General features: G+C 39.0%; 1 protein-coding gene and 1 pseudogene across 1 annotated transcript in view; one reads left to right on the forward strand and one right to left on the reverse strand.

The window, feature by feature from the left end:
• Window positions 1-17,043: 17,043 nt before the first annotated feature.
• Window positions 17,044-31,018, forward strand: LOC126609356 (glycosyltransferase family 92 protein At1g27200-like; annotated as a pseudogene).
• Window positions 31,019-70,369: 39,351 nt separating this feature from the next.
• The window catches only part of LOC126606428 (uncharacterized), a 3,545-nt gene continuing 1,825 nt past the window's right edge, over window positions 70,370-72,089 (reverse strand). The window contains exons 2-3 of the mRNA XM_050273823.1: window positions 70,987-72,089; window positions 70,370-70,426 (exon numbers count right to left, since the gene is read on the reverse strand). The exon at window positions 70,987-72,089 is cut by the window's right edge and continues 676 nt beyond it. Of these exons, the coding sequence (XP_050129780.1) occupies window positions 70,417-70,426; window positions 70,987-72,089 (1,113 nt within the window). The 3' untranslated portion in view covers window positions 70,370-70,416. The remainder of the gene's footprint in view (window positions 70,427-70,986) is intronic.

A 72,089-nucleotide genomic window follows, 5' to 3' on the forward strand; every position in this document is an offset into this window, starting at 1 on the left:
TCACGGTAAGGTCGTTCATCCTTGGTACCAGACGAACAGGAGTTGGGTTTAACATCATCATCACCAGCCATGGTTGTAGAACACACACACACACCAAATAACAGTGGAAACAATCAACACAGCAAGACACAAACGCAAAAAAATTTCACAGAAAAATTTCCACAGCAACGGCAAGATTTAGAGTTTCTCATATTAGGGTTTGCACGGGTAGGAGGTTTGTTTGGTTTTACTGCTATGATACCAAGTCAAATAGTATATGGGTAAAATAATGATATTTTATTCTCTCTGAGAGTAGAGTATAAATAGGGTTTACAAAGAGTGCTATACAAGTAAGTAAATTATACACGGAAACAAATAAAACCCGAAATACGGCTAATCAAATATAATCCTTATAATCTATACAAATCGCTACAGTTTTGACTGGATAGCTACCTCTTGATCATAAGCGATTACGATTTTGTCCCCAGTTTTAACAGATTCGCTTTCAATTGTAGAATCTTGATGAACATGTTTCTCAGTTTTCTCTTATTTTTCTGGTCCAACCTCATTGATGAAACCCAAGGTCTTGTTTAGCTCATAAATTTCTTCTTATTGCTTCTTCACCAATTCTTCTAGAGAAATCTTCTCAGCTTTTAGAATTTGAAATTTCTCTCTTACTTTTTCCATTTTTTCCTTGTTTAATGCATTTAGTTCACACTGCTTGTAGGACTTTTCTTGCTGCCATTCAAGGTAATTTTCTCCTTCAGCAGTCCCTTGTTCTTTTCCAGCAACTCATTCTTTTCTTCTTCCCATTTTTTCTTTTGTTGCCCCACTGCAGTGTTCTTATTTTCAAGTTCAATTTTTTGTTTTTCCAATTTTTTCTTCTCTTTTTCCAACTTCTTGTTTTCTTTTTGCAAGTCCTTATTATCGTTTTGCAAAGCATCCTTCTCTTTAACAATTTTCTCATTAACAAAATTCTTGAAGTGGCATATGTTGATAGCATTATTCAACATCTGAAGACGAAGTTTTGCCCTCCTTTTCCAGTACTTTGCAACATCTGTCTGAATTTTCACATTCCCATTTTTCTTCACCCGTAAATGGAGCAAGAAGTCATTCATAGAATGTTTATTACTTCCTTGTATTGATTGTTGACTTTTCAGGGTGAACTGGCAGTTAAGGAATAGATGCTGCATTTCGTTCTTGTTCCTTAGCTTGAACTAGCATTGGAGGGATTGATTCTGCATTTGCTTCATGCCCATATGGGTGAAATGGGATTTGAGGAAGTGAGGTGCTTAGAGCCACTATTTTCACTGCCCCTTCTTGCACTATAAGAACTGATTATTAGATTGAAGTACTTGGAGACTCTTTTTGCATTGGAGGAATTGATTCTTCAATTGATGTACCTGGAGCCTCTTTTTGTACTGCCTCTTCTGCTTGGAAATTAACCACATTATTGATCACCCTATCAATTTAAGTCGCGTCTATGTCTGTTAGACCCGGCAGTTTTTGATACGACGCGGTGACACGACACGAAAATGACACAAAAATAACGAGTTTCGGGTCAACACGATAACTTATCGGGTCATTATCGGGTGACCTGTTAAGAACCCGTTAATAATGGGTTCTTAACGGGTATACACGTGAGTAACACATGGGTAACCTGTTTCGACCCGTTAAGAAAAAATTTATTTTGATAATTTTAAAGTTTAATTACTAAAAGATTTCTTATAAAATACAATAGCCATAATAATATATACAATATATTCTATATTAAATATATAATTTTGTATTATTATTCTATATAAGTTTTTTTTTTTTTTAAATAGTCATTATTTATTTTTATTATGAGAGTTCCTTATTATCATTACTAGGATAAATTTTACTTAACATGTTGTTGTCCAAAATTAAAATAAACTAATATAGTATTTGTATAGGCAAGAACTAAGAACACATACATACAAGTATGAAAAATGTGAAAGAATATATAAACATTCGTGATTTACACTTACATTATCGTTTAGATTTTTAAAATCCTCCAAACCTTCATGAATAATGTTTTTTATTTGAGGGAAAAATTAATAAAATTAGTAATAATTATTGTAGAAGTGTAAAAAATGTAAAAAAAAAAAAAATATATATATACAATCACTCATAGTGACAAACTTTACAACTTTCATAAAGTGGTCAACTTTGAAATCCAACACTATAATTCATAAACCTTAAATTTATATTTAACTGTCGATTCCCATTTACGTTTTATTCTTCTTTCTGAATTTCATTTTTAAATTTTTTTTTTTTGAAAACATGATCATATGGCGGATGTAAGAAGATGAACGGTTCAAATCTTTGATATCACGTTTCGATATTTACGGTTAACTGAAATATGAGTTGATGTCATATAGTTTGTAGAAACTTTATAAACATCAAGCAATATTTTCACTAACCATAAAACTCTAAATATAATATCAACGATCCAAACTGTTCATCTTCCTGCATCCTCTAATAGATCAAGTTTTCAAAAAAGAAAATCTGAAAAAACAAAATTTGATGAGAACAATGAAGCGTAAATGTAAACAACAATCAACGATTAAATTTTGATCTATGATTTATATGATTATAGTGACGAATTTCGAAGTTAAGCTCTTCATGAAAGTTGTAAAGCTTGTCATTACGAGCGTTTATATATTTTTTCTATATTTTTTTACACTTCTACATTAATTAAAAAACTATTAATGACTTTAGGTAAGTGAAAATATACTTAAAAGAAAAATGTGTTTTATATTTTGGATGTGACAATATGATATGTATATACTTATTTAGTATTATGTTTTTCATTTGATTATTTATTGGTTTAAAATATATTTTCCTTAACGGGTAACGAGTCGGGTCATATTACCTGTTAATATTATCAGATCGATTTCGGGTCGGATCATTTTATCCGTTTATTTTAACGGGTATTACACTACACGACCCGTTAAGATATCGGGTATGACACGAAAACGACACGAACACGGAAAACACGACACGAATGCCAAGTCTAATGTCTGCGATGTCCGCATTTCTTTCTTTATTTTCAACAGTTGGATAGGTAGGATCATGTGCAATATTTTGGTCATCTTGGACTTGCTCATTTGGAATTTGGGTGCCAAAGATACTCTGACTATCAACCAGTGTGTTAAAGTGATCTTCATTTTCATTTTGTTCTCCACCCTTTTCCTCCTGATAGTATTCAAAATTAAGAATTAAATGACAAAGATTTAGTATGCAGCATCAGTTATGGATTATAATGACAAAGCTGCAGTTATGGATTATTACTTATACAAAGATTTAGTATGCAGCATTACATATGGATTATAAAGACAAAACTTCAGTTTTATAGCAGAATAATTATGCAGCATCAGTTATGGATTATAATCAGAAAGCTTCAGGTTATAGCAGAATAATCATGCAACATCAATTATAGGAGAATCAAGAATATGAATCAAATTTTATTATTCATATCTTGGTTATACAAAAATTAATATGCAGGATTACTTTTACATTTTTTTAGTGTGCATTATTACGTATATAAGTTTTTAGCATGCATTATTACTTATACAAGAATTAGTATCTAGCATCAATGATAAAAAATTAGTCTGCATCATTAGTTATACCAGACTTAGTATGCAGCATCAGTTACACTAGAATTAGTATGCAGCATTAGTTATACTAGACTTAATATGCAGCATCAGTTATACCAGACTTAGTATGCAACATCAGTTATACTAGAATTAGTATGCAGCATCAGTTATACCAGACTTAGTATGCATCATCAATTATAAAGACTTATATAAGTTTTTAGCATGCATTATTACTTATACAAGAATTAGTATCCAACATCAGTTATAAAAAATCAGTATGTAGCATCAGTTATACCAGACTTAGCATGTAGCATCAGTTATACCAGATTTAGTATGCATCATCAGTTATACCAGAATCATTCAGTTGAGGACATTTTAATATTTTTTTATGGCAAACTTATTGTAACAACCCGTCCCAGTTTTGGCAAATCGAAAGGGTAATTTGGTAATTTCACTTGGGTTGTTGGATATTTGTTTGAATTTTTACTTTTTGGTCTTAAATGGTGTGCCCAAGGGGGCCCACCCCTGATTTTTGTCCCTTGGTTTCCCCTCTCCCTCATTTGCCACGTGGTACCTCTCATCACCTTCCCTTATTCTTTTTTCCTCCCCCCCTTTGCATGAACAAACTCTCGAACCTCTTTCCCTTTCGTAAGTCTATTTCTCTTTACACTTATCTCTCATCTCCGAGCCACGCACACCTAAGGAACCATGATAAACGATGGCACCACCACCACCACCACCACCGTGTTAAGCCTTTTCTCTCTCTCTCTCTCTTCTCTGTGAAACACAGAGAACCCAACAACTCTCTCTGGCTTGTTCGACGGCTTCGAGCTAATTCCCGGCCATAGTTGGATCTGAAATTGGTAAAATCCTAATCTACTCTTAGTGGTCTTCATTTTGTTGGTAGATCGCATGCTATGGTGGAGAATTGGAGTTGAATAGAGCTCAGGAAGCTCATGCCTCATTTTTCGTCGAAAGCAGTTTGAAACCAGGTCGACCCGACTCTATAACCCAATGAACCCAGGCATTTGGGCGGTGCAAACCTAAGCCTTCGGCCCAATGAACCCAGGTCCAAACCCATTTGTTAAACCCAGCCCAAAAACCCTTGAACCTGCCTATAACTAAACCTAAGCCCAACTGAGAACCAGGCCCAGGTCCAGTTGCCCAAGCCTAACCTTGTGGCCCAAATCCTTGGCCTAAACCTGGATCCGGCCTAAACCCAGTCGGATCCCAGAGCCCTGGCCAGCACATGGGTGGCGCATAGGCGTTTATCCTAGTCGGTGTGTAGAGCACATGCGCTTTCACTGGAGGTACTGCAACGAATTTTTCGACAACCCAAAATGGCGCGTGGTGGTGCATGACCGTTCGGTTTGCCGCCCCATGGCGACGCATAGGGGTACTCGAGGTTCCCTGTTATGTTTTTTGACATCCTGAATCCGTTTATGACATCCGTTTTCTAAAATTCAATCGTTATGGTAGAGTTTTATTAATTAGACCCTTTATGTGCTTAGGTACGTTTATTAGAAGTTTCCATCCTTTCTATTTCACACAGCTCTTCGACGACGGAGTATCTGTGAGTGGACCCCTTCCAAAATGCATGTTTTATTATTAGAAATGCAAACATGAAAAGCATGATTTTATGGTTACGTTTTATGAAACATTTATGAATAAATTGGTTTCACACTTAATGAATTATCATGCTTTATGGACTTTACGTTCTTCGTAGTATATATGATTGATGACTATATACTATGAACATGATTTAAGATATGATGTTTGAGCTACTGAGCTCCGTTGAGGTATATATACTTATATTTTGGAAAAATTATGTTCAATGATTTTTGTGCTTATCTAGTGGTCACTATATGCCTACGGGCAAATGATACTTCTATATATGCCTTCGAGTGGGTGTTGTAGGAGCCTACGGGCGATTGATACTTATATATGCCTTCAGGTGGGTGTTGTAGGAGCCTATGGGTGAATGAAGTGCCTTCTGGTGAATGAAGTGTTCTAAATGAAGTGTTTTAATTAAAATGTTTTATATGCTTTTGGGCGATACTAATACCACTACTTAGCACGCTATATATAATATATGTTTTATGAAGGTTTTATGGCATGCTAGGGCTTTTGGAAAACCTATTACTTATTACGCTATATGAGCTTTCATAAACTTTGGGGGTTAGTACGTTGTTAAAGGTTAACTATGTTAGTACTACTTATATATCAACTTGGTCCACTCATGTTTTGTTTTATGCCCCCTCAGGACTTAGAATCGAGGTGTACAATCCTAGTGTCAAGGCACTCCCGCATCAGCATCTTTGAGTCCTCTCGGTGAAGGACCCATTCCTTTATTCATTCAATTTTATATTGTTCCTTTCTAGTGTCTCGGTTTAGTTGTATGCTCTGAACACGTTCCACAATTGCATAATCATTGTATTTAAATTTATAAGTTTTATTTATGTTTGTTACTTCTCAAGCATGTTAGTATGGCTTAGTCACTTTCGGGTGTCGGTTAGCACACGCCTACCCTGGTGTTTGGAGGATATCAGGGTCGGGCATGTCACTCATGATTTTATATAAAATATAAACACAAATTTTAAGCAGAATTAGCTTGTTTTTGGATTTACCATTTTGTTTGCTGGGTCATTGTCTTGACTTTGTAGCTTATCTTGGCTTTGTGTTTTTATCTTCCACTCAGCCATAGTCATTTGAATATCTTCATCATCTGTTTGTTCATTGCCTTTTTCTAACACACCTGAAACAATTCTTTCATCATCATCCTCTTCTTGCTATTGAAGACCAATCATCTCATCATCAGCATCACCTTTTTGACGTTTAGATGCCACTACAGTTTCATCCTTCTTAGTTACTTGCTCAGGTCCCATTACCATTTCATCTTCTTTAGGATCTTCATGTTGAAGCACTAAGTTTTTTTACACTTTAGCTTTCTTGGCTTTTGGTCCCTTCTTAGCTACTTGTTTTTCCATTTTCCTCTTTTTTTGATGCAGATAGAAGATCGAAAAAATTGTCATCATCATCTTATGAGCGTTGTTCAACTGACTCCTCAATTTGTTTTGCATTGTCCATCTGTGAAATACTAAAGAGTTATGTTTTTTGATACTTTGTTTAAAAACAACACACAACATGCACATGCAGAATATCTTTTCACACAAAGTACATGTAGAATCATGTTTTACATAAAAGTATATACAATATCAGTTTTACCTCCAAATTTTCATTTGCTTCTTTATAGATTTTTTTCATGTAGATTTGCCAAATCCGACTTCACTGCTGTTGACAAACGTTTCTCCTTTCCTTCAATTGGTTTAATGATTATGGTGTGATCACAAATCCAATACTGTAGACAAAATAAAAGTTAGAGATTTGTATATTTTTGTAAAATAAGACAAAAACTGATTTTTTTTCTTAGTTTTTGTTTGCTTACCAGTAAAAGTACAACAGCACCACTGACGGTTGGTTGTTTATCTCTTTTTCTCTTATGTGTTCTATCGATTGATTCCATCAGGTATCTTGCTGTTTCTTTGGCCCATTTGTACTAATTTATGTTATCGATGGCGTTATAATTCTTGGTCAAACTCCAAGGGAGTTTCCCTGCTGAGCTCCCAAGCAGATTTGTGTTGAGCAAATATAGAATTATAAGGCAAGTTGCATCTTGATCCCTTTCTGTTGTCCTAGCATCAAAAGCAAATTGATATGCTTGGGATCCCAAATATGCATTAGACATCATCAACATTTACTTTGCAATAATCATTTTTGAATTTGAACATTCCAATTTTAGTGTCATACCAGTTCACTAGATGTATGACATCCCAATCTGATTTCTTCTTTTGTAATTCACCTTTTATGTAAGTTTTCACTAGTTTGCCAAAAGGTGACATATATATATATATATATATGAACGCCAAGACTTATGGTTTTTCTTCAAGTTTTAGCTTGAGCTCTTGTATTAGTTCTGCAAAGGACAAGAGATTCAATCTTATCTGAGCATAGTTCTCATCTATTGGCCGACGCTTTACGGCAGGAGATTTTGGAGCTAACTTCTTTTTTATTGCAAAATATTTTACTTTTGGCTCCATCTTCATAAAACAAAGGAAACGATCATGAGTATAATAAATTTTCAAATAATAAGAAGTCATATAAATAACAAACTAGATGCAAGGGGCAAATGCTTAGCACACAAGCTAAATGCAGCATCACTAAGCACACAAGCTATATGCAGCATCACCTAGCATGCAAGCTATATGCAACATCACTTAGCAAACAAGTAGATACATCATCACTTAGAGCACAAGTAGATGCAGCATCAATTAGCAAACAAGGTAGATGCAGAATTGGTTGTTAACGCACTATGTAGATGCATAATTGTTTTAACACAAGCTTGATGCAACATCACTGAGTGCGCAAGCTATATGCAACATCACTTAGCGCACAAGTAGATGCAGCATCACTTAGCGCACAAGTAGATGCAACATCAATTAGCAAACAAGGTAGATGTATAATTGGTTGTTAATGCACAATATAGATGCATAATTGTTTTAAAACAAGCTTGATGCAGATTCCTTTTTTCTTTTTCTATAACTTATTTATGTGCAAAACCAATTTACAAACATAAGTAGAACCATAATTAATTTACAAAGTGCAACATCAGTACTAAGTGCTACATCAGTTCAAAGTACATCATCAAAGCTAGACAGTTAATATTTTTACTCACAAAATTTAGGCGCATATTCATTTTCTTTTTCAAATGTTGAAGAATCAGTATACATATAAACTAAAAAAGTGAAACTAAAACATCTAAAACACTTAAATTATTTTTTCTCGAACTGGAACATTGAATATTTTGTAAAATCAAGTGCAAAAAACACTTGATAATGCATGCGTTTTTGACAGTTTTGAAAAGTGTTTTCTGCAAAAACAATTGCAAAAACACTTGATAATGCATTCATTTTTTACAGAGTTCGAAATATAATCATGCAAAAGGACGATTTTTAGTAGTAGGAAAACCTTTGAAACTTATCTTTCTGGAAATCCAGTTGAACTTTGTGAATCACTTGCTAAAAATTCGACTTGAAAGTGTCAGAAACTATGGAGATTTTAGGGGTTTTTTTTTTTGTTTTTTTTTTTCTGGGGAAGTATCTTTTGCATGATAGGAATTTGAAATGATGGGTTTGGGGAAGAGGAAACTGGGGGTATTGAATAAGGGAAAAGGAAAAAGAAACCGGTTAGTTTTATGATTTTTGTCGTATAGTGGTTAACGTGGCCGTTTATTAACGGTTATAGTCGAGTAGCATGGGCCGTAATTTAGTCGGTTCGTTTCTTTTTGGGTTAGGTTTGGTTTTCTGTTATTGGGATTTTTGTCCCTCATATAATGTTTTAAAAGATGTGGAGTTGTGTGAAATATGATATATATTTATGTCTCTATAAGTAAGGCTCCCTTTTATAAAATGACTTTTAAACCCTATTTATAAATTTATAATATTATAGCTAAAAGAAAAGAAAAAAAATTAAAAAATAATGAGAATCGCATACTTCTTCTAATTTCAGCTTTGGGAATCACTCGTCCTGTTGGTCCCCAGATTTGCAATATACAACCCAAACTGAATGGATTTAAAAATATGATACAGACAAATCCTGCAAAAGTCCAAAATTTCAACTTAAGACGTTTGTAATGATTTTGATTTAGAGTTCAAAGGTATGGTGATGCCAATAAAGATACTTGCGAGTCCAATAAGATGAAAAGTTCAATATCACGACCACTATTGTAAACATTCCTAGTTTAAGTCTGATTGTGTAAATCCTAGTTTAGATTTGATTCTAGTTATCCTTTCCTATTGTATCTTGTATTCCTTGGGGATGAAGGAATATATTCTCTCCTTTTACTATTATAAATAAAGGCATAATGTAGGAGGGATAACAACACACATTCCCTTACAATTCTATAAACACATCACTCTTTGTTTCTTCTCTTTGTTGCCGACCCTCTTTAACCTTGTCAGATAAAATAGACCACAACACGTTATCAGCACGCTCCTACCGCTGCGCTTAGGAATTTGACGCTGAAGATTTTTTCTGCATCAAACCAGTTCATCCATATCATCACTCAATTAAGTTCATTCAAAACAACGGGTTTTATCTCGATATTTCTGCAACCCTGATAGCATGAACATTCACCATGATGCATGACCCAACTTTATGTTTTACGAATTTTAGATCCTACATATATTGTGTATGCCTCATAATCATAATTGTTGAATTATGTGAATTTGATATTGGTGATGCAATTATACGAATTCGATCAAATTATTGAATTGCATATGCATCCAATTGAATTATATATGAATTGTATTGAATTGAAAAAAGTTTCCGAGAAACCTAGGGGTTTTTTTTTTCGAACCAGTGACCCCGACAACATTGGGCTTACACGAGCCCATATAGGCTGCAAAGCACCGGAGCAAAACCCTTGCTCCATCTGAGAAGATGCTTTTGGCATCAAACCTTAACCCACGGCACCACCCGTAGTAGGCCATGACTTCACCGCCATTGTTCTTAGGAAATCACACCTGTAGTTGTGATTATGACCTTGCCATCATCGGAAACGATGGGTTTTTTTTCTCAGAAATCCGATGAACATCGAAGAAGCTCTTTGACAGATTCCTCGAATCCTCATCGCTCTCAGACCTCCCCAACGTCGAAACCTAGGTTTTCATCCAAGATTTGAGTTCCTAGTCGAACCCTCGTGCCTCGTCGTGCCATGTACCCTCGAGGATAGTCACTTGAAGCGACGCCGGCGTCTTTCAGCCACATTCTGACACCCAACATCGCTGGGGTGTCTCAAACCTTCTCAACCCGAGCCCAGTTAGGTCTCGACCCCTCGGCCCGTATCAGCGCCCGTTGGGCTTGCAGCTGTTATGTGTTGTCCCGGCCCAGATCCAACAACCCATTTCGTTTTCTGTTAGACCCAGCCTATGAAAAAAAAACAAACAATTTTTTTTTGGGCTTGCCTAAAGCGGCCCGTATGAACTTTTTTGTTTTGTTTTTTTTGGGGTTTGCTTACAGCAGTCCATTCCCCTGCTCCTATCTTTCCCCGTAGGCCTACAGCCTACACTCAAGACCCTTAGCCCAATTTTTGGGCCTAAGAAGCGCAGACCAATTTTCTTAAGCCACATGTAGGCTTAGTTTTTCTTTTGGGCCCCGAGTTTTATTCGCCTAATTATTTTTAGGCCCAATGGGTTTTATATTTTTTTCACCCACACTTTAATTTGCCCCGAAGTCCAAATAATTAAATTCAATTATAATTTTTGACCTACAAATTATATTTTGCATATTTTTTTGTATATATTTGTGCTTGCCTGCAGGAATATATGAACCTAAAGTTCATAATTATTTTGAAAGTTGAAGTTTCTTACAAACATGCCTTGTTTGAAAACCTGAAGTTTTTCACTTAAAAACATCACCCATGAAAACCCAAACTTTTTCATGCAAAATTAAACCAATGCATGTCTATTAGAACTTGTATGTTCTACTCCTATGTGAATGGATTGATTTTTCTCCATTACACTAACCACATCTTGTCCATCTATTTCATGATAAGAACATGTCGAATTTGAACAAACTCAACTTCACCGCTTTAGAGGTCTCTAGAAGGAATTACCTCAAGTGGGTCCAAGATGTGAAGCTCCACCTCACTGCCAATAACTTATGTCCTGCTATTGAAGAAGAGATGAACAACCCTGTTGGCGAAGCTGAAAAATCCACTGCTATGATCTTCATCCGAAGACAAATCCATGATGCTCTGAAAACTAAGTATCTTGCTGAGGAGGATCCATGTGCATTATGGGTCGCTTTGGCTGATTGTTTTGATCAACAAAAGGACATATTTTTACCTGAAGCAAGACACTACTAGCAACATTTGCGCTTCTAAGACTTTAAGTCTGTGAATGAATATAATTATGAAGTTTGTTGAATCCGATCACTTCTCAAGTTTTGCAATGAAACTTTGACTGGAGAGGATCTCCTGGAGAAGACCTATTCGATCTTCTTTACCTCTAATATTGTCCTGCAACAATAATATAGAGCTCAGAAGTTCACTAAGTTCTCAGATTTGATCTCTGTTTTACTTCTCACTGAAAAGCAGAACTAGCTGTTGATGAAGAATCATTACGCTCGACCTACTGGGGCGATTGTTGTGCTTAAAGCACACTGTAGCACCAACCAAAGCCCAAAACGCCAAAAAAGGCATGGTAGGGGTGGCCAGAAGCCATCCTACCAAGGTCAATAGAGTTAAGGCCCATCTAAGGGAGGAAACAAAGCCCATAAGCGCCTAAACCTCGCTCCCAAGGCCCAGAACTTCAAGAATAGGGGAAAAGCAACTGAAACCATGGACGATGATATGTGCTATTGTTGTGGTTCAAATGACCATTGGTCCTGTGTTTGCCGAGCTCCCAAGAAGGTTGTAGATGAATATCATTCTCGTTTGAATCAAACTTCATGCAAGTGGATGAACCGGAGACTACAAAGATGGAGGTTTCTGACTTTCAAGAGGATACCACCCCTATGGAAGATTAGAATCTTAGACATAGACTTATTTTTTAGTTGAAATAAGACAATGAGGCCGAATTCCACCTAGTCGCCAAACCCCTCATTTGATTTTGGTTGATTTTTGAACAATTTTCCTTTATGTTTGGATTATTTGTTGTTGATTTGTTTTTTGGATATTAAGTTTTAATTAATTACCATCCTTGAATAAATGAAATTATTTTGAATTGATATTTTTTTTAAAAACTTTTATGCATGTGACTGATTCAAATTAATTTTTCATTCTAGGTATGACTAGTGGGAAAGTTAATTGTCTGGTAGATGATGCAACCATGCATATAATTTTGCATGAACGCATCTATTTCACCAACTTGATAGAAGGATACGGTAAGGCATGTATAATGTTGTCCAATGGTACAATCTTGACCATTTCTAAGGCACTCTATTCTCCATGTTCCAGAAGAACGTTGTTGAGTTTCAAGGACATTAGAGATAACAATTACCACGCTGAAACCCACATACAAAACGAAGTTGAATTTCTATGCATGACTTCCTACGAATATGGCCATAAGCGTATTCTAGAGAAGATGGAGCGTACCCCGAGTGGTCTATATACTATGACCATAGGCCCCATAGAATGCCACTATGTGGCCTGCCTTACTACTGGGACCGCACGCGAAATTACACTTTGGCATGATCATTTGGGACATCCTGGACGAACAGCGATGCGTCGTATCCTCAAATCTTCACACGGGCATCCATTAACCCGAAGTTTAGGTTCGATCCAAGGAATCTCATCTCAAACATGTTCAATGGGAAAGCTTATTACTAAGCCTTCTTATGACAAGATTCATTCGAATCCTCCCATTTTTCTACAACAGATTCAGGGGGGACATTTATGGACCGATTCACCCTCCCTGCAGACCATTTAGATACTTTATGGTTTTGGTTGACGCTTCCACACGTTGGTCACACGTGTGCTTGTTGTCCACAAGGAACGCTGCATTCTCCAAACTGTTGGCTTAGGTTATCAAGCTCATGGCTCACTACCCTGATTATCCAATCAAATCTATTCGATTGAATAATGCTAGAGAATTCACCTCTAACACTTTTGATGACTATTGCATGTTGGTTGGGGTTAAAGTTGAACATCCTGTACCCCATGTTCACACCCAGAATAGCCTGGCAAACACTTTCATTAAGCACTTACAAATGAGTGCTCAATCGTTGGTCATACGTACCAAGCTCCCGATCGCTACTTGGGGTCATGCAATATTGCACACAGTAAAGTTGGTCTGTTTGAGGCCTGTTGTGACACAACCATTTAGTGCCCTTCAGTTGGTCACCGGATACGAACCCGACATATCGGATCTACGTGTTTTTGTTTGTGTGGTATATGTGGCAATCTCGCTGCCCTTATGTACAAAAATGGGGCCTCAGTGAAGGATGGGAATCTATGTCGGATATGATTCTCCTTCGATTATTAATTACTTAGAACCTTTGACAGGTGATCTGTTTACCGCTTGTTTCACGGATTGTCACTTTTATGAGACAATCTTCCCATCGTTAAGGGGAGATAAGAACGTCAACATTCCTGAAGAACGACGTAAATTATCGTGGATGACTCCCACTTCGTCTCATTTAGATCCCCGCACCGCTCAGTCTGAAACTGAAGTACAACGCATATTAGATCTCCAGAGCATAGCTCAGAGTATGCCAGATGCTTTCACCGATCTAGCGTGCGTGACAAGATCACATATTCCAGCTGCGAATACGCCTGCAAAGATGGATGTACCAAATGTACGACGGACTTCCCTCCTAGAGGCCCGGGACACCAATTATGGTGATCCACGTACATTAATGGCTAGCCAATCATTTGCCCCTTCACAAAAGCATGGTAGACCCCTTAGTTCAAAGGATTCACACCCCTGGAAGAGGAAACCCACTACAAAAGGTCCTGAAGAGCCTATTGTGAATCTGATTATCGCTTACTTATTTTATCCAACTCATGAGGAAATTCTAGATTATGGAAGTGTACTTGAAGAGGCGAATCTTCCTCCCGAGAATCGTGAGATTTCGGTCTATTATGCTAGCTTAGATGATGTGTGGCGTAGAAATGAGATGATTGTCGACGATGCATTAGCATATGCAGTAGCTACTAAGATCATGTTGAGTGATGACATTGAACTGCATTCCGTTGATGAATGTCGACGTAAAACTGATTGGTCAAGCTGGAAACAAGCAATCCAAGTCGAACTCGATTCGCTTGCGAAACATAAGGTGTTTTGACCTGTAGCTCTTACTTCTCCACATGTGAAGCCCGTTGGCTACAAGTGGGTTTTCGTTCGGAAGCGTAATGAGAAGAATGAAATTTTGCGTTACAAAGCTCGTCTTGTCGTACAAGGCTTCTGACAACACCCCGTGATTGACTATGACGAAACTTATTCACCCGTTATGGATATGATTACTTTTCACTACCTAATCAGTTTGGTAGTTTTTGAAAAACTGGATATCCTGATGGATGTAGTAACCGTGTATCTCTATGGGGATCTTGATACGGAAATCTATATGAAAGTTCCTGAAGGAATTACATTGACTGGTTTAAATATTTCCAAACCCCGGAATAAGCTCTCAATTCAACTAAGGCATTCACTCTACGGTTTGAAACAATTTGGAAAAATGTGGTATAACCGACTGGGTGAGTATTTGACTAGTCAGGGATATGTGAACAACAAACTATGCCCTTGTATGTTCATTAAGAAGTCACAATCGGATTTGCGATTGTTGCGGTATATGTCGATGACTTGAATCTTATCGGAACTCTTGAAGAGCTCACGAGAACTGCCACGCACCTGAAGTCAGAATTTGAGATGAAAGATCTAGGTAAGACTCGATACTGTCTCGGTCTCGAGATAGAGTATTGTTCAGATGGAATCCTAGTACATCAATCGAACTACACCTAAAAGGTGTTGCGCCATTTTAATGAGGATAAAGTGAAGCCTTCGAGTACTCCTATGGTCATTCGATCGCTAGATGCAAAACGAGATCCCTTCCGTCCGAAGAAGGATGATGAAGAGATTTTGGAGCCTGAAGTTCCTTATCTAAGTGTGATAGGCACTTTATTGTACTTAACTCAATGCACTAGACCTGACATCTCTTTCGCTATTAATCTTTTGGCATGATACAGTAATGCACCTACACACAGACATTGGACTGGCGTGAATGACATCTTTCGTTACCTTAAGGGTACTACAGATTTAGGCTTTTTCTATCTCTACGAATCCTCGAATGGTGCCGCACCCTATGCTTCTCGAGTTGATTCTCACCTTGTTGGTTATGCCGATGCAGGATACTTGTCTAATCCACACAAGGCGCGTTCTCAAACAAGTTATGTCTTTACTGTTAGAGGCACCGCAATCTCTTGGAGGTCAACTAAACAAACCTTAGTTGCCACTTCGTCTAACCATGCTAAAATTCTCGCCTTGCATGAAGCAACTCGGGAATGCTTTTGGTTGAGACCAGTAGTGGGCCATATTTGAAGCTTTTGCGAACTTTATCCCGCTGTTGGTGTCCCGACGATGATCTTTGAAGACAACGCAGCATGCATCGAACAGCTCAAGAAGGGTTACATCAAAGGAGACAACACCAAGCACATTGAGCTGAAGTTTTTCTTTTCACATCAACAACAAGAGTATCAAAAGATTAAAGTCACGTAAATCTGTTAACAAGACAATCTGGTCGACCTCTTCACCAAATCACTGCCGAAAACGACGTTTTAGAAACTTGTATATGGAATTGGTATGCGTAAACTTTATGAGTTGTAACTCTGCTATTTCTCTTTGGAATTATGTCAAACTCAAGGGGAGTATCCTGTAGATACTTGCTTGATCTTAACGTACTCTTTTTTCCTATGATTAGGAGCATTTTCCCACTAGATTTTTGCTACCTAACTAGGTTTTAACAAGGCACCCACCTTTGGTTGGTCATATCCCTGATGACGTCCCATAGACGTTTCTTTTGACTTTGCTGTAGACATCGAAATTTAATTTCCGTGTTTACATTTGCATTTCTCACATGTTTTTCCTTAGACTATGGATTTTGTCCCTCCTTGGGTTTTGGCCATAGCCTTAGGGTTTTTTAGAGAGGCTTACTATTTATGCAAATTCCTACCTTATTGAGAATAAGCGTTGTTCCTTAGAATCAGTGCCGAATAGTCGACTTCCTCAACTTTTGCATGATGCTAAATCTACCTTGAGTATTTACACACTCAAGGGGGAGTGTTGTAAACATTCCTAGTTTAAGTGTGATTGTGTAAATTCTAGATTAGATTTGATTCTAGTTATCCTTTCTTATTGTATCTTGTATTCCTTGGGGATGAAGGAACATCTTCTCTTATTTCACTACTATAAATAAAGGCACAATGTAGTAGGGATAACAACACATATTCCCCCACAATTCTACAAACACATCACTTTTTCTTTCTTTTGCCGCCGACCCTCTTTAACCTTGTCAGATAAAATAGACCACAACAACCACAATTTTTTTACACATAAAAAAAATGAGTAAATTACATTTTACTGTCTGAGATTTGGAGTTAGTTGCAACTTCATATAATATTTTTAAAATATTTTAATCTCATATATGATTTTAATGGTTGTAAGAAATTGAAATAAATAATAACTAAATATATAAAATTAACATGTTTTAAAGATGTTGTATCAACCATTATTATCATCTCATTATTTTGCCAAATCCCATTTAATCTCTCTCTCCTCAACAAAATTAAAACTCCAATCCAAACACGCCTCCATCACCAACGATCCAATTCCAATCCCAATTCATTTCGGATTTTGATTCGATTCGAAATTATAATTTAAACTCGACGAGGATGACGATATTCCAGCTCTCCTCCCCACCACCACCGCCCCCACCCTTCTTTAAATTCTCGTCCTCCTCCTCAGTCATTTTTGTCCCTCTTTGTTTGCCTCTAAGAAGCCATGCGCCGCCCACTCCCTGCTTTCCTCCTCTTCGCCTGCGCCTCCCTCTTCCTCGTCGCCTTCTTCTCCCTCCACCTCTCCCGCACCACCGACTTAATCAACCATCTCCCCATCTCCCTCGCCGATGACCGCCACCATTCCATCCTCGCCGTCCGCGATCAGCCTCTTCCCACCACTCAACGCACTTGCCACGGCGTTTCCTGCGTTGCTAACACTTCATCCACCGTCTCCGGTCTACTCCCTGCCTGGGAGGTTCTCCTCATCGTCTCCCCAGAGACTCCGCTGCCATTCGCCAGCAGTGACACCTATGTTTGTCTGTTCCAGAACAACGACACCTCGCCTGCCAGTCCTTCCAAAACACTGCCGTTTACAAACCGGATGAAGCTGATGTGCCCCATGCCCAACCGAGTGAAGCGTCTCCGCCAATTTTACTAACCTGTGTTGGGGAAGGGCTCCGACAAGGACACGCTAGTGCCGATTCCAAATTCACCGGAGCTAATCTGGTGGGACTTCATGGTCTACGAGTCGTTCTCGACCGAAGACGACGTCGTCCTGTTCACCAAGGTTTTGGACAACCGCCAGGGCATCAACCGACCTCCCACCGAGTTCAGGTGCATGTTTGGCGACACCAACGACAAAAGCAATGCCGTCAGAACCGCTGTTATGAGCTCCGTACAAGAGGTGTTCAGGTGCCACCACCCCAACGTAACAGCGGTCAATTCCAACATAAAATTCTCACTGGAGATCGTTGACGCAAATGTCGTAGTCCCGCCCGTTGCGTACTACTCACCCAGGCCACCTTTGGCAGAGATTTTTGAGTATGACCATCACATGACGTGTCCTTATGTAAATGATGGGTTATGTGAACTAAAAGGTTAATAACTTAAAAATTAAAATTTTCTACTATTTTCATAAAAACACATAGTGTATTCCCGACACAGCTAAATTTTTTTCCACCTCTGGAGACTAATGCTAGTGTGGGGACCACATAAATTCAACATAATAAATTGGAAGACGAGGTGTGCGTATGCACCATGGTGTACAACGTGGCAAAGTTCCTAAGGGAGTGGGTGATTTACCATTCCAAAATCGGAGTCGATCGCTTCATCTTCTACGACAACGACAGCGACGACGGTCTTGAGAATGTCGTAAAATAGCTCAACGATAAGGGGTACAACATTACAACGCTGTCTTGGATTTGGCCCAAGACGCAGGAAGCAGGGTTCTCGCATACCACCCTGTACGCCCAGCGTATATGCAAGTGGATCATGTACGTCGACGTGGACGAATTCGTGTTCGCGCCTTACTCGTGCGCCCAGTCGCACAAACCCTCAAAGCACATGCCGAAAGAATAAAGTTATTCTTACCACATTAATATACCACATTAGTATACCATATTATGTGGCATCTGATGTGAATATCCACAGTATCTAAATTAATCATAATTTAAATTAAATTTAAAACTATTTAATAAACTAACAATAAATAAAAAACTGAAATTAAATGGTAATTGTGGCATACGAGGAGTCATTTCCTTCCTTCCTTCCCCGTTGCTTCTTCTCCCGTTTCTTCTTCCTAGCCATTTTTTTGTTTCAACCCAAATTTTTTTTCAGCAACCTCGCCATCGATGGAAGCAGATCTTTTTGTTTCAGTTCTCAAACGATTGAGGTAAGAATGCAAACCCATACTTCCAGTGTGATATTGTTGGAAGTATTCCCACAAAGCCACTCATTTGATGTAATAGCTTTTGGAATACTTATTGTATTAAACTATTATATGTTTAATGAAGGGCAAAGCTTATTGTTAATCAATATTTATTGTATCATGTGTTTAAGCAATAAGGGAATCCAAGGAATGTATTTGATCTAAGAGATAAGTGATTTAAGTAAGTTAGATTAACGAGACCTTTCTCTTATATTCATTCCTAAAACATTCCTAGCCATAGGATTGCCAATTGGGCATTGACAATCCGCTAAGGTTAGTATGTGTTATGTCAACTCAAGCGTGAGTATGACTAGTCTCAAGTCATTTAGTGTTGGACACTAAGACAAACACGTAGGTGCTCGAAAGGGCAATCGAGTACACTGAACAATGATAAAAAGAGAGTTTGAACATACATGTCATGTAAGAACTCATTAGTTGCAATATGCAAAGTAATCCTTTAACCTGAGGCATCATAGATGTCTAATGATTAGGTCCTTGATCTTTGATCATGTCAAAGGCATTCCATCGAGAGTGTCCATGACATTGTTGGGGTTAAGCTATCTAGTCATGTAGGCATATGATTCGGGAGTCTTTGGCCAAAGCATACGAATATGACTTAGGAAGTATGTTCCAAATCATATTCAATTGAATCCTATACAGAAGTATTACATTGGATAGTAGACATGAAACAAACTATCACTCAAACAATGTGATTAAGAGTATTGTATTAGAGAAGGACCGTATTGCATTGTAATTGTAACTGGATAGGTTCTCCAACCAATTCTATTTAGCTTGGGTAGCCATGACATGCTGTTAGGTATTACTCATGGTTTGTGGAAGCCCTGAAGATTAGCAAACACTAAATCTTAATCAAAGGGAGAATTGAAATGAAGTTTCAATTCACAATTGATTGTTAAGAGTAACGATCGTCCACTGCCTCGCTAATTGGAACCTAATGGATCGTACACCAAGTAAGGATGAAAGTGAAGAAATATAAATGAAATAGATAAGCAATTAAATGGTTTAATTGAAAAATGGTCAAGGTTAATTAATTAGTTGATTAATTATACGAAAGGTTTGTATTGGACTTTTAAGTTAGTTTTGGGCTTCGGGGTCCAAAAGGGTTTGGTCCACTAGGCTCATTATGTTTAAGTTGTATGACAACTAAAACAAATATGGGCAAATAGCCCAATCACTTAAGATGGCCGACCATAGTGAGGGAAGTGGGAAGTTTTGCTTAATTGCAAGTTTGCCACTCACCTAAGAAAAGAGATATAAAAGCATCTTTATAGCTTTTACCTCATTAGGGTTTTCTTGAGACAAAGATGAGAAACACTTTCTCTCTTTTTTCTCTAAAAGAGGCCGGCCACTTAGGGAAGAGATAGCTAGCAATCTTTTCTTCTCTAAGTCATCCATTTCATCTTCACACCTCATCCTTGGTGTGGAGACTTAGAGACACCAAATCTTTGGTGTTTTTTTGGAGATCCTTTCCTCACATCCTCAAGGAGCAAAGGAGCATCAAAAGGTAGAAAATCACAAGGAAGATCCAAGGAGCTAGGAGGTGACTTGAAGGCCCTCCACTTGGGTGAATCCCTTGTGTAAACAAGGATGAGCTTCAAGGGTAATGAATCTCTAAATCCTTCCTTCTCTTTAATGTTGTTGAAGAGTCTCATGGTTCACCATTCACTAGGCTTTGAAAGTCATGGGTTTTAGAATTGTTTTTGAATGCATGCCTACTTTAATATGTTAATAGTTTGCCTATGTGTTCAAATATTCTCACATGTTCTTAGCTAGGACAAAAATTTTCCTTCAGATATTTCACCATTCGAGTCTCTTGGTCTTAACTTTTCGTTGTTGTATGCTTTTTATATTTCTCTCTCTCTCTCTCTTCTACAGGACCTGAGTAACCAGTCTAGCTTATTGCAAACCCAACTTTCCGAAATAAAAAAAGAGACTAAGGTGAATACCTGAAAATTTGGGTTGGAGAGCCATATTTTATGTTTCATTAATTTATGTTCTAGTGAAATTTTACTATGGTCTATGCCCCCCTAAACAAATGCTTTACCAATCTTGAATTTTACTAGCCTTGATAAGATCAACAGTGTAGAACAGTTGGGGGAAATGGAAGATTCACTTAGAGAATCGCTTAATCAGATTCGAACACATAAGGTATCCTCTGCATCCAAGTGTAGGTTTCATATGAAGAAATTTAGTGTATATACCCACCCGATGTTAGAATTCTTACGCTTGACAGGGTCGGCACTATGAAGTGTTCTTATTGTCTGGTTCAAAATTTTTAATTTTATTTTTTAAATTGTCTGATTATTGTAATTGGCCTAACTTTCCAATATTATATGCTACTAAAATGTTTCCACTGATAATTGGAAGTTGTGGAAATGATGTACTGCCTTAGATTGTAGCAATTTATAATTTGATTACTTATTAATTTGGGAATGTATGTGAATAGTAGTGAGTATGACATCATTGGAGTTTTAGCAAGAAAGCATTGACAATTACATACAAATGAGGAGTGTATAATTTTATGAGTATCCTTCCCCTGTAGTTTTCAAGTGGCCTTGTGCTACCTTTAGTTCTGATGCTATTGCACCTCTTGATACTAACGCAATCCAATTCTCCATTGGCAGGAAAATTTACAAAACCAGCAAATTATGTCGTTACAATGCACTAGTCAGGTAAAGCATTGCTTCTTTTCTGTTTTGAGAAACTTTTCTAAGGTGTTATTTACTTACTGATATTGGCAAACATAATATCACCACGGAGTTGAAGCCGCTGGTTGATGTGAAAATAAAGCAGGTCCTCGAAGTTGACAACTTTGATTTGGAGGGTGTGTCAGCAGAAGGGTTCTTGGAGAGAATCATTTCTGGGCTGCAAAGATTGGGAAAGAAAGATGATAGCAGAGATGAGAGTTTTGATGAGTCTGCAATTACAAGGCCGTACCTTTTCTGAAGCTTGGGAGATCAGGGAGAAGAGGAAGATAGAGAAGCCATTAATGAATTGGAGGTTTCCTGCATTGGAGAATGAAATTGACATGAAAGACAATCTTAAATGGTGGGCTCATACTATTGCTTCTGCAGTTAGATGACAAACATTCTGGTTCTAAGATTTTTTGTACTTTTTTTTTGTTTGGATTTTGCTTCAATTTTTTGACACTATTTGTATACAGTAGATTTACCAGGTTAATCAATATTGTTCTACAACTTGTAAATGTGAATAAAAAGTTGAAACATTTTCATGATCAGATTATGAATATTTGTGCTTAACTTCCTCTGCATTCTTCTTGAGCTATAAGCGTTGCTGCAAGATTGCAAGATTGAATCTTGGAAGAAATTGGTTTTTGGTTTATAGCTTTAGAAAGCGGTGTTTTGATATAAGCCTTTCGTTTTTCAATTTCGTTGATTAAACATAAGCTCCTTTTAAGAATTTGATTAAACTCCACTTTTAGTACAACAAGAATTAGAAGAGCAACATGTCTGCATACTAGCTGTTGTTACAAAATATTTGAAATGCATTGAAGTCTATGTTTAGAAGAAATAGGATCCAAAACCACAAAAACTCAAACTGTATAAATAAAATGAGGAGAAGTTTGTACGAGGCGAATACAGAATTCATGGAACTTCTTTGTTGACAATCACTGGGGAGGGCATTGGATAAGCTAATTAACAGCCTATACGTATAGACTAATATCTCATAAGACATAGAAAAATTGTAACTTGCTTAAAATTATTATGCAGTAGAAATTTCAATGAAAAGAAGAATTTAAACACATGCAATGGAACACAAAGATCAGATAATTAGATACCAAGATTTTGAAAGAGATGCACAACAAGATGACAATATGACCGAGTGGCAGAAAAAAAAAACAAAAAAAGGAAATCTCAATTGCTTACAAATTTATAAATATTGCACTTCTTAAAAGTTTTTAAAAGTTATATCCCACTTCGTTGAAGTTTTTAGAGCTATAAAAATATGTATGTGCTTGGGGTATATACATTTGTATGCATGGGGTATATACATTTATATCGAGTGGGCTTCATTCAAACCGTTCTGTTTACTCTATTAATCTCAGAATTACAGACCTCCACTAAATGGTATATACAAATTTTCCAAGCTTTTCATAAACGAAAAATGAAACTAAAACTCGAATTTCTTGAATCAAATTAACAAATACGTAGAACCTGAATGCCAATAAATAATAAAAATAATTACCTTCATATATGGGGCTGATAATAATCATCACGTGGTTAGTGTCCTCCAATTTTTCGGGTTCTTCTTCAACCCCCAGTGTCATTTTTCTATGAACAAATTTCCAGGTATTCACCTTATTCTCTTTTTTTATTTCGGAAAGTTGGGTTTGCAATAAGCTAGACTGGTTACTCAGGTCCTGTAGAAGAGAGAGAGAGAGAGAGAGAGAGAGAGAGAGAGAGAGAGAGGAATATAAAAAGCATACAATAGTTAAGAACAAGAGACTCGAATGGTGAAATATCACACTAGAAATATGGGTTTGCATTCTTACCTCAATCGTTTGAGAACTGAAACAAAAAGATTTGCTTCCATCGATGGCGAGGCTGCTGAAAAAAATCTGGGTTGAAACAAAAAAATGGCTTGAAAGAAGAAACGGGAGAAGAAGCAACGGGGAAGGAAAGAAGGAGATGAGACTTCTCGTATGCCACAATTACCATTTAATTTCAGATTTTTTATTTATTATTAATTTATTAAATAGTTTTAATTTTAATTTAAATTATGATTAATTTAGATAATGTAGACAGCCACATCAGATGCCACATAATATGGTATACTAATGTGGTATATTAATGTGGTAAGAATAGCATTGTTGCATGCCGAAATCTCTTCTGCCCCAAAACAACCATAACGACGACGTTGTTGGGCAGGTTTCGGTCAAGTGCAACGATTTCGATCCTTCAAACCGAACAACTCATCCGGCGGAAGGCGTGACACAAGGGTACACATGCCGGAGGTGGTTTAAGCAGCGGCACAAGTCGATAGTGCAGCTGGACGCGGTGGCCTATTTGCAGGTGAACGTGATACATCACTTTGAGTTAAAGAAGGGGTACATAACGAGGCAATTGAGCATGGAGAAGGGGGTGATGAACCATTACAAGTACCAGGCGTGGCCGGAATTCCAGACCAAGTTTCGGAGGAGGTTGTCAGCTTACATGGTGGATTGGACGCTGGCGCTGAATCCTAAGTCCCAAGACAGGACCCCAGGATTAGGGTTTCAGCCGGTGGAGCCAAAAGGGTAGGCGTGTTCGCTCCCTAAATCCGCCATGGCGCCTTGCGGGCAAGCCGGGGATTTACTTCACATATGAGATTGGTGGGTGCGGGCGTGCCACTACTAGATGCCGCTAATAGACGGGATTTGAGTGATTGAGGTTGCGCCTGAATTTGCCCGAATCAAGAGATTGTGTCATTTGAATGGGAGTTGCTCAAATTAAGGTTCTTTGTTTGCCTTAAAAATAAGGACTTTACTTATATGGAGAGATAGAACAATATGTAAATGATAAGGTTGCTTGGAAATATAAATGACAGAGGAAAGTGACTAAAATTGCAGATTGCTTGTAATTTATATGGCTGGAAATGAGTACAAAAAAGCTACAAATGAGATCGATACCGCAAGTGAGCAGCAGAACTAATAAGCTAGATAAAAGAAGGCTTTTGGCAAATCTGGTTTGAGCAGAGTTTGTGCTTTTGTTTGTTTGTTTGAGTGTCTCCAATCCTTGTGCATCTGCTCCTTTTTATAGAGGTCTGGAGGAAACCCTCCTGCTGAGGTTTTGTATCTGCCCGAAAGAAACTTGGGCAGCTTGTATTCCATTGCTTTAGACAACTTGCATGCTTTTCACTTGCCAACTTGTATGGAGAAATAATATTAAAAGGGGAACTTGCATTTCCACCACAAGCTTTCATCACATGTTTTCCCACTTGTAATAAACTAATCAATTAAAAGAAGTAAGTTGGCAAATTGGCTTCTTTCATCACACATTCTTGCCCGAAAGTATGCATGGTGTCCTTCCATCCACTTGCATGAAAAAGCATGCACTTGTCTTGATTAAACAATTCCCTTGGCAAACCTCCACCACCCAAACAAATAGGAGAAATAATATTATAGTGCCAAACCCTCCACTTGCAACTAAATATCTTTCCAAGTTAGTCTTCTTGCATATTAATCCTCCAAATACCATATTTTACCCAAATTGCCCAAATAAGTAAAATGGGTATATTTTAGGTGTAAACAGTGCCCCCCAAGTTTTACAAATTTGAGCAAAGTTTGTGAAACTTACAACCCTAATGCTGCCAGGATTGATGTCGAAGGAAGAGGCACGTCTACCTCTTCGGTCCTTCTGTCGTTGACAAACTTTGGAAAGAGGAGCAAGGCAATTGGTATTGCAACTAGCATTGGAAAAAATGTTGTCTGACTTGTGCATCCTTCTCGTTGATACCAAAAAACATAGGAGCATCTTCACTGGTTACCGAGATAGTAAACTAGAAAAATGCCCGAAGTCGGGCAAACTGGAAAAGAGAGTTAAGAGAGAAATAAACTGGGCAACTATTCTTTTTTGTCGTTTTCTTTTGGCCTCTTTTCATATAATATATAATATAATATAACTATATATATATATATATATCTCTGGAGCCCTTTAGGGCAAAGTGAAAGAAAGAGGAAAAGAAAGAGACAAGGAGAAAGAGGAAAAAAGGAAAAGAGAGAAGAATGAGAGAAAGATAGGGACAGCCACTTGGGCTTTTGGGAAGAAAAGTTGACTGGCCTACCCTATAATATAATCTATCATATATTATATAGATATACAGCCCATTCGGGCAGAGCAAAGAAAGCAGACTTCGACAGAGATACAGAAAAAGAGAAAGAAATAATAAAATAAAAAAGAAAGAGATGCCCTTTCGGGTAAGAAAGGGACAGAAGAGATAAGGAATAGGAAAAGAGAGAGAAAGAGAAAGAAATAATAAGAGAGGGACCTTTTGTCGGGCAACAGAGCAATTTTTCTTTCTCAGTCTTTAGGCAATATCGGGTTAAACGAAGCTGATTTTCCAAACTTGGAATCATAGGCTACCTCCGTGGAGTTTGCTGCAAGAGCAATGGACTTTTGCCGGGTATGAGGATCCTATCTTGTCAACAGAAGAAGTCACCAGTAGCAAGGGCTTTGTTGTGCCATCTTTATCGCAGCAATGTTCGAATGCAATGGTCCCAACAAGAGCATTGAAATCCTCTAGCAACTTCCCCACTCTAATCACATTCCAGGGGTTCCTATACTGCTCTCTCATTTTATAATCAAATGAAAAACTAGTACAGAATACTAGTCCGACCTTGCGCCGGAGTCCTCGCCATCAGTTCTTTCTACAGAGGCGCGTCACCCGATGCGTACCCATTCCAGGCCATAAACTGATCGATTCTCGAATAGAAGAGCCAACATCGATGGGTGCGAACTGTCATGGGGTGAAGTTATGATGGAAACAACATGGATTTGGCTGAGAGGGGTCGGACGTTTGAGAAGCTGCGGATGTTATGTTGGTGGTTGAATGATAGCTGACATGGTTCCCTCACTCCGACTTCTGTGCATCGAGAAATCCTGCTTTGAGGTTCATAAGTCTGCTTCCCAGATCAAGGTAGTGATGCTGACTATGCACTATTACTTTTGTTCCGCTCGGAGAGAGGTGGTCATGTTTGACCGATCTGCAGAATCCTTCAGAAAGCTGGACTTGATTTACTGCCGGTTGTAGCACATCAAATGGGGAAGAAGTCCTTCCAGACTGATGGCTTACCAGGAGTTGTAGTTCACCGCAAGTTGACCAAGATATTTTGCCGTTGAGATTTTGTTGAAGCACAGATCCAGAATAGTCAGTGGTATTATTTCAAGTGACCGGGAGTGGCAACCACCACATCTGCTCCTTGATCAGTATCTCTCAGTTGTGGACCCTTTGGAGCTTCTTCATACGAACGCACAAGACATCTTCGACAACTTTCCAAACTTGACTGCCTCCTTTTGAATCCGTTTTGCCAGCTCCCTAGTTTGATGATAACATCAACACAGTTGGAAATGGAAGGAGTGAGCGGGGCTGTACTAGACTTTGATCCGCTGTTTGATGTTCTTTGCCCGAGCTGCGGTTCCAAAACACCAACCATGGATTCGTTTTTGGAGTAATAACACCACCTCGGGCTCATGGGATTTTGCAACAACCCCGCTGGCGGAAACATTGCTGGAATTAAGTTCGTTATCACTTCCATCATGATGTTGCAGCGCAGGTTTTGGCTGGCTTTTGTTGTCTTCTTCTTCCCGCGAACTCCGGCATACTGGAGAAGTGCCTCTCGTATTCTTCCTTTGCTTTGTAGGCGGCATATTGGGCGGCCATGGCTTGCATCTTGTCAACCTTGCCCACTTCATGCTGTAGAAGCCTGCCCTACGTTTAGACAGTCTGGTATTTACAAGAAGTTTCAGTGCTCTCCTTCGAACCTTTAATTCTTTTGTAAGCAGCTTGGTAACACGTCATTGAAGCTACAACGGTCATGGCAAGAACACTTCAGATATGTTTGCCAGATTAAACATGGGGCCCCACGTTTGATTGACAACATCGAGCAAGATAAAATGTCCTGCTCATCGGGCAAGATTATAGCTCTCTCGGGCAGCAGCAACATACTTTCATCAAGCATTCGGGCAAACTACAAAAACAATTCTGCACCCACCATCCAACCTCCACGGTTTAATCGTAGCCTCCAATGGTAGCCGTCGAAGTAGCCCGACCCTTGGTTGTAGGAGCTGGTGAGAGTTAGGGAGACATGCAGAGTCTGTTGGTGGTGAGCAGGGAAGACGTCACTTCCGTCGGGCATGGTTATGGTGGTCTCATCGGGCACCACCAATCGGGCAAGATAACCCCCTGCTCTTTTGCAATAGCCATTGAGAAGCTGTCTGATAGATTTTTGCACAGGAAAGCCATGATTTGGCTCTTTATAAAACCTCCAATTCCAAGATTATGGGTGAGATTTGTGGAAAATGTAGTTTTATTGGATGGTTTTGGGTTCGGGCTAAATACACCCATTGGATAAGAGAAAAGTGGAAAGAAGGGTAAAAATGGCTACTCACAAACTGCCCAACTCTTTGATATTTTCTGTAAAGTTCCCAGCAAGAAAACAAAAAGGGAAAGAAAGCAAGAAAAAGCATGAAAGCAAAATGTTTTTGTAATTTTTAATTTTTATGGCTTTTCTTTGTAACAACACAAGAAACACACAAAGAAAACAGAGCCCTTTCGGGCAAACAGAAAAAGGAAATTAAAGGCCCTGACGGGCAAGAAAACAAAAATAAATAAATAAAAAGACTTGTCAGGCTATTAAAACAGTAAAACATAAAGAACATAAAGACAAAGCCCTTTTGGGTGAACCAAAACAACAAAAAGAAAGCCCTTAGTCGGGCAACAGAAATGCCCACTCGGGCTAAGTGAAAAAGGTTACCCAGATTTTTAAAAGCAAAAAGGAGAGAGAGCCCTTCTTGGGCAAATTAAAACAAACCAGATTCATTTTTTATATTTTCTTTGTTGTCTTATCTTCAAAGCTATACATATAATATAATATACTATATATATATATATATATATATATAACAAGCCCAATCGGGCAAAGAACTTCCACTGTCCTTTTTGACATATAATATATAGATATATATATTAACATAGCCCTTTCGGGCAAAGCAATTTAACATATAAAATATATATATATAAAAAAACTATATATATAGCCCTTTCGGGCAACATTTTTCAAAATATATTACTATATATATATATATATATACTCCATCCCCCACTATAACATACATGTACATACAGCCCTTGTCGGGCAAAACACTTTTATCATAGAATATAATATAATATAAATATAGATACATAGATATAAAAGTGTTTTGGGCAGCAGAAAGATAGGAGAGAGAGAGACGGGAAGGAAAAGAAAGGAAGAAAGAAAGAAACAAAAAGAGAAAGGAAGGAAAAGGAGGAGAAAGGTACTGGAGAAAATGCACAAAAGAACAACACAAAAGAAAGCCATTCGGGCAAATTGGATGAAGCCCCTTAGCTGCTCAAGTGTTATTTTTCTCTCAACACTCAAATCTTTTTCTCTTTTTAAAATTGAGTGTAGAGAGATCATACCCATCATTTAAATTGGCCATGCCATATAGCTTGGGAACCATAGGAGGTGGCCATTCATGTTTGATCCCAAGCTTTGTCCTCCTTGAGATCTCGATGCGGACAACATGCTCGTGTTGGCGGGGAAGATTATAGGAGCTATTTTCTTCTTCTTCGGGCTCCACATGAGGTGTGGGCTCATACCCCCCGAGCGTTGGTGTTTGGCCTACAATAGCCATCATCTCCATCTTAGCTTGGTCTCCTACAACCATATCCATTTTCATGGATTTTTCATTGGGTGGGGCCATTGTTTGGCCTTCATCAACGTGTATGATTTGTTCTTCCTTTGTTGTAGTAGGGTGAGCGTGCTTTGTAGAGGAGATTTGACACATTTGATCTATCAACTTTTTCAAAGTTTCTCCAAAAGTTGTATAGCTTTCCTCCACCCTTTTAAAACACTGAGTGACCTCTTCACCATACTCGATGCTTGCCACATGGAGTTTGGACATCTTCTCTATTTTGCCCACATCCTCTTTGTAGAGCCTTTCATCCGGATGATCATGAGTTGGCATCTCATATATTGGCTCTATGTACTCATTGGAAGCCTTTTGATACTCAAAGCCATTTGTTGGCCTATCATAGTATTCATGAATATGATTGTCTTCAAAAGAATAATAACCTTCATCATAGCCATAAGTTGGCCAATCTGTAAGATTATTATTTATTTGATGGCCATTAGTTGGCCGACAATCATGTTCCATGGGACTTGAGTACTCTTCAGCCATGTACCCATAAGTTGGCAACTCACAGGTTGGCTCTATACCGTCATCCTCCGAAAAAGTAGAAAAATCATGAACATAAGGATTGTTCATGATTTAACTCCATATAAGGGTCCCACCGGGCGTGCCAAAATATGTTCGCTCCCTAAATCCGCCATGGCGCCTTGCGGGCAAGCCGGGGATTTACTTCACATATGAGATTGGTGGGTGCGGGCGTGCCACTACTAGATGCCGCTAGTAGACGGGATTTGAGTGATTGAGGTTGCACCTGAATTTGCCCGAATCAAGAGATTGTGTCATTTGAGTGGGAGTTGCTCAAATTAAGGTTCTTTGTTTGCCTTAAAAATAAGGACTTTACTTATATGGAGAGATAGAACAATATGTAAATGATAAGGTTGCTTGGAAATATAAATGACAGAGGAAAGTGACTAAAATTGCAGATTGCTTGTAATTTATATGGCTGGAAATGAGTACAAAAAAGCTACAAATGAGATCGATACCGCAAGTGAGCAGCAGAACTAATAAGCTAGATAAAAGAAGGCTTTTGGCAAATCTGGTTTGAGCAGAGTTTGTGCTTTTGTTTGTTTGTTTGAGTGTCTCCAATCCTTGTGCATCTGCTCCTTTTTATAGAGGTCTGGAGGAAACCCTCCTGCTGAGGTTTTGTATCTGCCCGAAAGAAACTTGGGCAGCTTGTATTCCATTGCTTTAGACAACTTGCATGCTTTTCACTTGCCAACTTGTATGGAGAAATAATATTAAAAGGGGAACTTGCATTTCCACCACAAGCTTTCATCACATGTTTTCCCACTTGTAATAAACTAATCAATTAAAAGAAGTAAGTTGGCAAATTGGCTTCTTTCATCACACATTCTTGCCCGAAAGTATGCATGGTGTCCTTCCATCCACTTGCATGAAAAAGCATGCACTTGTCTTGATTAAACAATTCCCTTGGCAAACCTCCACCACCCAAACAAATAGGAGAAATAATATTATAGTGCCAAACCCTCCACTTGCAACTAAATATCTTTCCAAGTTAGTCTTCTTGCATATTAATCCTCCAAATACCATATTTTACCCAAATTGCCCAAATAAGTAAAATGGGTATATTTTAGGTGTAAACAAGGCGGAAAAATTTTGTGAGGTTAGAGAAGAGGGGTTGAAGATGTTGACGCATAGATGGTTTGGGTCTCCGACGCCGGATGGCTACACGATGGTGTGGCAATCATGAAATATATATCTCGATTAATTCCATATATATGTTTTTTTCCTACTTGTTTGCTGCCGGGCGGCCATGGACGAGTTTGATTGGATATATGTAAATGAAGACAAAGTACAGGCACAGAAGCTTGGTATATAGAGCATGAGTTCATGTTTGTCACAAATGTGCACATGAGATTTAAGTCATAGGATTCTTACAATTTCTTTTTCATTCTGTTCATAATGTTTGTTTTTGGTATAAAGATATAGATTTTATTCCTGTGATTAGGTGAGAGAATATGTTTTATTGCCCCTCATGGGAATTTGACGATCTATTTTTTTTCTGTGTACCTTACTAGCTGAATGTGAAATTAAGATCAAGCAATTGATTCATTTGTTTTTTTTCTAACTTCTATTTCATGTATTTTAGTTATTTTGATATAGATCATGTATATTCCGAGAACACTGCGATCTCAATTTGTAGTTGGGAGAAAAAAAAATGCATGATAACAAACTGGGAATGTGTGTTGGTGTGTAAATGTATTTGCTGTGTTTGTTCTTGCTTATTCAAGTTGTAGGATTTAATGTAAGCCATTGGATCATATTCCATATGACGTCTTAGATTAGATTTTATTGAGTCATAGCTTATGACAAGTGTAAGCATCTTATATAATGACTTAAGCCCTGAAACTTCCATGATTCTCTGATCTCCTTCTGCTAAGTTTTCGATTTCATAAAATTGTTTCATTGAATCCACTCTACCTAGAATCAAAATACTAACATGGCCTCAGAGCCAGGTTCCTTCACAATCAGGGCGTGAATCTGTGACTTGTTTGGTAGCGAAGAAACTCAGAAGAAAATCTAGCTTTGTTGCAACAGAAGAAAATTCTGAAAGCTTTTGGGTTACTTGATAACAATTCTAATATGGCTGGATTGAGTGGTGCGGATCTCCGAGCACCAGTTTTCAATGGAGAAAACTTTTATTTCTAGCAGATAAGGATGAAGGCCATATTCCAATCTCATGAGCTATATGATATGGTTGAGAAGGGGTTCAGTCTTCCAATGAAGAGGGAGGAAGAGCTCATTGCAAACGAGCTTAAGCTTCTAAGGGAGAATATAGTCAAGGATACTAAGACTCTTGGCATCATTCAAGGGGCTGTGTCTGATGAAATTTTCATAAGGATCGGCATGATAGAGACGACAAAAGAAGCCTAGGATGTATTGAAGCAAGAGTTTGTGAGAGACAAATAGGTAAGATCTGTGAAACTTCAAAGTTTAAGGCGTGATTTTGAATATACTCGAATGAGTGAGCATGAGACATTTTCTATGCATCTTGTTCGATTGCTTGAGCTTATTACACAAATGAAGAGTTATGGTGAAGATATTGGAAATCAAAGAATTGTTCATAAGTTATTGATTAGCCTTCCTAAATCTTATTATAGTATCGTGTCTGTAATTGAGAATACTAGTGATTTAGAGACTGTTGATGTTCAAGATGTTGTAGCTACTCTAAAAGGGTATGAGCGACAAATTGAGAGGCATTCTGAAAATAGCAGTGAGAAGGCATTTGCTAGCTTGAGTATAGCTCCCAAGAAGAACAATTATAATGCCAATCAAAACTTTAAACTAGTAAAGAATTAGAAGACAAAGGGCAAGAAGTAGGATAACAAACATGTGTACTAGCAAGGGAAACCTGTTGAAACTTCTGATGGTGCTAAGAACCCTTGCAAATACTATGACAAATTGCACTTTGGAGAATGTTGGTTCAAGGGAAAGCTCAAATGTCACAATTGTGATAAGCTAGGCCATATTGCCAAAGATTGAAGGTCTAAGAAAGTCACTCAACATGTGAATTTTGTTGGTCAAGTGTAGAATGCATGTAAGGCAGCTACTGTGAAGAAGGGTGAAGATATTTGGTATGTTGATAGTGGTTGTAGTAACCACATGACAGGGAGAGAAGATCTCTTGGTGAATATTGACAGGAGTGTCATTACCAAAGTTGAAATGGGCACAGGGCAATTGGTTGACGTAGTTGGAAAAGGTGATTTACTAGTTAAAACTAAGCAAGGTAAAAGGTACATAAAGGAGATAATGTTTAGTAACTGGTTTGAAAGAAAATTTGTTGAGTGTAGGACAAATGATGGAGCATGGGTACTATCTTGTGTTTAGGTGAATTGAAGTCAGCATTTATGATGATTCCACATGTTCTAACTTAATTGTTAAGATTCCTATGAAAGGAAATAACTTAATTGTTAAGATTCCTATCAAAGGAAATAGAAGTTTTCCTTTAAAATTGCAACCAGGAATTCAAATAGCCATGAAAGCTAGTGTTGGACAAGCTACTGAGATATGGCAAAGAAGATTGGGGCACTTGAACATAAGTGCTTTGATGCAGCTACAAGAGCATGAAATGGTGACTGGATTGCGTGAGTTGAAAGTGAGTGCTATAGTATGTGAGGGATGTGCACTTGGAAAGCATTGTAGAGATGTTTTCCCCAAGGAAACAAATTAGAGGGTTGCTCTACCACTGAACTTGGACCTATGCAAACACATACAAAAGCTGGAAACAAGTATTTCATTACTTTTATAGACAATTGTACAAGAATGGGATGGGTCTATTTTCTGATAAGCAAATCTGAGGCATTTAGTGTGTTCAAGAGATTCAAAGCAACTGTTGAGCTACAAAGTAGGTATAAACTGAAGAAATTAAGTGACAGAGGAAGAGAATACACTTCTCTTGAGTTTTCTCAGTTCTGTGAAGATCTTAGTTTGGAAAGGCAACTTACAATGGCCTATTCTCCTCAACAGAATGGTGTTGCAGGATGAGAAATAGGACCATTGTAGAAATGGCTAAATGCATGATGTTGGAGAAGGGCATTCCACTTGAATTCTTGGCAGAGGCAATTAACATTGCAGTCTATATCCTCAATAGGTGTCCCACTACGGCTCTGAATAAGAAGAGTCCATTTGAAGCCCATAGTGGAAGGAAGCCTAGAGTTAAACACCTAAAGGTGTTTGGATCCCCATGCTATGCTCAAGTCCCAACCCAGATGAGATAGAAATTTGATGCAGCAAGTTCCAAATATGTATTTCTTGGTTATGGAACTTGTGAGAAGGGCTACAGATTGTACAATCTAGAAACCAAGAAGATGGTTATCTCTAGAGATGTAGTCTTCGATGAGAATGCTAGCAGGGATTGTAAGTTTTGTACTGAGAAGAACATGACTATTGCAGTTACTAATGGAAGATATGGAGATGAAATGAGTACTGTTGAGATTGAAGAGAATGATGGAGATGTAGAATGCACATAATCATTACAGAATCAACATGATCAAGTTGTTGCTTCCTCTCCAAGTCAAGAAGAACAAGTGGTGCACACTAGTCCACAAGAGTATGATCATACTCATCTCACGTTTAAAAGCTTGAATGAAATATAAGAAAGGTGCACTTTCTGTGTTGTGGAACCTGAATTCTTTGAAGAGACATCAGGAGATGAAGCTTGGAGAAAAGCTATGTCCACAGAGATTGAGATGATAGAAAAGAATGATACCTAGGAGTTGGTTGATAGGCGATTTGATCAACTAGTTGTTGGTGTTGTTTGTACCATACTTAACCAATCCTGAAACTACTGAGCACCGGTCAACGTTACACCGTCAAGGACCCAGAAGAGTTTCCCTTCAACCAGGAGGCTAATCACAACGCAACACGTGTCGACATCAGAAGCCAATCATAGCGCGACACGTGTCAACATCAGAAGCTAATCACAACACGACACATGTCAATGTTAGAATGAAACTAGAAACTCTCTTCTATAAATAGAGATCTTTCTCTCACAATATTTCCTAATGTCATTTGTACTAAATCATTCACTTGTACTCACTAAAGGAGAGCTTGAACCTATGTACTTGTGTAAACCCTTGGTGCGAAATATATAAGCACACAAATTAAACCCTCTTTTTATAAATTGTAGCAAAGTATGTAAGTAGGGATCGTTCTAGGCCGGGAATTAGGAGAGATTGCTAAATCACTTGAAAACTGACTAAAAAACGTAAAAACAAAGTTAAAACACTAAACTAGACTCAAAGAATGCAAAACTAAACTCTAAAACACTAAAACAAACCAAAAGACTCAAAACAGCACAGAAACACTCAAAACTGCCTTAAAAACACAATCTGGGCAGTTTTGAACACCAGCACAAATTTGGACGAAAATAGGTTATAACTTGACTCAAGACACTTAAAAACACAAACTAAATTGATTTCTAACTAATCTAACACTTCAAAATAAATGGGGATTTGATTTTGACGAAATTTAAAACAAAACAGAAACTTTGTAAACTAAACAGATTTTAAAACGAATTTGATTAAAGTGAATGGATGGAAAGCTAGCTAAGGGGTTCTTCTCCACACATGTCACACTTGCATACGAAACGATTTCCAATTACTTTTCAATAGATTATGAATTCTCAACGCCCCAGATTAACCGTGAATTGCACTAATTAACCCTCAGATTTTCCTAAAGTTATTGAATTGGATGATTGCATACAACAACCCAAAGCATTCCCCACAAGTTCCCCACATGAATTGCATAATAGAGATACAAGCAAGAATCATTAAGTTCTACGAAAACCATAAGCATTGACGAGGCACTTGTTACTATGAATTGCATGAAACTTATGCCAAGAATTTACTTAACACGATTGTGATCAACAACCTTTACTACTTGCGAATATAAGTTCATAACGAGAAACTCCCTTATATCCTAGCATTAGATTTATGCATGACAATTAAGCGTGCACTCTCAACCAACACACACAAATCAGTTTAATTCATATAGATAAGTAAATTGAATTCACAACTTATGAAATGCAATTAGAAGTAATCAAATCATATAGCAAGCATAAAACATGGTTTCGAATCCCCCCCTAGCCAAGGGGGGTTTAGTTCCTCATACGCACAAAGCAAAGATAAATAAATTTAGACATTGAGAACAAAAGAAAGAAAAAACCTAGACGTTCCAACGATCCAATCTTGAACAGCAAGCACGTCCAAAGTTCTCCTTCTCCTTCCTTGCTGCGGCACAAGACTTGGGGACAGGTTTTGGGTGGTATTTGTATGGGGGAATGGATATGGAATGGTGTGGTAGTGTTTAGGATGGGTGAGGGGGTGCCGCAAAGGTGTTTAGGTCTGGAATTATGGAGTATGGTGAGTAATGGCAGCGGCAAAGGAACAAATATGTGTTTCTGGAGTGAATTGATGTATATGGGAGGTGGTAATTCGACCAAGGGGTGAGTATGAGTATATATAGGCACATAAAACCCTAGGGAAATCAAATATGGACTTGTAAAATCCAAATACACAAGGAAAAAGGCTTAACAATCAGAATCCACAAGGGAAAAGGTCCACAAGGTGCGGCAGGTTTGGATAGGGTAAGATAAGGCTTCTAGAAAGCCTTGCAAGGCAAGGAAAAGGGTTCTAGAAAGGGATAGGTGCGGCAAGGATTAATATGTGAGGGAATAGGCCTTCTAGAAACCACAAACACAAGGAATGCATGGCATGGGAGGGTTCCTTGCTGAAATTGGTTTGACATCTTTCTAGAACAAGGATTAAGGTGTCCTAAAACGTTTGGGATTCCTCTATGTAGTTAGAACCTTAATGCATTAGGATTGTGAAAGCTTGCCTTGATCAATCCTTCTTCTTCTTGGAAACCTTTTCCTTCTTTGACTTGGAATACTTCTTTGTTGCTGAAACTCGAGGCCAATTAGGTTTAACTTTCCTACTTCAAGTAGGAAACCTTGTTTGAGTAGGAATCTTTATTCTTCTAAGAATCCATCTTCAAATAGGAATCCTTCGTTGACTAAGATTTCATCTTCAATTAGGCACTTTCCTACTTCAACTAGGAAACCTTGTTCAAGTAGGAATCATCATCTTCAAGTCTTCAATTTCGTCCATTCTCTTGGCTCCAAGTATGTGATATCCATTCCAAGCTCCATTTTGCTCCAAAAGGCTCCAAAATGCATCTTTTTGTATATTTTGCCCTTAAAACCTGAAAACACATAAAACTAGCTTAAAAGACTACTTTAACTAAGAAAACACCATGGAAATGCATAAGAACTAGCTATATAAGGGGCATAAATATGCTCCTATCAACCCTTCACAATTAATGAAAACTCCTCTACTCCGTGGACGTAGCCAATCTGGGTGAACCACGTACATCTTGTGTTTGCTTCCCTGTCTCTATCCATTTACATACTTATCTACACTAGTGACCAAAGCAATCTAGCGAAGGTCACAAACTCAACACTTTCTATTGTACCAAATTCCTCGTTGATTTTGTGCATTAACATTTGGCGCCGTCTGTGGGAACGACACTTATTCTCACTCTCTTCAGCTTTGTTAAGTTGGTTTCCACCATTCGTACACTCTCTTTTGACCAGGCATCCCTCTCCAACATGGGGAGCGAAGGAAGCCATAGCACACAGAATGACACCCCTCTTGCACCTAGTGCGAAGCAACGAAAGAAGGAAGGAAAGAGGGTTGCTCTTTAAGCTAAAGTCGATGAGCTAAAATCTCAAAACAACAAGATAGCAATGAAGAATGAGGTCCTCCAGGAGCAGTATGAGAAGCTCTTTGAGATGCTCCACGAAACTAGGCGTACTCAAACACGCGAACTCGTTACCCATGTGGACATCAACCATTATCTGGATGCCTCCCAACAAGGAAGGTCACCTTCCTTCGACATGGGTATCCCTGATGAGGAGCGAGCTAATCATCAAAACATTGATCAACATGAGACTTCTCTCAACCCAGCTGCTTCGACCCGAAGCAAGAAAAGTGGAGGAAGACACCTCCTTGCAGAAAGGTTGGAAGGATCGAAAGCTGTTTATCGTGATTGCCGAGACTTCCTAAAGCAACGTCGAGAGAATCCCCTCCACTTAAGCTCGAAGATCAATGACCCAAGGGTTTTTGAAAGACTCGGTCCCCTCCCACATCCCAGGCCGGCTAACAATTTAGGGAAGGGGCAACAAGTCCTAAAGAAACACGAAGGTATAGGGGACTCAGAGATGTTTCGACAAACATACCTTGAAAGTCAGTACGGCGAGTCTAGGGAAAAATCACATGCTCTTGATCAAACCTTCCTACTTCCAAAAGAAGATGGAGATTTACGAAAGAAAGCTCCAGTGGTACATGACTCCACTCAGGGCCCTCTTGTCCTACAGCTTCTTAAGGAAGTAAACAAGTTGAAGGCCAAACGACAAGCTGAGATACCTGATTGGAACCAACCTAGGCCTGGCCCTCTTACAAGGAGGATCCTCGACACCCCATCCAAGTAAAGACAAAGCAGAAGCTTGGCTTGCAACTCTATACTGGAAAGGAGGACCCGATTGAACACCGTAACCTTTTTTAGTCCATCATGGCATACCGGATGCACACCGACGAAGAGCGATGTCTTCTCTTCCCCTTCACCCTCTCTGGCGGAGCTCTAAACTGGTATTGCAGTCTTCCACCTGAGACGGTAGACTCATTTGAGGAATTGAGGAAACTGTTTCTTTCTCAACACATTTTTCAGACCAATCGCTTACATTCTGCAGATGACTTGTACACTATTTACCAGAAGCTGGATGAGTCACTACGAGAGTATGCCGGTCGCTTCAGCCATGAGTATTCTCGCTGCGCTGAGGCAGATGATAAGACCACCCTCAAGGCTTTCACGGCAAGTCTACGTGATTGTTTCTTCAAGTACATGATCAATGCCAACACTTGGAAGACTTACTCTGAGGTGATGGCACAGGCTTACAACCATGCCTCCGCTGAGGCAAGGACACATCAAGGGAAACCCCCATAGCCACCCCTTATCAGCAAGTAGGGAGTGGAAGCCAGATCCAACCAAATAAGAAGACCTTGACCTTCCAAACGGAAGCGGTGCCTCCCCTTGCCTTACTTAATACTTTGCCAAGTCAACAGACATATCAATCTCAGGGCAAAAGGAAAGATTTCCATCATCACCAGTCTCATTTTAGTAATAGGAGTAAGGGACACTACCGCGATAACCAATGGTTTCACCCTGATAATCCCCGACCCCAGGCCGTCAACACAGTGGGTCAAGCACGTGTCAGGACAGCCCCTACCCCGAGGTATGAGGCATACACACCTTTGAACGCCACATGCATGGCCATTTACCCTAGCATAGCACACCTGATACCGAAGCCAAAACTGAGGCACTCGGATTACAAGTCCACGAAGAATACGGGCACGTTTTGCTGCTACCACGAGTATAACAGCCATGACGGCGAGAAGTGTATCACCATTCGTGATCATATTGAAGTTTTGGCACGTGAAGGAAAAATTGATCAATTCCTCCTTCACCCTCCAAGGGGTAATCGTAACCAATGCCAGGTGAATGTCATATACTTCATAAGTGGTGGCACACCCATATCTAAATCTTCCAACAGGGCCATGAAAAATAGTGAACGAGCTTTAAGGTCTGGCTACCAAGTGTTTCACGTGGAAGACATTAGGGGGGGCAAGCATCAAAAGCCTAACTGGGATCCTATATGTTTCTACCCTGAGGAAGAAAGAGGTATCATCTACCCTCACAATGACCCACTGATCGTGGAAGCTTACATAGCCAACTTTGAAATACGACGAATCCTAGTAGACACAGGGGCTTCGGTCAATATCATGTTTGCCAAAGCTTTCAGGGTACTTAATGTAGCTGAACACTTGCTCAATCGCTCGATTTCCGCTTTGATAAGCTTCTTCGATGATATCGTGCAACCTTTGGGGAGTATACACTTATCTTTCACCATTGGTACAGGCCCTTACACGGCTACCATTACCACTAACTTCCTGGTGGTTGATTGCCCAACGACATACAATGTCATCTTAGGACGCACATGCATTAATGATCTCAAGGCCATGATATCCACACATATGTTGTTGATGAAATTTCCAACCCCCTATGGAAATGGTTACATCAGAGGAGATCAACTTAGTGCATGATCATGTTACAACACTTCGGCCAAGCAACAACACCTACCTGTGCCTAAGGAAACCCTTTTTATACATGACCAAGTCATAAAGACCAGCCTAGATGAAGCCAACTTGGATCTTCATGGTGGCAACAGTTAACCCGACGATCCTCGAGATGACTTTTTCACCTAGTGAGCATAACCCGCTGAAGAGTTGGAGAATGTCTCTATCTCAAAAGATTATTCGGATCGCATGGTGACGATTGGCACCACCTTGTCACCACCCATTCAGTTGGCATTGATCTCTTTTTTGCAAGAGAACACTGAGGTCTTCGCCTAGTCATACGAGGATATACCAAGCATTTCTCCTGATATCATCTATCATCGCTTAAGTATTGACCCCAAGACCAAGCCAGTGAGACAGAAGCGAATATCCTATGACGCTGAATGGTACAAGGCAATGAAGGCAGAAGTTGAAAAACTCAAAGGCATAGGCTTCGTCCACGAAGTCAATTATCCAACGTGGGTAGCAAATGTTGTCCTTGTTAAGAAGAATTTGACCAAGGAAAGTCTCCTGCTCCAAAAGGTCTTGTGGAGAATGTGTGTCGATTACACCGACCTAAACAAAGGATGCCCGAAGGATAGCTTTCCTCTTCCTCTCATAGACAGACTTATAAACTCTACAGCAGGGTGTGAACTCCTGAGCTTCATGCATGCTTACTCAGGATACAACCAAATCCTTATGAACCCTTCGGACCAAGAATACACAGCCTTCACTACTGATAGGGGACTATATTGCTATAAAGTCATGCCCTTCGGCCTATAGAATGCAGGAGCGACTTATCAGAAACTGGTCAATTCAATGTTCGCCGAACAGAATGGAAAGAGCATGGAAGTTTACGTTGATGATATGCTAGTCAAGAGCAAACATGCTGACCAACACATCACCAACCTATCTGAAACTTTCACCATTCTGAAGAGGTATCGAATGAGGTTGGACCCCAACAAATGTGCCTTCGGCGTAGGCTCTGGCAAATTGTTAGGCTTCATGATAAGCCAACGAGGCATTAAGGCTAATCCCGAGAAGATCAAAGCAATCCTCGACATGAAGGAACCGATAACTTCAAAAGACATCCAAAGCCTTACTGGCAAAGTGGCAGCCTTAACTAGGTTCATCTCTAAGGCCACAGACATATGTGCTCCTTTCTTCAAAGCACTTAAGGGAAGTAAGAAGTACATTATATGGACTGATGAATGTGCTGAGGCATTCAAGAACCTCAATGACTACATGAGTAAATCCCCTCTGCTCTCCAAACCTGAGGTTGGTGACACTCTCATTATTTATCTGTCGGTATCCGCTTCAGCAGTAAGTTCCCTTCTCATTCGAAAGGATGGTAATGTCGAACGGCCTGTCTATTACGCTAGCAAGGCCTTACAAGATGCGGAGACATGATACTCCAACATTGAGAAATTGGCTCTAGCATTGGTCATGTCTGCTCGAAAACTTCGCCCTTACTTCCAAGCACATTCCATCATCGTGCTTACCAATCATCGTCTTCGACAGATACTCCAAAGTCCTGACACTTCCGGGCGAATGATTAAATAGGCTATAGCATTGGGTGAGTTTGACACCTCCTACCAACCAAAGCCAACTGAGAAGGGCCAAGCAGTGGCAGACTTCATCGCCGACGTCACATATCCTGTTGACATTGTTTCTACGCCTAAAGAAATGGTTTCATTACCTTCGGAAGCTCAGAAAATAGAACCAACAGCCCCAACATGGAGTCTATATGTTGATGGCCTGTCCAACCAATAGGGTTGTGGAGCAGGACTAGTCCTTACAACCCCTTACAAAGTGGCGATGGAGTATGCTCTTCGTTTCAAATTTAAAGCGTCAAACAATGAGGCCGAATATGAAGCCCTCCTAACAGGCTTACGTTTGGCTAAACACCTTGGGGTTAAACGAATTGATATCTTTAGTGACTCCCAATTGGTGGTTAACCTGGACACCAACAACTTTGATGCTAAGGATAGCTCCATGGTAGCATATCTGGCACAAACACAATTGCTGCTCAAGCACTTCCACTACCAGATCACCCAAATTCCTCGAGCGACAAACAATCATGCAGATGCTTTGGCTCACCTCGCTTCAGCGGTGGAAGATAAGATTGGGAGAAAAATTCAGGTCGAATTGTTAGTAGCACCAAGCACCATGGTTGCGGAAGTGTGCAACTTACAACAGGGGGATAGTTGGATTACCCCGATTTATAGATTCCTTGCTCATGGCACCCTTCTAAATGACAAAGTCCAAGCTAAGCAGATTTGATACAAGGTTACCCGTTACTTGATCATTAATGACCAACTCTACAAGCGGGGTTTTAACCTACCATACCTAAGATGCCTTACGCCCGCAGAGGCGGAAACTATCATTCGGGAAATACATGAAGGAGTCTGTGGAGATCATGCTGGATCTTGATCCCTAGCACACAAGGCTTTTCACCAAGGATATTACTGGCCAACACTCCACCAAGATGCCATCAGAATATCCCGCTCATGTGATAAGTGTCAATGCTACGCAACTATTCTTCACTTTCCTCCCAAGCCGCTTACTCCTATGATCAGCCCTTGGCCCTTCGCCCAATGGGGACTTGATTTGATCAGCCCAATGTCTGCAGGGAAGGGCAAGGTTCGCTATGTAATGGTTGCAGTTGACTACTTCACAAAGTAGGTCAAAGTAAAACCCTTGGCAACCATTACTGAGGCAAAAATAGAAGACTTCGTATGGAAGAACATCCTTTGCATATTCGGCATTCCCAATGTGATAGTCACTGATAACGGGGCGACAGTTCGACAACAATAAGTTCAGGATGTTCTGCTCTAAGTTCAACATCAACCTATGTTTTGTCTCCCCAGCTCATCCCCAGTCTAAAGGACAAGTTGAAGCTATCAACAAAATAATCAAGCAAACTTTGAAAACCAACTTGGACAAGGCTAAAGGTTGTTGGCCAGAATTTGTACCCCAAGTTCTTTGGTCATACTACACTTCGTATCGGACATCAACAGGAAAAACCCCATTCTCACTTGCCTTTGGTACAGAGGCAGTTGTCTCAGTTGAGCTTGAGCAAGCAACGTTCTGAGTCTAGAACTACGTGCAAAGCAAAAATGACAAACAACTTACCCTCAACTTAGATCTAGTCGAGGAACACAGAAACCAGGCTCACTTGAGGAATGTCGCCTACAAGCAGCGCATCTCCAACTATTATGACTCAAGGGTTAAACCTCGTTCTTTCAAAGTAGAGGACTGGGTATTGAAGAAAAGATTACTCTTCGACAGAGTCCCAAGTAAAGGAACACTTAGTCCAAACTGAGATTGACCGTTTGAAGTTGTTGGCATCAGTTGCCTTGGCTCCTACAAGCTTAGAAGATCCGATGGCAAGACCATTGGCCATCAATGGAACGCTGATCACTTGAAGTACTATTACAAGTAAACTCACATTGTACAAGTGTTAAGCTTCAGCCGTTCGGCATCCTATGTAACGAAGACTATTTGGCATGAATTCAATAAAGAGGTGATTTAGACAACTCGGTCCTAATTCTCATACATTCCTAGCAATGAAACACTCGGGTTCAAAGCTTCAACATGAATGCTTCCAACATGAAACAAAGTCTAAGTATAAGTCAACAAGACTATACAAATAAACGAACAGCTTCACAATATATTCCTTCAATCATACATTCCAACACATTCATACATAAGCCAACTGTGCTTTGAAAGGGTTCAACATACTTTGTGTCATTCAACACTTGCTACAATGTGCCTAGACACCTTGCCCTTATTCTCACCAACCAGGTGATGAAATGTGAAGAAGGAACTCATCTTCATGCCACCAACTCGGTGATGAAAAGTACAACCTGTACTCTAATATTATTTGGCAACTTGCCACTCATGCCACCAACCAGGTGAAGAATGAACTCATCTTGATGCCACCAACCAAGTGATGAAATGTACAACCCGTACTCTTCTTCATGCCACTAACTAGGTGATGAAATGTACAACCCGTACTCAAATATCATTTGGCAACTTGCCACTCATGCCACCAACCAGGTGAAGAAGGAACCCATCTTCATGCCACCAACCAGGTGATGAAATGTATAACCCGTACTCTCCTTCATGCCACCAACCAGGTGATGAAATGTACAACCCATACTCTAATATCATTTGACAACTTGCCATTCATGCCACCAACCAGGGGAAGAAGGAACTCATCTTCGTGCCACCAACCAGGTGATAAAATGTGATGAAAGGTGATGAAGGAACTCACCTTTGTACCACCAACCAAGTGATGAAAACAACTCACCATTCATTCCACCTACCAGAAGACGAGTGATACAACTTGTACATATGAACTCTTAGAATTCACAAATAATAAAAAACCCTCAAGCTTGACAACTCAACTAGGGGAGCACTTATGCCCAACAAGAGTTATAGTCACCAACAAAGTCTTATTGCAAGCCAACAACAACTTCAATGCATGGCATACAGAGATCAAGCTATTCAGCCCTCTTGCATCTGCTTCAAACATTTCCCCACTGTAACAATGCAAACACTATAACTCGTAGAAAGCTTCACACACTCTTGATCAAGATAGTGTGAAGCAAAATCAATTTATGGTGCCAACAAGAGCTTCATCAATGGGGGGCAACCATAATTCTCAAAAGCTTCACACACTCTTGATCAAGACAGTGTGAAGCAAAACCAATTTATGGTGCCAACAAGAGCTTCATCAAAGCAAGGCAACCACAATTCTCAAAAGCTTCACACACTCTTGATCAAGACAATGTGAAGCAAAATCAATTTATGGTGCCAACAAGAGCTTCATCAATGGAGGGCAACCACAATTCTCAAAAGCTTCACACACTTTTGATCAAGATAGTGTGAAGCAAAACCAATTTATGGTGCCAACAAAAGCTTCATTAAAGGAGTTCAACCACAATTCTCAAAAGCTTCACACACTCTTGATCAAGACAGTGTGAAGCAAAACCAATTTATGGTGCCAACAAGAGCTTCATCAATGGAGGGTAACCACAATTCTCAAAAGCTTCACACACTCTTAATCAAGATAGTGTGAAGCAAAACCAATTTATGGTGCCAACAAAAGCTTCATTAAAGGAGTTCAACCACAATTCTCAAAACCTTCACACACTCTTGATCAAGACAGTGTTAAGCAAAACTAATTTATGGTGCCAACAAAAGCTTCATCAATGGAAGGCAACTACAATTCTCAGACCTTCGAAGCAAATTCAATTTACAAGGTGTGGCTTGCATCACAATCTCTTGCTCAACAGTGTGGAAGCAAAATTTGTATATGTTGTCTCTCCCACATTTTCAAATTTCTAGTTTCCCAAAAAAAAAAAAAAAAAAAAAAAGGGAAATTCAACAAAGCTTCATCAATGGAGGACAACAACAAATTCTCAAAAGCTTCACACTATCTTGATCAAGATAGTGTGAAGCAAAATCAGTTCATGGTACCTAACAAAAGCTTCACCAACAAAAGCTTCAACTACAAAGCTTCACCTACAAAGCTTCAACTCCAAAGCTTCACCAAGAAAAGCTTCATCAATGGAGGACAACAACAAATTCTCAAAAGCTTCACACTATCTTGATCAAGATAGTGTGAAGAAAAATCAATTCATGGTACCCAACAAAAGCTTCAACTCCAAAGCTTCACCTACAAAGCTTCAACTCCAAAGCTTCACAAACATAAGCTTCATCAATGGAGGACAACTACAAATTCTCAAAAGCTTCACACTATCTTGATCAAGATAGTGTGAAGCAAAATCAATCATGGTACCCAAAGAAAGATTCAACTCTAAAGCTTCACTTACAAAGCTTCAACTCCAAAGCTTCACCTACAAAAGCTTCAACACAAAAGCTTCACCCACAAAAGCTTCAACATAAAAGCTTCACCTACAAAAACTTGACCCACAAAAGCTTCACCCATAAAAGCTTGACCTACAAAAGCTTCACCCACAAAAGCTTCACCTTAGAAAGGAAAGGAAAGGCCTCATTCGTCAACTCCCTCGACCGGAGACTTGGGGGACTCCTACTATATGCTACTGCACCTTGATACTCGGAAGTCTCACAACCACTCAGTGACTTGGATTTTTCAAGTCTCTAAACGAGAAGTTTTCCTTACTCGGGAAATTGAGGGAGCACTACCTCAACAAAGCTTCAACATACAAGCTTTAACACAATACGTTGAAATGAAGCAAAGCTTGTTTATTGATATCTCCGATAAGTTACAGATATGTACATATACATGAATCCAAATAAACAAACAAGAGGAAACCTTCATAAAGGTTGCTCAGGAGAAGTCTTAGCAATCAGCAGTGCCCTAGAAAGAGAAGGCACCAGAGGGTGATTATTCGGAGCCTCAGTACTAGGCAGAACCCCAGAAGGAGGAGGCACCGAAGGTTGATCATTTGGAGCTTCATTACGCGGTACAACCCCAGAAGATGAAGGCAATAAATGCCTTTGGAACAAACCCACAAACCTCTGATGATCAAGTAAAATCTGACCATTAGATTCCTGCAGCTGGTCGAGCTTTCTCTTCATGTTTGTAGCATAGTCATGTGCGAGCCTGTGCAACTGTTTATTCTCATGCTTGAGCCCTCTGATCTCCTGTTTGAGACTTATCACTTCAGCCGCCAATGATTCAACTTGGCAGGTTCGAGCAAATAGGCGTTGGGCCATATTAGACACAGAACCTGCACACTGAACACTGAGAGCCAGAGAATCCTTAACAGCCAACTCATCAGACCGTTTGGAAAGTAGTCTGTTATCTTTGGGAGGGAGAAGGTTGCTGGCCACCACCGCAGTGGTCATATCATTCTTTATCACAAAGTCCCCAACGGTAAGAGGACCAGTAGGGGATAAGAAGAATGGGCGCCGTATGTTGTCTTGAGAAGGCATGGCTGCCTCTTCACCAAAGTTCAAGTCAAAACGACAGTCAGATGGGCCAGACATTCTCAGAAATGATGAAGGAGAAATGAGGTGCAATAAATCTCTGAAGTAAGGGGAAAATTCCTACAAGCAATAACTTTGTGAATGTACTCCTTGGACACAATTGGTGCCCTTATAAAAGAAAGGGCAATAGGGCCGTTGATTCAAAAATCAAAGAGGCACCACTCTCCGGATTCCGAAGAGGCACCGCCCTCCAGATTTCGAAGAAGCACCACTTTCCACACGCAACATCATCCTCGGGTACCACAGATAACTTTGCCAAAGATCTCTGACAAAGTTTAGACGCATAAATTTTGAAGGTCCAGCTACCCTACTATTATCCACAAGGGTAAAGGAACAACACCACTGCTTGAGAGTCCCAATGTGTGCCAACCTCCATGCACCGTGGCAAGGCAAACTGGCAAAAATGCCCAACCTTTACTCACATTCGAGAAAACACTCCCAACAAGATTGCTTGCTCAAAAATCGAAGAGGAACCACTCTCCGAATCTCGAGAGCCAGACTCCTAACATGATTACTTTCTCAAAAATTGAATAGACACTGCTTTCCGAATCTCGAGAGACAAACTCCCAACAGGATTGCTTTCACAAAAATCGAAGAGGTACCGTTCTCTGAATCTCGAGAGCCAGACCCCCGACAAGATTGCTTGTTCGAAAACCAAAGAGGCACCGCTCTCCGAAGTTCGGGAGCCAGATTTCCTTGGATAAAGCTTGTCTGCAATCTTCACACGCAACATCAGCTTTCCAGATACCACAGACCACTTTTTCAAAGCGCTCTGACAAAGTTAAAACACGTGAAGCTTGCAGCTCCCACTACATTGCTATAACCAAGAAGGGTAAAGGAATAGCATTATTACTTGCTCAAAAATCGAAGAGGCACCGCCCTCTGAATCTCGAGAGCCAGACTCCCAACAGGATTACTTTCTCAAAAATCGAAGAGGCACCACTCTCCGAATCTCAAGAGCTAGACTCCCAACAAGATTGCTTTCTCAAAAATCGAAGAGGCACCGCTCTCCGAATCTCGAGAGCCAGATCCCCGACAGGATTGCTTGTTCGAAAACCAAAGAGGCATCGCTCTCCGAACTTCGAGAGCCAGATTTCCTTGGATAAAGCTTGTCTGCAATCTTCACACGCAACATTAGCTTTCTAGATACCACATACCACTTTTTCAAAGTGCTCTGACAAAGTTAAAACACGTGAAGCTTGCAGCTCCCACTACATTGCTACGACCAAGAATGGTAAAGGAATAGCATTACTACTTGTTGTTAGGGAGACTCCTATATATGTCAACCTCCATCCTCCACGGACAGGCAGACCTGTAAAAATGCTCAACTCTTCCTCATATCTGAGATGGCACTCCCAACGAAGCCTCTCGAAATACTCAGCTTTCTTCCCCCCCCCAATAATACCTATGCAAACCAGCCACACCAGAGTAAGAGTATCTCATATTATCAGGGTCAAAAGCAAGAGTATCCTATATCATGCTTTTTCCCTGTCTTTTCCTTTGCCCTTGTTCTTACCTGCAAGACAAGGAGAAAGAGAGCAACCAGTCAGCACTTGGAATCAAACTTCCAGTCAGGAACTGACTGCCTGGAACCCCTTACCTGATTACTTACCTGACATTGCTCTCGAGTACTCATCTTCAACATCTTATGCTTCCAAAAAAGATACCACATCTGCCTGAGGAATAGATAGGGCAAGTGAGAAGGATACAAGGAAGCATGTGGAGACACGCGCAACAGAACACATACCGATTCATCTATTACTTCGTCAACAACAAAAGTATCCTATATCATCAAGGTCGAATGCACTCTCGATTTGATGGACTTGTTTTGACCCTCAAATTCTTGAGTCGACCTTATACTCTGGAGGAAACTAGAAAACCCTCCAGCCCAGTTCAAGAATAAGCCTGTGGAAAGTTACTTCTTCAAAAGCAAAAGTATCTCATATCATCTCTTCTCCATTTGCTTCTCCTTATCCTTGTTGTTGTTAACGACACAAGAAGAAGGAGAATAATCAACCGGAAGCCGAAGTCGAACCTCTGATCCAGGTTGCTTACTTGGAAGTCTGATTGCTTACCTTGTCTGTTACCTCTTTCGGCAAATCTCCTAGCTCGGCGACTTGGGGGACTCCTACTATAGGGTTTTGTATCGCACTTGACCAAGCCCGAAACTACAAGTAAGCTTTAAGTGAAATTGATACATTACCTTGTGCATCTTCATCAGTTAAAGATAACACCCCTGGATGGAGGAAAAGTACTTCCAGAGAAGATGCCACATCTACGTATGAGACACATAAGGCAAGTGAAAATGATACCACACTTCGGTACTTAGAAGTTTCGTGATTACTCAATGGCTTGGATCTTGCAAGTCCACAACCGAGGAGCTTCCCTCACTCGGGAACTTAGGGGAGCACTGTTTGTACCATACTTGACCAATCCTAAAACTACTGAACACCGGTTAACATTATACCGTCAAGGACCAGGAAAAGTTTCCCTCTAACCAGGAGGCCAATCACAGCGCAACATGTGTCGACATTAGAAGTCAATCATAGCGCGACACGTGTCAACATCAGAAGCCAATCACAACACGACACATGTCAATGTTAGAATGAAACTAGAAACGTTCTTCTATAAATTGAGATCATTCTCTCACAATATTTCCTAATGTCATTTGTTCTAAATCATTCACTTGTACTCACTAAAGGAGAGCTTGAACCTATGTACTTGTGTAAACCCTTCACAATTAATGAGAACTCCTCTACTCCGTGGACGTAGCCAATCTGGGTGAACCACGTACATCTTGTGTTTGCTTCCCTATCTCTATCCATTTACATACTTATCTACACTAGTGACCGGAGCAATCTAGCGAAGGTCACAAACTCAACACTTTCTATTGTACCAAAGTCCTCGTTGATTTTGTGCATCAACAGGTGTCAAATGGGTTTATAAAACAAAACTAAATCTTGATGGCTCAGTGCAGAAGAACAAAGCAAGATTAGTGGCAAAAGGCTACTCTCAAAAGCCTGGAGTTGACTTTAATGAGACCTTTGCACCAGTGGCAAAGCTTGATACCATTAGGACTTTAATTGCATTGGCCGCTCAAAAGGAATGGAAATTGTTCCAATTGGATGTCAAATATGCATTTCTAAATGGTACACTACATGAGGAGGTGTATGTTGATCAACCACATGGATTTGAAGTGAAAGGACAAGAAGATAAGGTCTACATATTGAAAAAGGCCTTATATGGTCTAAAACAAGCTCCTAGAGCTTGGTATGATGAGATAGATACCTATTTCAACAAGTCTGGATTTGAGAAAAGCCAAAGTGAAGCCACCTTGTATATCAAATCCAGTGATGCAGGTATTCTTATTGTATCTCTATATGTAGATGATATCATCTACACATGGAGCTCTGCTGCAATGATTCAACAATTCAAAGTGAAAATGATGAAACAATATGAGATGTTAGACTTAGGATTGCTACATCACTTCCTTGGTTTGGGGATAATTTAAACTGATAAAGGCATATTCATTCACCAGAAGAAATATGCCAAGTCTTTGCTTGAAAAGTTTGGTCTAAATGACTATAAGGCTGTGGGAACACCATTAGCAGTCAATTAAAAATTGTCTAAGTTTGATGGAAGTGAGGAAGCTGATGAAGGTCTATATAGGAGAATTGTTGGTAGTCTATTATATCTAACAACTACTAGACCAGATTTGATGTATGCATCTTATTTGCTAGCAAGATTTATGCATAAACCTACCAGGAAACACATGGGGACAACAAAGAGAGTTCTAAGATATGTGCAAGGGACTCTGGATTTTGAAATTGAGTATGTGAAGGGTAAAGCAGCTATGTTGATAGGCTATTATGACAGTGATAAGGCAAGGAGTGAAGATGATATGAAGAGTACCTCAGGCTATGCATTCAATTTTGGCTCAGGGATATTCTATTGGGGTTCTGTCAAGCAATGCAATGTGGCTTTGTCCACTGTATAAGCTGAATATGTGAGTGTTGCAGAAGCCACAACACAAGCAATTTAGTTAACGTTTGTGTTAGCTGATTTTGGAGAGGAACAAGTGGAGGCTTCACCCTTGCCATGTGACAATACATCTACCATATCAATGTCCAAGAATCCAGTTTTCCACCAGAAAACCAGACATATAAAAAAAAGGTATAATTTTATAAGAGATGCGATTCAAGATGGCACAACTGTATTGAAATACTGCAAAACAGAAGAGCAGTTAGCAGACATTTTCACCAAGGCTTTAGCTAAAGATTGATTTGAATACTTAAGAGCTGCACTTGGAGTGAAATTAGCAAAACATTTAGAAGGGAGTGTTCGTGTGTAAATGTATTTGTTGTATTTGTTCTTGCATATTTAAGTTGTAAGATTTAATGTAAGCCATTGGATCATATTCCATATGACATATTTGATTAGATTTTATTGAGTCATAGCTTATGACAAGTGCAAGCATCTTATATGATGACTAAAGATTCAATGGTTGTGATGATTTTGTAATGATGAGAGAGTGTGAGTTGGGTTAGCTCCTCCTCTAATGGTCATATATTCTCTCCACATTTCTAGAGTGAGAGATATAATCCAATGAAGAATTCTCAAGCCCTAAAACTTCCATGATTATCTGATCTCCTTCTGCTAAGTTTTTGATTTCATAAAACTGTTTCATTGAATCCATTCTACCCAGAATCAAAATACTAACAATGTGAATATCATTGCCAAAATGTTTGATACTATGAGACATTTTAATGCAGCAAATATAAATAAAGGTAATTTAGCCAAAAGTCAATAAAAATTTTACTATTAAGCCATATATCAATGACATATTTTTGTTTTGGACTTAATCAATGATATAATTGTATTAATTAGGCATAGGCCAATAATGAATGCCCATAGGCTTTAAGTCATATAAATGGTTAGAATTTGACTATTCTATCATTCTTTCTCTATAAATGTCATATGGGCTTAAGCTATTATAAATACGAATTTAGATCATCTTCAGATCAATTTTGTGAGATCCTTCAGACCGAGGATCTCATCCATTGATAGAAATCCAACAGCCAAAATTTCTTATCCTTCCTATTTTCCCCTCAACTCTTCTCTTTCTCCTTCACTTTGGAGCTCTCAACCTTAAACCATCAACTCTCCAAATTCCAAATTAATTCAACCCCACATCAAAATCAGTCTTAACACCGCCACAACCCACCCAAACCACAACCACCAATTGTAGGTCCCTCACCTTACCTCTCCAAAATCAACCCTAGCACCGCTACATCCCCCAATTGCAAATCCCTCAACTTAAAATCTCAGCTGATGTTAACGAAACAACAAAGAGAGGGGTCATGAAAACCAATGTCTTTTGGTTGTAAAGATCTTTTTATAACTATGGAAGAACATAGAAAGAGAAATCTCAAAGATGAAGAAGAAAGAGATGACAAAAAAGCTAAAATAGTAAGGGATAGTGAAAAAATAAATTAGACTTAGAGCACAGATGACCTGCAATTGAATTTGGGGTTGGTTAACAACGGTGGGGTGTGAGGGTGCGAGGGAGAAAGAGGAGTTGAGGGGGAAGAGAGGTGGGGGCCGTTGGATTTCTATTCTAATGGAACTGATCTTAAGAGGATCTGAATCTTATAAATAGTTAGAACATGTATATTCTATTACTCTCTCTCGCCCTTAGTTTATATGGAGGAGTCTACTCAACTCAAAAAAAAAAAAACAAAAAAAAAGGAACCAGGAAATGGACACTGCATTGCAGTGTCCGAATCCAAATGTAAAAAAAACAGAACCAAGAAACAGACACTGCATTACAGTGTCTGAAGCTAATGTAAAAAAAAAGAGCCAGGAAACGGACACTGCTTTACAGTGTTTGAATTTAAATGTAAAAATGAGGAGTCACATAAGATGTGAAGTGTATGAGATGTTGAGTTATGAAAAAAATAAAACTAGAAAAGGGACACTGCAACGCAGTGTTTGAATCTAAAAGTGAAAACAGAACCTGGAAACGGAGACTGCATTGGAATGTCTAAATCCAAATGTACAAATGAACTATAGGAGGCGTGTGGGTGACTTGAAAAAAAAAAAAAAAAACAAACTAGTAAATGGACACTGCAACGTAGTGTCTGAATCCAAGATTCCAAATGTAAAAAACTGAATCAGGAAACAGACATTGCAATTCAATGTCTGATCCATATTGACTTGCTCTAAATATAAAACTATGAGAAATAGAGTGTTAGTTGAAGTGAGTGCCAACTGTAGTGGCAAATTTTGTAATTATTGTTTATTTTAAATGCATTTAAGTATCACAATACATGATTGACCTATTTATAATTAACATAAATATTGTTGATATATTGTTAATTGTAATTTTTATTGATTTTTCCCAAAATCACCCTATAAATAAATATTGTTTCCGAATTGAAAGAGATTAAGTGTTCAGATTATTCTATGAGAAACTTGAATATATAGGAACTTTGATCACTGTTATTTTTTAGAAAACAAATCAACTAGACTAGAGATTCTCTCTTACACCAAATACGTAACGCTATAAAATCATTAGTCCGTTGAATGTTTACCATGTGTTCAAAAAGTGAACAAATTAACCAATAAACTATTTGATGTTTTGGTTGCATTTGAGTAACATCTATGAAAGAGAAAAGAAATGTGAACAAATTATAAATTAATAAGTAATCTTTTTTCTGAAAATATGATTTTAGCATTTCCAACTCAATTTTCTTCATATAAAACCCTACATAACCTTTTTACTCAAAGAAAACCCAATGACTAGGATCCACATAAGCAAATTCATTAATTTCATATTACTTCACACATTTTACATTTTTCACATGCCTAAAATACCCCTATTACATATTTGATGTAGACAATTAATAGTAAGGAGAGAGTAAATGATTTTGCAACAAGAAAAAAAAAAGACATTAATGTTAAAAATTTATTGCATATTAATTTTTTAGAAAGGCTTTGAATTTTCTAAAACTATTCGATTCAGTTTTTTTCACCCTCCTCTTGATTACTTTTGAATTTATCCTTTTTTTTATTAATATCTTAGAACATTGTATTTCATTATCTACATGCACATTAATTTACCTACAACAATTATACCATGGTTGTATAATAATATCTCTTTTTTACAATGATGCAAAATAATGTTTATACAAACAACAAAACGTGCCTAACATATGTACTAATTGTGACAGCCTGTCCCGAGATATTTTTTTCTTGATGGCGTGAAATGTCGATTCTACCCTTTTTATTCTTGAGTTGTGTGTGCGTATAACCTAAGGTTTTGGACTAATAGGTTCTATCCCTTATTATTTGGACCCAATTAGAACTAAGGTTCAAATTGTTTTGGTTTTGGTTGTTGTTAGTGACCCAAAACTAGACCACACACACCCACACACACACACACACACTCTCTCTCTCTCCTATTAACCCTCTCTCTCTTCCCTCTCGGTCTTTCTTCCATTTTCCGTACAATACGTACGGACAAACCTCAAACTTGATCATTTCGTTGCAAATCAAAGTTTTTGAAATCACCTTTGTGTTCTTGGTGAGCTCAGGAACACATCTATACCATTTTTAAAACGTGAAAGCTTGTAAAACCCGAGAAACCATAATCTCTGATGTGAGCATTGTTCATGCAATCGTGAATGTGAGGTTTTTAGAAGATTTTAAGCTGTTAGTGGGCTTTAGGACATCGTCATGAAGCTCGGAGAAGAAAAATGAAGTGAATTGGACGTTGAGAAGTCCCAGTTCGTGAGTTTCAAATTTTGGCCAGATTATCAAGGGTTCTCTGGCGAGATTTCGTGGATTTGAAGGCTTGAAAGTGGTAAGGTTTTGTTCCTCTCATCCTAAGCTTCAATTTGGTTCAAATTTCATGGCTTTTGGTGAAGAAATGAAGAAGATATTGAAGTTTTAAAATTTCCCAGTTTCCGGTGAGTGCAACAATGGCCAGCGCTGAACTCCGACGAACCAAGGAAGAAGGAAAAGAATATTCCATCAAAGTTGACGAAATATTCTGACGCCGTCAGGTAACCTTAATGGCATATTTTGATTTTTAACAGAATATTCCTTAACGCCGTTAGGGAATCCGTTTGGTGTGCCAGGCACGTGCCTACGCGTGAGCCATGCATCTGGCCGTGCCTTGGCCGGCGCGTGAGGGGTATATTCAAATACCCCATTTGAGCTTTGTATGAGAAGTTATTTCCTAGTTTTGTGTATGTGCTTTAAATAACGTTTATTCAGTTACCCATCAATCGAGGCTCAAGGGCTACGATCCTTCGACATATCAGTGAGCGGGCTTTTGGTTTTCCGTATATACCTATATACTTGAGTTTTTCCTAGAAAATGAAATTGAATGATTATACATTTTGAAATGCCATGCAAAGTATATGTCTATTTTATTATGCATTAGTAGTTGCATATATTTATAATTGGTGCTGCGGATGCATAGGTAAGTGCCAGGTAAGTTCATGAATTATAGATAAGAGTGATTCACTTATGTGAGATATGATGTGATGTATTGAGAGTTCATAAACCTGCACCCCGGTGTTAATGCTCCTGCCCAGAGTTAGGTCACAGTCCTTCACATGATGTTCACCTCCCGCACCATATGCTCACCTTGGATCCATGTTAGGTGCACAGGCTTGTCGTACAGACCATTATAGGTGGTTCCGACTCGTAGGTGACCCGCAATTATTCATACAATCTTCACTTATCATAGCACTAGAGCATATTTCCTTTACACCTAGTCTTGTTGACAGACCACTTGAGGTGGTTCCGACTCGTGTGCAGGAAATGGATTTGATTTGATATGATTGAGATTAGTTATGAGTTGTATACTCAGCCATGCAGTTTGAGTTAGAGGGATTTGGCTGATGCAATATTTGACATTGATATATTTTGCCTGGATTACTTATGGCATTGTATTGAGATACTTTGGCATGGTATACTTCTATGGATTTTCATCTTGAGTATGATTTCTGTTATAGTATAAATATTTTCTGCAAAATTATACAGGTTTTACGGCGAGGGGTTAGAACTTTTGAGAAATGAAATGATTTGAAAAGCTTTGTTTTTGCCCACTCACACTTTTTGGGTAGAAGTGCTTGGTGGATCACAAGGATTTCGGCAGGGGTTCTGACAGAATATCATTAATGTAGGATCACCTTTGGGTGTTGAATAATTAGTACTTATCCTGCTTGACTGCACTTAGGATATTTATGCTCTGGTTGTGTATTTCACACTTAATCTCACTCTAGCACCTTATCTTAGTTAGTACTCTAGTTGATTTGGTTTTTGTTTATTCGTAATTCCTTATATCTCTATTGCTTCCGCACTGTGCACTTGGCTACGTCACCTTCACGTGACGGCCAACACGCCCTGATTTAGGTTGGGGTGTGTCACTAGTACATGGAAAATAATTTACCTATATTAAGAAGAAATGTAGTTCGATGCATAGTATTAAAAATACTATGTTACACCCATGTTTATACAACAATAAAACGTGCCTAACATATCTAACAATACATGGAAAATAATTTACCTACAAGTTAGATAAATGTTATTTGGTTGGGTGTAGTACAATTTTTTTTAATAATTGGAAAAATTAAATATAACTAGGTGTAGTGTAATTTTTTTTATATAATTAGAACAAATTAATTTACCAACCTACTATTTGAAATGTTCATTTCTAATGATGCAAAATGATCATTACCTAACTACAAATTAATATCCAATAATTTACCTACAACAATTAGGGGTGTAATGTAATATCTTTCTTTACAATGATACAAAATATTGTACGTACCAACAGCAAAACATGCCTAACATAAGTACTTGTACATGGAAAATAATTTACCTATAACAAAAGAAATGCAGTTTGATGTATAAAATCAACAATATTATGTTCCACTCATGTTCATACAACAACAAAACGTGTCTAACATATATAACAATACATAGAAAATAATTTACCTACAAGTTAGAGGAATGTTATTTGATTCAAAATATATAATATAGGTGTAGTATTATTTTTTTTAAAATAATTGGAACAAACTAATTTACCTACCAATTAATATGGGTAAAATTGCTACAAAATATATCACGAAAAAAAAAAAAAACTACTTTTCTAGTTTGACATGGATACGGTTAATGCAAACACTTATTACATTTTATTTCACTTTTTCTACTACTTTTAATTTGGCATAAATTTAGGAATTTGGAAAAGGGACTGTACAGTATGAGTGGCATGAGTGTAAATAAATTGTATTAATAGGTCAATAGTGTTCCCATATGTTTTCAAATTTTAAATTTGGGCTTAAACTGGATCTTTAAAGATAGATGGGTTTTAATCTAGAAATAATGAGTTGTAAGGGCCAAAATCTAAAGCACCCTATCTTTTTTAGCTTGGAAAAGAAGCATTGTTGAATTGTTGGTCTTGCACACATAATCCCTTCGATCAAATTCATCCCATTAATCAATTCACGTCCTTGAAATTTGATCCAACGATTAAAGCTATTATAACTTTTAAAGAGGCCTCCTATTTTTAGCCGTTGGATCAAATTTGAAGGGCGGAGATTGATTGATGGCGTAGATTTGATGGAAGGGATCCGGCCCTTTCCCTTGCATACAATATTTTACTACCTGCTACTACTTTATCCAAGTTATAAATGTTTACCAACAAGACTAGTATTAGGGGGTTTCAAGAGGACTTGTATAACACGGGTACTTTGTTATGGCGGGATTTCATGTCATTAATACAAAGACATGTGTTTGTTTTTCTTCAAATGTCCTTGTATCATTGACATGACGTCAATATGACGGTGGATCTATATCATACGAGTTGCTCTCGGCTTTAACTGTATATTATTCCAACTTATTTATGTTCTTTCTAACCTTCTGTGTCTATGGACATTTTGCAACATTCAATGTACGTTTTGCAACAAAAACTTAAAATCAACTATATAAAGTCCCAACAAAATGATTAGATAACTTGATAAATCCTCAGAAGTTCAACCCAAGGAATACTTTCTCCCACGAGGAAATCCCTTTCGCAATTTCAGCCTCTAGATATTATTTTGTATTTTTTTTTTAAGAAACAATATTCTGTACACTAATACGAAAGAATATGCTAGCAATAATATGATTTAAATTCGCCTTATCAATTTGCAATTAATAAAAAGTGTTACTAAATCCACCGCATTGTCCTATTTTTTCGCTTACATTTTAATAAAAAATTTAATGACATGTTTATGCTTATATAAAAAAGACTTTTAAATCCCTATCCATTTCTCTCCATCACCGTCTCTCTATTCCCTGTTCTTCTCTCTTCCATTTCATCTCTCTTCTTGGCTTCTCTACAGTCTCTATCTTCCCCATTCTTCTCTCTTCCGTTTCATTTCTCTCCATCCGGGAGGAGGATCCATTTTTTTCCGGCGGCCGAAGAAGTTCAAGAATCCGATGACAGGTAGCATTTCTCATTATTTGTTTCTATGATTTCTAGGGCTCCAATTCCAAATATGTTAGTCAATTTGTAGTGTTTTCCAATAAATTTTCAACTTTTCTACATTTTAATGCTATTTTGAATAGCTTCTATTTGGGTTAATATTTGAACATTGGACCTAAATGAAGGAAAGTCCAAGGATGCCAACTAAAAGGGGACTTGCCCGAAGCCTAGCACCAAGCCCAAAGGCAAAGTCAAGCCTTCTCAGCCAAGATACAAGCCACATGCTTACCATTGAAGTGACAAGTGATGAAGACTAACCTACTACCAGCCAAAGAACACTTTTTAGTGGCATTACAAGTAAAAAGCTAATGACTCACTACCTTTCAGATGCTTTCAAGTAAGTGCAAAGTCACAGCTGTCGAGCTAATTGGCCTATAAAAGGAAAAAGAGGCCCTAAAGACAAGGACACTCAACCAATCAAACAAACAAACATACAAACTCTGCTCTCAAGCCAGATTTGCAACCAAAAAGCTGTAATCAACCCAGATCTCAGATCTTTTAGCAAAAGCTATAATTAGCCCCGATCCTATTAATTTTCAAGATAACTCCCTACAAAAGCTATCTTTTGTCTAGTTTAAAAGCTCTGCTATTTCCCTTAATGGTGTAGTATCGATTCCCTTGTGTAAAACTTGTTTACCATCCATCCCTTTTTAGTATATTGATAGGATTTTTTACTACTCATGTGAAACGGCTTAAATCTCCTATTTTACTTGCAAGAATCACAAGGTTATTGTAGTATAAACGGATCTCGCAAGGTCGTCTCCACAGGGATTATTAAATAATTCGAACTAATCAGATTCCATTTAATTATTGTAAAGTAGAAATTGAAGTGATTGATTTTATAACCTAATTAAAATAAAAACGAAATTAATGAATTAAAATAAACAATCTGCAATATTAGAGCTAGAGAGAAAAGAAAACAGTTTTGAGAGAATAAAATTAAGAAAGCACTAGGGTTCCACCATTACCTAGCAATCCTATGAATTTTTACCAATTACTTATAATCTACACATGCCACTTTGAAGGTTAGATTTTCCTAATTCATATTCTACTTGGAACCTCCAACATAGAACGTATATCTAACATGCAACCCGTCCGGACGTTCGGATCAAATCTAAACATGAAAGACTCATTATGCTTTATGAAAATCCGTTGAAAAACCATGCAATCCTTAAGACGTGATATTCATCCGAAGAGAAATTACAATTATTAATCACAAGAAGCTAGCGTCAATTTCAGGGAACCTTCCGACCAAAATTGCATCAAATTACTTTTCTAAAGATCCTAATGGTGATCAGGCATTACGACAATTAGATAGTTTTTATCCCGGTGATTAACAATTCAAAGTACGCATACAATCGATCATAAGCTATTAAATAAAAATCACATATTCATGCTAAGGCTCAAGGCTTCGCCCTAGCAAAAGGAATTAGTTACGCATATTCATAATTGAAATCATAGAAAATATATTCAAGAAAAGGATTGAAAGCACCTTCAAGTAAAAAGTCTTCACAACCCTAACAATTCTCTGTCTCCCAAAATTGCATAAAAGAAAACGTCCTCTAAAACTGTAGACGGCCAAGCAATATATTTTCTCAGCCACCACACAAACCCTAGCAAACTAAAATTAATAAAAACCCTAAATAAAAATAGCAAAATCTGAACAGCCACGTTTTTGACCCATAAGCTGATCCAAAACTGGCCCAATATAGCTGGATTTAATGTTTGGAATATTCTGAACACTTTTCCAGAAGGCCATGAACCCATTCGAGGTCATCTTGGGCTCCAAAAATGCAATTTAAGCCCAAAAACGTTATTTTCCAGCACTGCGCATTGCTTCTTTATTTCATCGCCAGAAAATAACCGCTTGGTGGAAAAATCCCAAATTTTGATACGATCAAGCTAAGTGACTCACGAACGTCCTCCAACTAGAATTACTCCAAAATTCGTCCATTTGATCCTGTTTTTCTCCAGAGGAAGTCGAAAGTCCTATATTAAAAATACAATTCAAAGTATCAAAATTCTTCCAATATATTAACCAAAATATACTAAGATTAGGGTAAAATATATAATATAAAATCTACTCATCATATATAAACCTTGTAAGTTCAAAGAGAAGTGACTACAAGAAAGTTCAACCATGACAAACAAGGTGAAATCTTGCCCGAAGCTCTTTGTTTGTTTGCTAAATTAGTAGATCTATTGCTTAATGCATTCTCCAGCATGTATTCAAGTTATTTCCATTTGTTTTCCTATTTTAAGAGTCTCATTTGCATCTGGATCCAGTTAGTTTAATGGATATGTTTTCATTAAAAGCAATCTAGGACCAAACAAATGACTTAAGAGGATCTGGACTCCCTACATTCGAACATACAAGACTATGAACTAAAAGTCTTTGTTCACAAGGCAAGAAAAGAACTTAATGCAGACTTAACCCATCCACAACAATCCTTTGATAACAAGAAGTCCGAGTAACTTGGGGCGCAAGTAATCAACTTAAAACACACTGTTCTACATCTGCTATATTGAGATAGCAGTTGCACGCTTAGCACTTAGTTTTGATTGCAAGCATCAAGGCCTACACCTAAGGCCCCACAAAGGAACCTTTCAGAACTAACTTTGTCCTCTTCTTGGAGCACATCAACAAGTAAGAGCCCAACTACACATCAAAAGTGCCAATCCTTTATGGAGCTGTGCTGAGGTCCGAGGATCCTTCTCCAGAGAAATCTTTGCCACCAACATAGTTTTGGCATGCCCAGTGGGACTCCATTAGTCTTCTATGCCAAGAAAAAGGAGGAATGAGAAAGCCTTCAGGTGGAACACAGAATACGGGCTACCTCGGTGTCTACCAAGATTGAGCATGAAAAATCATCCAGAGGATTTTCCATCCCTGCAAGGACCAACTATTCTAGAAAACCCAACTTCATCTGAGAAGTCAGGAGGAAAGGTGACCAATGAAGATTTGCAAGTCACCATGGTACAAGTGCTCAAAAGTATGGAGAAGATCACTTTGGAAACCAGAGGAGAAGTAAGCAGACTTTGTTCTTTAACAGGGAGTTTGCAAAGAAGATTAGATATGGAGTACTCTACTCCGAAAAATGGTTATATCAGGGAAGTGATGAGAGAGGTTATTCCTGAGAAAGAACCAGTTATCCCCTTTATTTCCTTTGCATGAGGAAAAGAAGGATAAAGGAAAAAACAAGGAAGGATCTGGATCTAGTTAGCCAGTGTTGGAAGAGATCCTAGAAACGGAGTTGCCAGACCCCTTATTATTTTCACTAGATAGTAGGGGCAGAGTGGGCAAGAAAGAAAGAAGTATGGGATGCCCTAGTTAATCAGAGAGTCCAATGGAAAAGGCAACCTTACCAAGGCAGACAAGCCTCTTCCTTATAGGTCCCCACCATTGGCTAGTAAGGGAAGGGATGCCAAGTGGAGACAGCCCGACCCAAAGAAAGAAACCTTTTTGGGCAATGATCGCAGCTCGAAATGGGGAGCCCCACATACCTCATACAACAATACAACTAAACAACAACTCAGAGATGAGTTAGTTAAGTTAAGAAAGATAGTGGCTCAGAATGCTCAACTCTAAGCTCACCCGCTGTTCAGGATCACCAGAAGCCATACCCAGAGTATATTGATTCAAGATGCCCGCGTTTCCCACTTTTAGTGGGGATAATGGTAGTGTATCCTCTAAATATCACATTTTCAAGTTCTCCAACCATTGCGTGGCATTCGAAGACAATCCTAATTATAAGTTAAGATTGTTTGGGAACTCATTGGTTGGCCTAGCATCCCAATGGTATTCTTTGTTGCCCCCCAATTCTATTGCTAATTAGGGGCAAATGGAGATGGCTTTCCATGAGCAGTTCTATAGGATGGAGCCCAAGATGTCTATCAATGATTTAGTGGAGATGAAGCAATACGAACAAGAGTCTATAGAAGACTTCATGATGACGTTCAGAAGGACAAGAATGAGGTGCCAATTCCCTATCAATCATGCCCAACTCATATCCGTTACTCAGAAAGCTTTAAGGCTACCTTTGAGGAAAATGTTTTATAATGCACAGTTCAATGAGTTACCAGAGTTGGTATTTGTTGCCACAAAGTACAAAGAAATGTTGCTTGAGGAACAGCAAGTGAAACACTCAACTAAGGCTTCTCCTTTTTACAAAAATAAAGCTGCAATTCACCAAGCGGAGTTTGAAGGAGCTGAGCCAGAACAAAATCATAGTGTTTAGGCCCAAAATAATATTATTGGGCCGAACGTAGGTTTATGTTCGGTCCAAAGCTCTTCCAAAAATACTATGGGCTGTCCAGTGGTCATGAGCCACCCAGTCAGGTCGACCGAGTCCTATTGCAAGAAGGATTGATCTGGATAAGAACGAATGGGTCGAGTCCTAGTATGATAAGGGGTCTTAATGGAATAAGGATGCTAACATTTGAGAAGTGAATGTGGATGGATAAAGAGTTTGGTTCAAGGTCCTAATGGAGGTAGGATTGGCCGAGACTTGGTTAGATTAGGATAACGAATCTTAATCCAAGTATAGTTCTGGTTCGGCCATGATGAGATTGGCTGCTATAAATAAGAAAAGGGTGCATCATTCTAACCCCCCCAATTCAACACACAAAACTGCCCTGCGTAAACTCTCGCTCTACGCGAAACCTCTTAACAACTTTGAGATTTTTATTTTCTTTTCACCGACACATCTTCAGGTTGGATAAACAGCACTGTGAAGGAAACCAGTAACACCTTCAGTTTGGATAAACAGCACTGTTGCCGTAGAATTAGCCGACCGTGGAGTACCTTCAATTTGGATAAACAACACTGTATCTCGGCAGACTAATTACTTATCCAAGTCTTGATTCACAAGGGTTTTGAATCTTTGTTGGTAGAGGCCATCTCATCAGCCTTCTTGGCATAGTGGGGTGTTACAGCTTACTGGGCTCGGCACATTGAACGCCAAGTTGTTTTATGATTAGATACTCACAAGTGGGATTTAGAGTTCAGCATTCTGACGGCCGAACTACGTTTACGATAAAGACGTACATTTGCTTTGAGTACCTGTGCCCATATAGTTTGGTGTCAATTCGGTGTGCTTATACTCTTACGAATATAATCACTGTGACTGAATCCGACACTGATGATTTGTGAACTTCGCAAAACTAGCAGCCTTGCCTTTAGGCTCTAGAACTCGAAGGTCGAGACGTGTTCCTTCCTCGACCGCAATCGCAAGATTAAGAAGTCAGTAGTGCGCCCAACGCCACGTAACACATTCTACTCCCCGGCCGAGCTTGGTCAACAAGTTAGCACGCCTCGCACACAACCGAAGGACATAGATAGCTTACTAATTACTCGGCCTACGCGCCACGTAGTTTTGGTAGTTTTTAGGGTCAACATTTTGGCACACCCGGTGGGACCCAGTGTTAAAACTACAAAGTTCATGCCCGTCAAAACACGATCGGTTAAAAAGAAAACAATCATGGGAAAGTTAACAACCGACCTACCAGTTCAAAACCCCCGACAAAATTTGTCACATGCACAAAATCCTCTTGTTACTGTGACACCTGAGGCTGCAAGTGTGACACACCGAGAAAATGAAGTTTGTCTCGGTAACTAGCTAGTGGAGGACTATGATGAAGATGGTGGTGAAGGCTCTGACCCCCTAATTAGGTCGTTTCTTTAAAGACGGCTTGAAGAACAATCTCGACAGGTTGAACAAACAATTAGCCAAAAAATGAACAGTTTGCTCGAGGTGATACAAAATAATAATGATGCACATACCAAATTGCTTGAACTATTGGTTAGTAGAGCCTTCGAAGGGGGGCCTACTGATTAGTCCCGACAACTTCCACTCAGAAGTAATCCGCTACAGGCTGAAACGGGATTTACTCGGCTCAAAAGGATTGACTTGGAAAAAAATGAGGATCAAGCAGTAGATTAGATGGATCAGACCAAAGAGTGAAAACAACATCAGTCGATATGATCGAGGTCCAAAGGATGATCGACTTGGCCTTAAAGAAAGGGCCGAAGTTCCTGAAATTCATCCATCCATACCCAGCTTACGTAGAGAAGTTTGAATATCCTAAAGGCTTCAAGATCCCAGATTTCAGCCTTTCTGCTGGAGAATCGTCCCTGTCCTCGTTAGAACATGTGGCTCGGTTCACTACACAATGCGAAGATGTTAATAATGACTTCTATAAACTACGACTATTCAACTTCCTGCTAACAGGTTTAGCATTTGCTTGGTACATCAACCTCCTGCCTAATTCCATCCAGAGTTGGGAGGAACTAGTTGAAAAGTTCCATGAACAATTCTATCGGCCAAGGATGGAAATGTCAGTCTCATCACTGGCCAGGATGGCTCAAGCATCTAATGAATCACCAATGGGATACTTAATGAGGTTTAAATCAGCTAGAAACTGGTGCTGAGTACCTCTCCCTAAAGTTGAATTCGTCATAATCGCTCTGAACGGCTTGGATGTGGAATATAAAAAGAAATTCTTAGGGGCAAACTTCCAAGATATGTACGAACTAGCCCAACACGTTGAGCAATACGATTATTTGCTCCAAAAGGAGAAGATCTTGAAGTCCCCATCTTGGGGAACGATTTACAAAAATCCCACGGTTAGCTATGCATCAGCCGAAGACGAAGATTCCCAATACGTCAATGTGGACGCAGCCGAGATAATGATAGATAAACCGTACGTTTGCAAGGCATTGGCTCAGATTCATTCCAAGGATGCCAAAACCCGCTCGGCCTCTGAAGAGATAATTAAAACATCAAAAGTTTACACTTTTGATATCACCAAGGCCGATGCAATTTTTGACAAGTTGTTGCTAGCGAAGATCATCAAACTTATGCCAGGACACAACATTCCTAAGGCCGAAAAGTTAAAAGGAAAAACATATTACAAGTACCATAACTCGAATAAACATACCACAAACAACTGCGTCATGTTCCGTGATGCTATTCAAAGCTGGATTGATAAAGGCAAGCTAAAATTTCCTGAAAAATAGATGACTATCGATGTTGATCCCTTGCCCTCGACAATAGTCAGCATGGTAGATGCTCATTTTACCAAGAGCAAAGGGAAAGGGAAAGCCGAGTTCGTTCTAATACAACATGTCCCAAAGCAGAACTCTCAGCCGTGACTCAAGATTGATCTATTTTCCAACGAACCACTCACAGAGTTTTCAGGATTGACCATAGTCAAATCTATGTCAGACTCCAGTACAGAAGAAACCGATGGATCGATGGTTTTATGCAGCAGTCGTAAATCATGCATCGTCCTAACCGAACCAAATGAGAGATCACCTCAGGCTCCAACACCACGACAAACATCCAATGCCACAACAACACCTCCAAAGAAACTTGACGGAGGCCAGCGCCGGAAAGTGTTCGACAGGCTTGGCCCTCAAGTACGAACGGATGGCCCAACCTTAGCCAGATAGTGTCTTGATTTCGATGCGCCATTTTCTAATGAGGATTATTACTTGTGTAACTCCAGTAGCTCAAGTTCATTGGTGAATCAAAAACCTTCAAGCCACCTGAGCCAAGCGACCAACGTTGGTATAGTTTTAATTCTCCCACTAGCATGTATACTGCATTATCCAAATCTTAAAAACGTTGACGCCAGCAGATAGACTGCATGCCTCGATGACAGGCAGGACAGGCTACTTCAGCTACCAAATGGCAGCCGAAAGAAGCAGTAGGTAGTGGAGATAACAGACAAACCTCGACAGTCATGGCCAAATTACTTCAAGGGAAAAGAGTAATTGATCGCAACTTTGAAACCGCCATTGAAGAGTCCGAGAAGCGCATCAAACTCCTCATTCAGCCCGAGGAGATGAAAGCACATTTCGAGCATTTCAGAAAATAAGTCTGATGCGAGAATTACTTGACACACAAATTAAACCCTCTTTTGACAATTGTAGCAAAGTATGTAAGTAGGGATCGTTCTAAACCGGGGATTAGGAGGGCTTGCTAAAACCTCTAAACTGACTCAAAAACAAAAAGAAACAAAGTTAAAAATGTAAACAAAAGATTTTAAAACAAGAAAGTAAAAGGGGGATTTGAGTTTGGTGAAGTTGAAAGTAAAAACGAATAAACTAAAAACTTAAATAGATTTTAAACAAATTTGGGTTGAATGGATAATGGAAGGCTAGCTAAGGGGTTCTTCTCCACACATGTCTTGCTTGCATACAAAATGATTTCCAATTGCTCTTCGATAAGTTATGAATACTCAACGCCCCAAATTAACCGTGAATTGCACTAATTAACTCTCAGTTTTTCAACAAGTTATTAGATTGGATGATTGCATACGACAACCCAAAACATTCCCTACAAGTTCCCTACATGAATTGCATAATAGAGATACAAGCAAGAATCATTAAGTTCTATGAAAAACATAAGCATTGACGAGGCACTCGTTACTATGATTTGCATGAAACTTATGCCAAGAATTTACTTAACGTGATTGTGACTAGCAACCTTCACTACTTGTGAATATAAGTTCATAACGATTAGGTGAAACTCCCTTATATTCTAGCGTCAAATTCATGCATGAAAATTAAGCGTGCACTCTCAACCAACATACACAAATTAGTTTTTATACGAACGGATAAGTAAATTGAATTCACAATTCAAGAAACGCAATTGGAAGTAATCAAATCATATAGCAAGCATAAACATGGTTTTGAATCCCCCCCTAGCCAAGGGGGGTTTAGTTCCTCATTATTACAAAACAAAGATAAACAAATTTAACCATTGAAAAACAAAGGGAAGAAAGCACCTAAACGTTCCAACGATCCATGTTGGATAGCAAGCGCGTCCAAGGACTTTTCTCCTTCTCCTTGCCGCCACAACAAGGTTGGAATGATGTTGAAGGGTTGGTTATTTGGAGGAATGGATGGGAAGGGGTTTAGATATGTAGGAGAGGCAAGGAAAGGCTTGGAGAATGGTTAATTTCTGGATGATTTGAATGAGGTTGCTGCCATGGTATTTATAGGAAGAGGATGGACATGTTTAATGCAAAAATCTGGTGGAATGAAGTAGGTAAGGCATGGCAAGGTGGAGAATTGTTGGTGAGGGTAGGTTTTGAGTCATCCACTCACATGTCATGGTGAGTTAAGCATTGTATCATCCACTCAAATGTCATGGTGAGTTAAGCATTACATCATCCACTAAAAAATCTGGTGGAAGTAAAACAAAGGGAAGGCTACGGCATTGATGAATTTTATGGGGTATGCATGGTTTTGAGTGAAGTTTTGGCCAATCCTTCTAGAAATTTATCCCTTCTTGCAACTTGTATTTGTTTCACCAGATTTTTAGCATGTTCCTAGCCTCTTTTGTCTTCAAATTCGTCCATCCATCTTGCTCATATCATATGTAATCCATTCCAAGCTCAAAACTGCTCCAAAATGCACCAAAATGCACTTTCTTGCTACCTTAGCCCTTTGGACCTACAAACACACGAAAATGGCTTAAAGTACTAAAATAACTAAGAACTAATAACGTAAATGCAAGAAAACTAGTTAACTAAGTCGCATAAATATGCGTCTATCAAATTCCCCCACACTTAGCTATTGCTAGTCCTCGAGCAAAATAAAACAAATAAAACATAACCTAACCTTCCAACATTTGCCTTAGGGATTTCCAATGCACATGACATGTTAAAGATTATCATTCCCACAGAATTGAGTCAATTTAACACTTAAGCACATACTTAATCATAGTCACTACTTACTAATTCACAATTAACCAATTAAAACAATGTTTTGAATGTAGTAACATGCCTTAGAGAATTCCCTCAATCCTTACAAGATACGCACTCTATTTTCACTTAGATTTTCTAACTACACACCCTATACTAGTTATATGTGAGAGAATTGATGTAGATATAAAAACGAATGCTCACATATATGTATAACAAAGAACACAATTTCTAGAGTTAATAAGCATGTTGAGATATGATCTCATGAATGGAATGCTACTACTTAGATGCGAGAACCAGTGACCATATGCTCATACCAAGTTCAATCTCCACAAATTGAAACACATAACACTCAAGATAGAAGTCAAGGGTTGTAACGGGGCTTGGGGTATTGGCTAACAAAGAAAGGATAAGGAAAACAAACGTTCTTAAAGTGATAGTAAGCAAAGTAATGAAATTGAGACTTAGAATTTACTTAGATTGCAGAAATTAGCTTTAAAACACAAGGGGAAGATTTAAACAACTCCTTAGGGTCGAATTCATTGTTTTGGACCCCTTCTTCATCAAACAACACTTTAGAACTCTTTTTCACTTCTTTTCAACTCTTTTCGCATTCTTTTCACATTTTTCTTTTCTTTTTTTTTCTTTCTTTTTACCCGTGCCTATGGCACATAATTCCTTATGAAAAACACTTCCCCCACACTTGTTTTCTGCCACAAAGGAATTCAATTTGAATCATGCTTTACTACGCTTTAAGAACAAGGTTAATGGATGGTCCTAATCTAAGCTAGGTGAGGGTAATGTGGGTTACAAAGAAAAGGTTCACAAAGCTCAACGGGATTAAAACGTACAAAACATAATGACATAGGGGATTCACGGCTTTTTGGTTATGGTGGTGGTCACTACACAACTTTATCTTGAATATGTGTTATGCAAATCAATGACATGCTTTGAATGAAATGGGTATGAGTTCTAGCATTTGGAACTAAATGATGAAACGCCTTCTAAGTAGTAACCAAGCAAAGAATAATGAGATCATGCAACGACTTAGAAAACAATAAATCACAGATTATTAACTCTCCAAATAAACGTTTAGGCTCAAGTCTCACAAGGTTGTAGCGTTAGTTTGAGTTCTTTCCTTCAAGCATGTTACAAAAACTGATTTTTCCTTTAAGATTGCATGTAAATTCATAAGTTATAACCACAACCAAGCATAAACAAAGAGTAAATCAAACTTTCATCCATGTTAGTCACTCTCTTTAACAGCCATGAAATTACAAACCAACTCCTCATCATTGTGTTGGAAGGTACCCTAAGACACAAACAAACACACAAAAACAACTCTTTTTGGGTTTTGCAAAGCAATTTTTTCAAATTTTTATGTGATTTTCGGAGTTATAAGTCAGCACACACTAAAACTCACCAAAACAGCCTAAAAACACCTAAAAACAGCAAGAAACAACATTGGGAAGTATGAGTGAGAAAACCCTACGAATTTGCATCAAAACACTTTGGTTACCCCCCCACACTTAAACCAAACATTGTCCTCAATGTTTCAAAGCATAACTAACACAAAAACACATAAACAAACAAACAAACACTAACAAACTAAATATGGCAGAAACTAATTAAACAACAAAGAGAAGGGTTTAGGAACGCAAATATGGAATTGGAGTGCTCTTTAGGCCTTCCTTTGTCGAATGCATGGGTTGCCTCCCACGAAGCGCTTTCTTTAACGTCTTCCAGCCGGACGGTACCTCCATTTAAGCTTGACTAGGTGCCACGGCATGGAGGGGTACATCCTCCATGACATGCTCCTTGAAATACTCATGCATTGGGTCTATGTATGGCAGTGGATAATGATGGTCCCAGATTGTGGCATTGAGTTCCCCAAGGTCAAAGTAAAAACTCCCATAATCATGGATTCGATTTGGTACCTGCACCACAGAAGGCAATGACCTATTAGTGGAAATGGGAATTGGAATTAGAGGATGAGGCTTACCAATGCATGTAGATGAAGACTCAAAAGGGGCAGCAAAGGTGGTGCTCTCGGCCAGATTTGGTATTTTGGGTGTAATGACATGTTTTGTATGCTCCACTCCAATGCCCTCTTCGATGATGCATCTAGGGACATCCTTCTTGATTGGTGCGCATGAATGTTCCTTCCCCACATGTTTAATCACATCTATTGCAAAACAAGAACGAACATCATGAGGATTCTTAACATATTCAGGAACTTTGAATTTAATCAATTCATCACCAAACTCCATTGTTAACTCTCCCTTAGCCACATCAATCTTGGTTTGGGCTGTCTTCATGAAGGGCCGCCCTAATAGTATCGGCAATGGGGTAGAATAGGGTGAATCCTCCATGTCAAGCACGTAAAAGTCCGCTGGAAAAATCAAATTGCCCACCTGCACCAACACATCTTCCAAAACACCCTTTGGATATGCATTAGAACGATCGGCTAATTGAATAATCACACCATCGTTTTTAAGCTCACCTAAGTTCATAGATGCATAAATAGAGTATGGCATAACATTAATCGAAGCCCCTAAGTCTAACATGCATTGTTCAAACTTAGTCTTGCCAATAACGCACGGAATTGTAAAACTACCCGGATCTTTGCATTTAGGGGGTAATTTCCTTTGTAACATGGCAGAAACATTCTCACTTACTTGGACCACCTCTTTGTTCGAAATCCTTCTCCTTGATGTACAAAGTTCTTTTAAAAACTGAGCATACCTCGGGACTTGCTTAATTGCATCAAGGAGCGGAATATTGACTTGAACTTTCTGAAAGGTCTCTAGAATGTCCTTCTCGGCTTCTTCCTTCTTTGATTGCCTAAACCTGCCAGGAAAGGGCACATTTAGTGGAATGGAACTAGAAAAAGTCGAATTTGGACTTACCTTGGTGGTTTGGGACGGCTTAGGAGGGCTAGATGGTGGTGGCAAGGATTGTTCATCCTTGGCCGTGAGTTTTGGTCCCTGTGCTTCCTCTTGTAGCAACTTTTCATCCTCATCGTGACTTGATTTGGATGATTTTGGTTTGGCTCCAACCTGTGTACCACTTCTCAACATGATTGCATTGACGGTTTCAAAGCCTCCTTTTGGATTTGCAATGGTTGAGCTAGGCAACTTGCCTTGCTCTCGAAACTGCCCCATGAACTCGGCAATTTGCCCTACTTGTTTCTCCAACTCGTCCACCTTTTTGTCCCTATTTTGCATTCCCTGCGCCATAGAAGTTAGTAAATTAAAAATTTGATCATTATCAATAGACGAACCTGATTTTTGGGCAGGTTGTGCTTGGGGTTGAGTTGGTGCAAACGGCTTTTGATAGAAACCCGGGGGTTGTTGCCTCAATCCGCTTTGTTGTTGGCCTTGTTGGGGTTCTCGCCATTTGAAATTTGGATGATCACGCCAACCGGGATTGTAAGTATTGGAAAAGGGGTCATTCCTTGGTTGGTATTGGTTGTCAAATCCCACGGCATTGAGGGTCTCCCACCCTCCATTTTCTATCAACTGTGGGCACTTGTCCGTAAGGTGGCCTTGCATGGAACACACGCCACAAGCTGCCACGTTTTGCACTTTTGGACCTTCCACTACCTGAGAAAGCAAAGTAGTAAGGTTAGCCATTTGATTTTGAAGTTCGGTTATGGCACTTACCTTATTGACTTGATGTGGTCGTGGGTTACTCCTTTGTCCAACGCCTTCGTATTGTTGAGCATTCAACGCACGGTTGGAAATTAAAGTCTTTGCTGCCGTGGGGGTCTTGTCCACCAAGGCTCCTCCCGCCGAGGCATCTAGCATTTGACGTTCGATAGGTAGTAGCCCCTCGTAGAAGTATTG

The sequence above is a fragment of the Malus sylvestris genome, chromosome 16, assembly GCF_916048215.2.
Source record: "Malus sylvestris chromosome 16, drMalSylv7.2, whole genome shotgun sequence".
NCBI classification, from domain to species: Eukaryota; Viridiplantae; Streptophyta; class Magnoliopsida; order Rosales; family Rosaceae; genus Malus; species Malus sylvestris.